This window comes from Nymphalis io, chromosome 28, assembly GCF_905147045.1.
Source record: "Nymphalis io chromosome 28, ilAglIoxx1.1, whole genome shotgun sequence".
Lineage (NCBI taxonomy): Eukaryota > Metazoa > Arthropoda > Insecta > Lepidoptera > Nymphalidae > Nymphalis > Nymphalis io.
Window position 1 is genome coordinate 8,421,013 of NC_065915.1, and position 72,089 is coordinate 8,493,101.

General features: G+C 38.2%; 2 protein-coding genes across 2 annotated transcripts in view; one reads left to right on the forward strand and one right to left on the reverse strand.

The window, feature by feature from the left end:
• Positions 1-36,396: 36,396 nt before the first annotated feature.
• Positions 36,397-39,088, forward strand: LOC126778989 (GTP-binding protein 2-like). The gene is made up of 5 exons (XM_050502736.1): positions 36,397-36,533; positions 36,598-37,043; positions 37,752-37,847; positions 38,289-38,416; positions 38,934-39,088. Exons 2-5 carry the CDS (start codon positions 36,735-36,737, stop codon positions 38,974-38,976), a joined length of 576 nt encoding a protein of 191 aa, XP_050358693.1. The 5' UTR covers positions 36,397-36,533; positions 36,598-36,734; the 3' UTR covers positions 38,977-39,088.
• A 32,680-nt stretch (positions 39,089-71,768) lies between these two features.
• LOC126779045 (uncharacterized) overlaps positions 71,769-72,089 on the reverse strand; it is a 6,710-nt gene continuing 6,389 nt past the window's right edge. Inside the window, exon 4 of the mRNA XM_050502795.1 lies at positions 71,769-72,089. This exon is cut by the window's right edge and continues 1,429 nt beyond it. Coding sequence (XP_050358752.1) covers positions 71,769-72,089 — 321 coding nt within the window.

Sequence of the window (72,089 nt, forward strand, 5' to 3'; positions counted from 1 at the left end):
TCGCCCTCGCGCGAGCAGTCCCCCCACGACGGGCCCCGTCGAGTCCCCTACCTGGAAAATTTCGTCTATTTGAAACTCGCACGCCTACTGTAAAGTGACATAAATTATAACATTTATAATTTAATAAAAAGGATACTAGTCAACTGCACAACATATGGTTCACTCACGTCCTCGGGGCGCTGCAGGTCGCGGCGCGGCACCAGCGCCAGCAGGCACGCGTGCAGCGCGTTGAGGCTGGCGCCGCGCACGCAGCTCACCGGGAACACGGCCACCCTGCCGGCCGACACTACTGTGATTTGCGTTCAACTATATATATATATATATATATATATATATATATATATATATCTGATCCGAAACTAAGCAGAGCTTGTACTATGGCAACCAGACAACTGATATACTATTTTATAGACAATTACACACAGACTCAGGAAAAACAGACATGTTAATGCACACAATTGTCTGTCCTGAGTGGGAACCGAACCCACAACCTTTGGCGTGAAAGGCAAGTATCTAGCAAGGGTGGTTGGCGTAGCTATAGACAATATTATTACCATTACCAATAGTATGGAACTCGTTTTAAAGTCATATATAAGAGTTCACCCAGAAATACTTCGGTTTAAATAAAGGCTTGTGAAGCTACTCACTCCTCATCCTTTTTGATTTCCTCGTCTAGATTGTCTATGGTGTCCAGTATCGACTTTTGCGGCGCAACGCAGTTCCTTGCCATATTCTCGTCAGTTATTAACAGCGGTTTCTGTAATAATACCAATATATACCATTACTTTAAATTTAAATAAATCTATAAATTATACAGCATCCCTGATTTATCATCTCGTGCTCCTTGAAGAACATCGCGAGGAAATATATATGAATAAAACTCATGTGTTTCGTACAACGGTTTATTGCAGACAAAAAAAATCAAAAAATACATCGTCACTACGATACGGTGACCCGTGTAAAACCCAATCTACCCACAACTTTTTATATTAACGGGCGTCAACATGCCGCCTCCCAAGAACGCAGTTCTTAAGGAGCATATACATTAAACAAAATTTACGCATTTTATTTTTACAATATTAACAATCTTTCCCTTTTACAACATTATTGTTTACATTTGATCATAATTATGCAATTTAAAACTTAACAAAAAAATAATTGTTTTAATTGACAAAATGGACTGTATCGTGAAATATATGTAAAGAAGTTTTAGTGAAATTAGTCTGCAATCGGTAAAATTAATAATTTAGAAATTGCTCGTTTAATCAAATTACTTTTACACCGAATCGTTACCACTCTAGTTATGTTATCAGGGCCGGGATGCTTTGCTTCTATTCTACCATATAAACATTTTGCTGGAGGAAGATTGTCTTCTTTAACAAGTACAATGTCACCAATCTTTGGTTCTGGTGATACTTTTGCCCATTTGTATCGCTGATTAAGTTGCGTAAGGTATCCTGATGACCATCGTCTCCAGAAATCCTGCACCATGCGTTGAGTCAATTGCCAACGTTTTAATGTACTAATAGTTGACATTTCAAAGTTGTAATCTGGAGGTATAACCAATGGACCACACACTAAAAAATGTCCTGGTGTTAGTGGCATTTCCGATTCTGGGTCATCTACACTTTGACGTGCAATAGGTCTTGAGTTAAGGCATGCTTCAATTTGACATAGAACCGTAGTCAACTCTTCAAAGGTGAGCGTGGAATTACCGACGACTCTTTTTAAGTGGTATTTGGTTGACTTGATGCCCGCCTCCCATAATCCACCGAAATGAGGTGCATGTGGAGGAATAAATTACCAAGATGTTCCATTGTTAGATAAACTCTCTGATATATCGGGCATCAAATTGGAATTTTCTTTGGAGAATAAAGTTTTCAATTCCTTAGAAGCACCTACAAAATTGGTTCCATTATCACTCCAAACTTGACCACAGTGACCTCTTCTAGCTACGAATCGTTTAAATGCTGCTAAAAAACCTTGAGATGTAAAATCACTAACGACCTCAAGATGCACTGCACGCGTAGCCATACGTACAAACACACAAACATATCCTTTGTGGGAATGGTGGCCACGGCCCTTGGTTGTTCTTATTTGTATGGGTCCTGCATAATCCACTCCACTAACAAAAAATGGACGATTAATAGAGATGCGTGTTGTAGGTAATTGACCCATAAATTGTTCATGAGTAGAAGCTCTAAAACGTGCGCAAATGACACATTTCCTGTACTGTTCCTTGACTAAATTTTTTATACCAATAATCCAATATTTTCCTCTGAGGAAGCTGGTCATCATTTGTGGTCCTCCGTGTAATGTTTTTTCATGTGCATCTGCAACCATTAACTTCGTAAAATGACCACTTCTTGGTATGATAATTGGATGTTTGACCTCATCACTGACATTCGAATTGTCTATTCGACCCCGGACTCTCAATAATCCATCTTCATCTACAAATGGGGTAAGTGAATATAGTTTACTCTTTTTAGGCATTACTTTCATTTTATTAAAATATAAAATATCTTCGGCAAATTCCTGTCGTTGACATTGTTTTATACATGTTATTAATGCAGCTTTTAATTCTTCACACGTTAGCAAATAAGTAAACTGAGGTCGAGGTTCCTTAGATTTCTTGAAATGTAAGAAGCGCCTACAATACGCAATTACTCGAATCATTCTTTTTAATCGCGAAAATCTTTCACAAAGTGATCGAAACGTTTCATTTATATTAATACAATAAGCTTTAATTTTCCTTTCTTCTAAATTAGTACCGACATCTGGTTTGTCATAATGTACAATATCATTACAAAGCCAACTGGGTCCGTTCATCCATAAAATATTGTTTTGTAAGTCACTAGGAGTCATCCCACGTGACGCGATGTCTGCTGGGTTTTCACCAGACTTAACATGTGACCATTGATTACTTTCAAGTGTTGTCAATATATCTGATACTCTATTCGCTACAAAAGTTTTCCATCGACTAGAGTGGCCACGCAGCCATGCCAGCACTATTGTCGAATCGGTCCACGCATGTATATTGGATGGTTCTACGTGTAGCATTGTTGCGACTTCTTTTAATAATTTTGTAAGTAACGTTGCACCACACAGCTCTAATCGAGGTATTGATATTTGCTTTATTGGTGCTACTTTTGTTTTGGACGTGAACAAGTTTACATGAATTCGTCCGTCTTTATGGAGCACTCTTGCATAAACAACAGCAGCATAGGCTGCATTTGATGCGTCACTAAATCCATGCAATTCTAATTTTGAATTAGTTGATTGGAGTCCAATCCAACGCTTTATTTCGACTTCAGACAATTTTTTTAAACTCTTGCGATACTCTTCCCATTCCTATTTCAACGAAGATGGTAACTCCTCGTCCCACGAGATACCTGACATCCACAATTTTTGGATTAAAATTTTTGCTGGTATAATACACGGCGAAATCCATCCAAGTAGATCATAAAGCTTAGATATATCCGAAATCACACGTCGTTTAGTAACTGGAATAATTTGTTCTTCTAGATGTACTGAATATACGAATTTATCTGTTGATCTATTCCAAGTCAGCCCTAAAACCTTTGTTATATGGTCGGTTATCATTTCCATAGATTCTTTCCTTTTTTCATTTTTGCTCAAAATTTTCATAACTAATTTGCTATTACTTGACCATTTTTGTAGCTTAAAGCCGCCTCTCATCATCAAATTATTTAATTCCTTGTACAGAAATATTGCTTCATTAGACGTGTCACAAGTGGTCATAAGGTCATCGACGTAAAAATCCTCCAAAACTCTTTTAGCAGCAAAAGGAAATTGTGTACCTTCATCCAAAGCCAATTGCTGTAATGTTTTGACTGCTAGATAGGGAGCTGCGGATGTGCCAAAGGTAACGCGAAGAAGTCTGTAATCTTTTAAGTCATCCTCTGGATTTCTGTGCCAAACGAGTCTTTGATAGTCCACATCCTGTTGAGCTACTTTAACCATTCTGTACATCTTCACAATATCCGCGACAAGGCAAATTGGACCTAGGCGAAATTTCATAATTAAATGTCGTAGATCTGGTTGTAGACGTGGTCCTATCATGAGATCGTCATTAAGAGAAATGCCATTCTCACCCTTACATGATGCATCAAAGACTACTCTCACTTTTGTTGTAGCCTTATCTTCACGAATCACTGCATGATGTGGCAAGTAAACAGCTTCTGTATTTTTATTAAATTTGATTTGTTCCATATGACCTAATTGCAAGTATTCTTCAATAGTGTCATCATATTGTTTTTTCAAATCTCTATTTCTGATTAATCCTTTTTCTTGTCCATAAAACCTGCGCACAGCTATTTCTCTTAAATTTCCATATTTTGATGCTGGGGTTTCTTTTGTAAAAGGCAATCTTACTATATATCGTCCTTTACAGTCTCTTTTTGTTGTGGTCGCAAACAAATCTTCACATTTTTGTTACTCTGGTGTTAAGCGTTGATTTATTTTATCGGTAGGTTCTGCTTCTAGTTCCCAAAACTTCTTGAGAAGTTCATCATCGCTCATTTGTGTATGTAAATTCACAAATATACTGTGAGTGGTAGGTGAAATAACTTGACCTGACAGTACCCAACCCAAATTAGTCTTCTGTGCTATGGTGGTGCCATAAGGGCTACGAAGGAGACCTTCCTCTATTATTTTTCCATAGACATCACTCCCCAATAAAATATCGATTTTACCAGGAGTGTGGTAATTTGGATCTGCAAACTTCAACTTTTTAAGTTCAGGCCAGTTATTCATGACTATTGGTTTGATTTGTAAAAACGATGTTAATCTGCTCAAAACATGAGCACCCAATTCAATTACAGTTTCAGTGTCATGGATTGATGATATAGCTATATTGACTACAGCCTTTGAGGTCAACACACTAACATTACCACCCAATCCACACACCGAACTCTTTAAAAAAGTTTTCTTGACTCCAAGTAACTGTACTGCTGATTCTGTTATAAATGAGGCCTGTGACCCCTGGTCGAGCAAAGCTCTCAGCAGTTGGTAGCTTCCATTTTTAGTTTGGACCCTGACTAATGCAGTAGCTAATAATACCTGAGTATATTTATCCTTGCTAGAATAACAATTAGTAACCATATTCAATGGTTGATCAGTCTGCGGTTGATCATCACTAAAATGAATTGACTCAACAGCATGGTTAACAGGTACCGCAGACGCGATCGATCGATTTGGTTTTTGAGGATGAAGTAGTGTATGGTGTTTACGGTTACAGATCCGACATGAGGTACGTAAGAAACAAGATTTTACACTATGGTTAGACCCAAAACAATTAAAACAAAGCTTTTGCTTTTGCACAAAATCTATACGAGTCTTATAATCAGCATGATGAAATTTTTTACATTGAAACATTTTATGATTTTCCGAGCAAAACGGACATACGGTAGATGAAGCAGAAGAGACGTGATGTGCCTTAGGTTGATTATAATTATTTGATTTAAATCTACTTGTAGTAGGTTCCAAGAATTCCAATGCTCTAAAACGACTTATTTAAAATTCTTCGAATTGAGAAAAGGTAGGTAAATCATCGGTTAACTCATTTGATATTATTTCCCATTGTTTGCGGGTATCACAATCTAACTTTTGACAAACTAAATAAATAAGTAACACATCCCATGAATCGGTACAGATACCAATATTAGACAATGCATTTAAACTATCTTTCGTTGTGTCTAAAAGGTTCTTTATACCATTGGCCGATTGCATGGTTAAATTATTTTGCGAAAATAAACGTTTAAAAATACAATTAGCTAAGAATCTTTTATTATTATATCGCTCTTGTAATTGTGACCAACACGTAATATAATTAGTATCAGTAATAGAAATATGTCGTAACAGCTGTTCGGCTTCTCCCGATAAATTAGTTTTTAAATAATGCAATTTTTGAACATTATCTAATTGCTTATTATTATGAATAACTGATACAAATCTGATAAATCCCTAAACGTCGGCCATTCCGTGTACTTACCAGAAAAAACGGGTAGTTTAATATCCGGTAATTTTATAGGAATAGGATAACTGCCATTTTTAGCTATAGTCGATGATTCCGATTTTTCTGATAAGTTAACACTTTTAACTTTTAATAAATAATCTTTAAGTTCACATTTATATGCAGTATACTCTTCTTCAATTAACTCATACATATTCATACTAAAATAATCACAATTAAACTTAGATTCCTGGGTAGCTATGTCAATTATTTGCTTATGAGTGACCTTAACCTCACTCCAAATATCATTTAATATTTCAAGTCTAGTTTCTATATAGGATTGCGTAATTCTAGACTTTGGTGACTTTTTAAAGTTTGCCAAATTTCTTTGTATTTGACCCCGATGATCTTCTTGGTACTTAATAAATTTTTCCATATTTATTGTGTATAATAATTAAATTTTCCAATTAATTATTAAATTGTACTATTCAAATAAATTATTATACTAAATAATTGTTGATTAACTTATAACTTAGTTCACTGAATGTTTTTATAAAACCGTTACGATTTTTTATAAAGTTCAAATTATCATTTATTTTCCACGTTACTTCACGTTCACTTTTATATAAATAAACTCAGTACCTCGGTTTATAAACTTTCCTCATCTGGAAATGCTCGCAGCCAGCAGTAGCTTCTTGAACTAGCAAAGCTTGGTTTTCAATGACGACTAACGGCACCCGTCTCCCGAAACCCGGCACCCAGCTTCGGACACCCAGCACCTGGCATACAGCAAGCAGCACCAACGACCCGGCCTTAGCAGTCCTGACTTTGTTTCTATTTCAACTTTGTCAGGTCTTGGCTCCTGAACAACTTTTGGTTGGTCACACAGGAACTACTCACGTATTAATAGCCGTTTTGCTTATATCTGTATGTTATTTCCTTTATATTCTCTTCATTTTTTCATTATTTGATTAATTTATTTTCAACTAATTTGTTATTTATCCGGCTCGAAGGACCATGAATAAAACTCATGTGTTTCGTACAACGGTTTATTGCAGACAAAAAAAAACAAAAAATACATCGTCACTACGATACGGTGACCCGCGTAAAAACCCAATCTACCCACAACTTTTTATATTAACGGGCGTCAACACAGATAATTGTTAAGCTCCCTTTTTTCTCAGTTATAATAATTTTATCACCATACTTTAATCTTCTTTTCATTGTTTTATTATCTATAGTTGGATTTTTGCCAATGTCTTAATTCTTGCAATGAAAATTGACAATCATCATTATTTTCAATGTATTGAAATATTTCCTCCATCGCCAAGTTCACTGAATAATCTTCAGGACGACCGACTTTATATCCCGTAGTAGGCCTCAGAAAGATATTAAAACAGTTATTGTAGTACTTAGCTTCAGCAGCAACTAAGTCAAATTCATACCCAATGAGGGCAATAACAGCTTTTGCTACATCATCAGAACGAGTCCGAGCTACCGTTAAAATGGAATATTTAAATTCAAGTGTAGATACATTATATATTTTACGACGAACATTCCTGCGCTTTCTTCTTTTCAGCTTCTTTACTTGCTTTATCGCCGCAAAATAAACAATATCTTCTAAAGTTAAAATCGGTTCACTTCCTCGTGCTCTAGTATGAGGTGGACTTATCATGGATGTACTACGTTGTTCGGTCTCGCACTGTCTTTTAGTTGCAATAATACTACTCTTTCGAGTGTACATTTTACGACACTGCACGTGGACTTTCACAGATTGCTCGTGTTTCAAGTATTCAAAAAACTTATCATTTCTTTCAACACTTGCATCAATCAAAGTCTTCATTCCACGATCGACAACAACAACTTTACTTTCTCTCAAAGGCTTATCACAAATGAAACAAACTTCTGACATTTTGTTAAAATTATTTAACAGCACAAATTAAAATTGAAAATATTACCAATAAGCACGTCTGATCACTGCAAAGGAATTTTCAAACTAACAGTATATACTGAGTTATTTCATTTTCTTCCTTCAAAAATAGGCAGGTATGCGACACTTGAACAATGACGTAGTTATTACATGTTACTCAAGGTTACTGACGAAAGGAATTAGGGACTGTCAGTACAGTCTTATTTTAAAATACTCATTCAATTTATACAAGTTTTATTGTGTGTGTACCAAAAACCAATAGTTTCTTATTTTCATTTATATTGAACGTCCGATGACGTGTACAGGCTGCATTTTAGTGCATATTATGTAAAATATGAATTTTCTAATAATTAAAACCCCGATATCTCACCGAATGGTGAGTCGTAAGAAAAAAAGTGACTGAACTATTTTTGTAGAGAATTGTATGATGTACAACTTTTGTCTTACTTATTTTCACGATAAAACTAACCGTTTTCAAGAAAAATCGAAAAAACCTTAATTTTGTACGTTTGACCTTGAATAATTTTTTTTTGCAGATGTAGAATTCACGAGGATTTCTGACATTTTATTTATAATGATGTATTTAACGTCTCTGCCAATTTTCAGCTCTATGCGGACTTTGGCTAAGTTATGACTTATTTTTGTCTATTTTGACTGGACTACAATGAATAAAACTCATTCACCAAACAACATGACGTCACAGCCGTATCGCAATCCTACACAGACGCAATCAGGCCACATCGTTAAACTGCCGGTACATTTCACTTGAGGGGGACTCCTGTAGCAGTACGCATAGCAACAAGAATACACACGCCACGCATGCCTCATAATATGACGTCATCTTTTAAAACAACGAATAGCTCTGAAAAGAATTGTTTATTTGAAACAAGAAGCAGCATGCAATGACGTAGTATGATGTAATGTCAAGCTCTTAAAAGAGCTGTTTTTATATTTATTATCTTCCTATAAAGCTGACTTCTCGAAACACGTCTCCACTCCACGCGCCGCTCGAACTGACTGAACGCGACGCCGCGGTAAAACGAGTATTTGTAGAATCAGCCGCGCATCGTCGATAGTGGGGAATTAATCGCGGAAGTAAGTAATGTAGACGCGCACATTTGATATTAATTTTTCATTTTTACAATTTATATTTTTCTTGTATTCTCATTGGTTAATTTTTACTTCACTTTTTGTATTACTCGTACCATTTTTTAATAAAGCATTCCACCATATTCACCGTTTCTACTGTTCTACAATAAGAAGTTTTATTTTACCGCTACAACGTCCACCTCCTAAATATTCTTGTAATGGGAAGGTTTGTCTGTTTTACTAGACGAGAAAAGGGTATTTGATATTCTTCTACCCATGACAGAATAGTTCTATCACACGTGTCATCAATCACGTCAAGTCACCAATGTCTGCGAAAGTAAGAAAGCCTACCCGCATTTTTTACCGTATCTAATGGCGGTTGCGATGCTGTGCTGGACGCGACGACTGCTTCGTTGATTTGTCGGGGCGATCCTTGTTGGCAGGCTCCTTCGTCCTCTGAATGCCTCTCAGCCTGTCGTTCTGGGGAGGAACACGCTAGTTTAAATGTTTATACTGTTTAGTTTTTACAGTATGTTGCTTAGAAGGAGATAGTTTCATGTCTGCTCCGGATCTTGAGGTAGCCTTAGTTGCTTTTAGAGTTTCAGCTAGGTTTTCGCTAAAAACAATATGTCGATTTTTGTCGCTTGCAATTAATTTTTAGGCTCCTTTCTCAAGGTATTAAGAATGAAGCTTCTTCTTATTGTTGAATCAGTGTACTGTCTATCACACATAAGCTTAATAGCGTCTATCAATGTTTGAATAACGTCAGTATTTTTTGTTTCTGATGTCATAAGGGATGTAAGAGCTTCGGCTACGTATGACACTGCGGAAAATCGCTGTTTTCGTCTGAACTCAATGCCTTTACCTCTTTTATGAACAGCTTCTGGAATGGCAGCTACCACCTCCGGGTTGAGGGTGGGTGCTTCAATTAAGATACAGTTTACTAGATGTAAATGTTTGTCTACGAGCTCCTTACGGATATCTTTTGGTAAACCTGTCGTAGCTATATGTTGTAGGCGTTTAGCAAGATCTGGCTGAATTTCACCTTCACAAAAAAAATAATCGGAGTTCATCATTAAGAGCCCTGTCTGTTCAGTAGGGGGCGGTTGAAGATTGTTTTTTTTGTATTGGTCATGGGTTCTGATGAACCTAGGGGAAAGTCAAAGGTACCTGAAGGTAGCTCAGAAGTGGAAGATAATGAGGCGGAGGCCGTGGCGCTGTTGACAATGAAGGCGGCGGTAGTGGCGCTTGTTGATAGTATTGACGCACTTGGAGTAATGAAATCCTACTTAAAATATAGGTAGTATATATAGTAATAGTCCCAAAGACTGACCGCATTCCCAAATTAATACTTTTATATTAAATAAATTTATTGGTGATGTAAGCGATGGTTAACATTTCTTACAATGCCAATGTCTATGGGCGTTGGTGACCATTTACCATCAGGTGGCCCATATGCTCGTCCGCCTTCGTATTCAACAACGGTTATTAATTGATACAAAAGAAACACTTTATTAGGAAAACATTTTCCTTGTTCGAAATATTTTATTAAATCACGAAGGTTTTAAAAATATGCTAATTTTGACTTTTAACGCTGATAAAATCAAGGTTGGTGGCGCATTGGCGATGTAAGCGATGGTTAACATTTCTTGCAATGCCAATGTTTCCTATTCTATAAAAAAATATATTTATAAGGCTTCGTATCCAGAAGTTTTTGATTCGATTATCATGTAGAGATCCTATACGTGTGTACTCGTAATAAGGAGATGACGCCTTATCCCAGCTGTGGGTAAAAATGCTGTTACATTTTTAAACAAGTTAAACGATACCTACTCAGTCGGGACAAAAACCGACTTTGTTAATATTATATTGTAATATCATTTATTTTATCCTCAGATAAATATTTTATGGTCAAAAAACTTAGTTGTAATTACAATGGCAGTATAAAATTTGATCTTAAAATTGTAATGACGTCATTGGTTGATGGTATGTTAGCTGTTTGTAGTGCGCAATACAATAGTTTCTCTTTTCTACAGGTGAACTCGATAACGGTAGAGGGAGCGCTCGCCTGAACATGTTCAGGCATTTGCACGAAGTGAAAAGTGGTAGGACGTCCTCGCTCAGCCACGAGATACTCGGCTTCGATGCTCAGGTGCGCTAATGATTATTTTGACGTTTATTTAAATTAAGAACAATGCCCCACCCACTTGCAAAGCCCGGGCAAACACCACTGCACTTTGATGTGCTTAATTAATGGGCACATTGTCAGGAGATCTGCTTTTATGGGATGAAGTACTGCTATTTATATCCATCAACCCGCATTGAAGCTGCAAGTTAGAGCTCCAAATCACAAGTGGAGGGGAGGCCTTAGCCCAGCAGAGGTGGTATTTTTTTTATAATAAGTAAATAGAAAAAAAAAGTAAAAGTAAGTTGTACACTAGAAGTGAGATTTGGAAGCGTGTAAAGACATTGTTTGCGCCTGAACTCTCTAATTTTCACCCTGGGATTATGTAAATGTCTGTGTCCCACTGCTGGGCTAATCCCCCTTCTCCCTTTGATGAGGAGCTTATTCCAATACGCTGTTCCAATTTAGTGGTGCTAATTTGGGTTTTTACACGCTATCATTGGTAACGATTTACACATTCTATTCACTACCATCTCGGTTCTCAATAGGATTAAGAGTGTGTGAGAATAGAGACTGTCAGTGCTTGCACGCACACACAAGTACCATTATTAGTCCCGTGCAGTTGTCTAAACCGTTCGTATCCGTAACAGCCTGTGAATGTCCCACTGCTGGGCTAAAGGCGGGTTGGTGGAATACACATGTGGCAGAATTTCAGTGAAATTAGACACATGCAGGTTTCCTCACGATGTTTTCCTTCACCGTCAAGCAGAGATGAATTATAATCACAAATTAAGCACATGAAAATTTCCGTGGTGCTTGTCCGGGTTTGAACTCACGATCATTGGTTAAGATTCAGGCGTTCTTACCACTGGGCCATCTCGGCTACAAGTTGTCTAAACATCTTTATCTAGTTTTCATACTAATTTTTCAATTATATTAATCTTTGTAAAAGCTTCCGTTATTCTATTATCCAGTTGTATGATGGCGTATGTTACACCCCGTTAACGATAGATGGCGCTCATTCGAAATGTCACATTCCTGAATCGCGCTGTCTAGATATTCGCTACGGAGTATATATAGTGTAGAAGTGATTGTTCTTGTAATCGAATAAATTGTAGTTTCATTTACCTAATCCCAGGTAACAGTGTTGCAGAACTATCGATAGTTTGACCTCGAAAACTATTATCGACAGTACTTCCGAAAGTATCGTCTTGTGTCAATATTGTCGATATTATCGATAGTTACTATAGCTCTCTGTTCACAATACTATTGATATATTAGGAGATAAATTTTGTCAGTGAACCTGTGCCCACCACCAGTGGCGTAAAAAAACGTAAAAAATGGAGTATGGAAATGAATAAGTTCATCCTACGTACCTACCTATATCTTACAAATTTAGAATCAGACACAAATTCATATCTTTCTTCATTACATATAAAATTTATAGATAAATATCCACATATGGAAGTAAGCAGACAGAGAATTGGTGACCAACGTAGAGCTATTATACAAAAGAAATTATTATCACAAGAAACCATTGATCAGATTTACGATGAAGTTAAAACAGAATTGCAAGTAATCCAAACTCAGATACAACAAAACGCCACAAATCTTAAAACATCCCTTAACACACTAACAGGACTAAACGTATGAAATGGACAAATGAATGCAATGAAGCAATTATTAGGATTTATTTCAAAATAACACAATTAGAGACTAATAAGACCGCTTATAGAAAACGTTTGTATGAAGAGTTTATAAACTTATACCCAGAGTTTACACACATTACAGAGCAAAGATTAGCGGATCAACGAAGGGCAATAATAAATAATAAATATATTAAACAAGATAGATTAACACTGATTAAACAACAAGTAGCAGATGAATTACATTATACACACACACTAACGGAAGACACAGATAATGAACATTTACAAACAACAGAACAAAGTAATATTACACACTACGATGCATTCAAATCTAATTCAGAAACAAACTCACAAGCTAGGAAAATGCAAAACACTACAGTTACATGCACTGATTCCGTTACATCAACCCCTATCGATGAACAAAACGTAGAAAGTATCACCCACGATCATGATGTGACCTTAGAAGTAAACACTGAAATAGAGAACACATTCGTTCATGCTCTAGAACATTTTTGTGATACTGAACCAACTAGCAGACCATACATTCCTAAACAAAGAACTTCTAAAAAGTTTTCATTAATAATGAAATACATAGATACAATGATACTGACAAAATTTGTAAACACTGATACTGATTTTATCACTCTACAGACAATAATTTACTGTGCAGCATGGACAGCAGCTAAATGTAATGGGGCAAGAATGACATTCTTAACACAAAACAACCATCAAAACAAATCATACAGAAAACCTAGCTGGCAAAGAAGATTAGAAAATATAATAATGAAGTTGCGAGTCAATATAGGCAGGTTAACACAATTTATTAAAGGAAATAGAAACCGAAAAGTAGTAGCTGCAGTAGAACTCATAAAGACACAATATCAATCACACGCACAATATGAAAATACAAACACGCATATAGAACACTTCTTAGATACCTTAAAACAGAAACTCAATGCAGCAGCTAGTAGACTTAAGATATATTTGACGTGTACTGCCCGTAAAATAGAAAACAAAACATTTGCTAACAATGAAAAATTCTTCTATAGAATTTATTATCTAACTGCAAAGATAATGAGCAAAATCTAGAAATACCTCCCCCTGAAATATTTCGACAATTCTGGGCTAAGACATGGGAAAACCCCATAGAACATAATGAACATGCAGACTGGGTTAACGAAATAACTACACATATTCCAGAGATGGAGTTCAACTTCATACCAATAGAAACATGTATAGATGTCATCAAACGAATGCACAATTGGAAATCCCCAGGCTCAGACAATATTCACAACTATTGGTACAAGAAATTTAGTAGCATACACTCATACATACAATCAATCAATCAATCAATCAACAGCCAATCGTTGTCCACTGCTGAACATAGGCCTCTCCCAAGGTGCGCCAAAGCTCCTTGTCCTCCGCCTTCCGCATCCAGTTGGTGCCCGCCACCTTCTTAAGGTCGTCGGTCCACCTGGCTGGAGGGCGCCCTACGCTGCGCTTGCCGATTCGCGGTCTCCACTCTAGGACTCGTCTGCTCCAACGGCCATCGGTCCTACGACATACGTGACGAGCCCACTGCCACTTCAGCCTGCTAATTTTGCAAGCTATGTCGGTGACTCCGGTTCTTTTCCGGATAATCTCATTTCTGATCTTATCCTTCAAAGATACTCCGAGCATAGCTCGCTCCATAGCACGCTGAGCGACTTTGAATTTGTGGACTAGTCCCGCAGTTAGTGTCCACGTTTCGGCACCGTATGTCACGGCAGGTAAGACGCATTGGTTGAAGACTTTCGTCTTCAAACATTGCGGTATAGACGACTTGAGGACTTGACGAAGGTTGCCAAATGCTGCCCATCCCAAGCGAATTCTTCGATCGGCTTCCTTCTCAAAGTTGTTCCTACCGACTTGTATTATCTGTCCTAGGTAGGTATATTCACTAACAACTTCGAGAGGTTTCCCCTCGACGTATATCGGTCCCGGTACGACATGCCTATTGAACATGACCTTGGTCTTGTCCAAGTTCATACCGAGACCGACACGCCGGGAAGACTCGCCTAGGCTACGCAGCATTTCGGTGAGTTGTTCCAGCGACTCTGCTATGATGACGATATCGTCGGCAAATCGAAGGTGTGAGATGTACTCGCCGTTTACATTGACTCCATACCTAGTCCAATCCAGCGTTTTGAAAACGTCTTCCAGCGCGTTGGTGAACAGTTTCGGGGATATTACATCCCCCTGTCTCACCCCTCTGCGCAGTTGGATCGCCTTCGTCTTACAGTCCTGGATGTGGATAGTCATTGTAGCGGCGTTGTACAGACATCTCAGTACCTCGATATATCTCCAATCGATATGACATCTCTGCAATGAGTCGAGCACTGCCCAGGTTTCGATGGAGTCGAAGGCTTTCTCGTAGTCCACAAATGCCATACACAGCGGCTGATTGTACTCTTCGGTCTTCTGCACAATCTGCCGAACAGTATGGATGTGGTCCACGGTGCTGTAGCCTGATCGAAAGCCGGCTTGCTCTGGGGGCTGGAACTCGTCAAGTCGTCTGGCGAGACGGTTCGTGACGACTCTTGAGAACAGCTTATACACGTGACTCAGGAGGGAGATTGGTCTGTAGTTTTTCAAGAGGGTTTTATCACCTTTCTTGAAAAACAGTACCACCTCACTCCCGCTCCACGTTTCCGGGGTCTTGCCATGTTGGATGACGGAATTAAAGAGGCTTGCTAGCTCTTTCAGGACCGGAGTCCCGCCTGCCTTAAGCAACTCTGTTGTGATTCCGTCATCTCCCGGAGCTTTGTTGTTTTTAAGCTGTTCTAGAGTCGCCCTAATCTCTCCTTGGTCAACGACCGGGAGCTCCTCGGAGTAATGGCGCATAAGAGGGTTGCCCCCTGTGATTTCTGCAGCCCAAGCCGTAAGGTCCGACTTTCGATTCACCGCTATCTTGTACTCCCACTTTAGCATTAAAGTCCCCCATAACAACATTGTAGTGGGCCTTCGAGGTGTCGTTGAGGGCCTTTGCGATGTCCTCGTACATCGCTTCGACCACATCATCAGAGTATGTCGAAGTTGGCGCATATACCTGTACGACCTTCAGGGAGTACCTGTCGGAAAATTTTAGGACAAGGTACGCTACCCGGTTCGACACACTACTGATTTCCACAATGCTGCTAATGAGATCCTTTTTGACTAGAAAACCGACACCACCCTGGGAGAGGTTATCACCTTCGCGGAAGTAGAGTAAGTTACCGGACTCTAGAGTTATCGTGTCCTCCCCCTGTCTTCGGACTTCAGATAACCCCAGTATATGCCAGTTTATATGACTTAACTCTACTTCTAATTCGGCGAGGTGATGGTCCAGCCTCATCGAGCGTCCATTATACGTTGCCATGTTCAGTCGTTTTATACGGTAGCCTGCCGTGAACCGGTGATTCTTAGCACCCCCTGCCCTGCCGATACCGCGACCGCTACCTTGGTCGGGCCTAGCGGGCTTGCCGGTAACTGGGGGCCTTTTTTTGGGCGCATCTGCCATTAATGGAGGGGTTTGCCCATACTCGCCGCGCTGGGCAGGCGTGTTGGCGAGCGCAGTAGGGGGGTAAGATGTTTATGGGAGGGGGGACGCTGCTGCCCATCCCCCCTTTTCCCCGTCCCTCAGTCGCCTCTTACGATACCCACGGGATAAGATTGAGTACTATTCTAAGCCGGTACTCCACGGCATACTCCACTCATACATACATAAGTACTTAAATACATTCATTCAATCACCACATTTACTACCGAAATATATAACACATGGAATCACATACTTAGTACCTAAAGATAAACACGATACCACAAATCCAGATAAATACCGACCAATAACTTGCTTACAAACCATATATAAAATTTTATCAGCTTGCATAAGTAAAGAAATATACAAACATTTAACTAAACATAATATATTAGCCGAACAGCAAAAGGGGTGTAGAAAAAATAGCCAAGGTTGTAAGGAGCAGCTTACTTTTGATGCAATCATTTTAAGTAGTGCGGTAAAATCAAAATCAGATATCCATACTATGTTTATTGATTATCAAAAAGCCTTTGATTTAGTCCCGCATAGCTGGTTATTGTATGTCTTAAAATTGTATAAAATAAACCCAACCCTCATATCATTTCTTCAAAATTCTATGCAAAACTGGCAAACTGTATTAAAAATAAAACAATCGTCCATGAAATCTGAATGAAACTACTGAACCAATTTGTATCCAACGAGGAGTTTTTCAAGGAGACGCTCTGAGCCCCCTCTGGTTTTGCTTGGCCTTAAATCCTCTTTCACTCTTGTTAAATAAAACCAATACAGGATTCACACTTTAAGGTAATAACACCCAATATAACTTATCACACCTCATGTACATGGACGATATAAAACTTTACTCCACTGACAAAAACACGCTGCTTGAGTTAGCAAGCATTACGGAACAGTTCTCAAAAGATATTCATATGAAATTCGGAGTTGACAAGTGCAAAATTCTGTCAATCTCGAAAGGAAAAATCCATAATAATAGCTACACACTCGAAACTGGTGAACAAATTGAACCAATGGATGAACTAAGCACATATAAATACCTTGGTTTTAAACAATCTAGGCAAATACTACAAACTACGACAAAACAAGAACTGCTTACAAAATTCTCGTATTAAAGACACACCTATTAAATCTCGTATTAAAGACACACCTTAACTCTAAAAACACAATAAAAGCTATTAACACATTTGCCATACCCTTACTTACGTACTCTTTCGGAATAATACAATGGTCAAAAAGTGACATAAAAAAATTGCAGCGTACTATAAACACGCACTTCACTAAATATAGGAAACTAGAAAACTAGAAAATTTTGGATGACAAAATCTTGTATTCAAAAGCTCACACTACCACGCAAAGAAGGAGGAAGGGGATTAACAGACATACACAATTTACACAATAAGCAGATACTCTCACTCAGACCATACTTCCATGATAAATCCGAACACTCACCTCTACATAGACACGCAACAGAAATAGACAAAAAGCTTACACCATTAAACCTACATGACAAAAACACTCAAGTAAACGAACATATCATAAGTAAACAACAACAAATGTTGGCATGGGCTGAAAAAACACTGCATGGGAGGCACCGAGCCTATTTGAAACAACCCCACGTCGACAAAGAGAAGTCGAACGAATGGCTCAAACGAGGTGAACTGTTCCCTGAGACCGAAGGTTTTATGCTCGCCATTCAAGACCAAATAATAGCAACTCGTAACTATAGGAAGTACATAATGAAGGATAATAATCAACCTACTGACTTATGTAGACAATGTAATGCAGCCTCTGAAACTATTCAGCACATAACGGGGGCTTGCAAATCTCTCGCACAGACCGATTATCAGCATCGATATGATCAAGTGGCTGCAATCATACACCAACATTTAGCATACAAATATAAACTTATAACAGAAATGAATCCATATTACAAATATAAACCGGAAAGTGTATTAGACACTAGAAACCACAAAATCTACTGGGATAGAACAATAATAACTGACAAAACTATCTGTTATAATAGACCAGATATTACCGTTCATGATAAAATCAATAGAATCGTTTATCTTATCGATATAGCCGTTCCTAATTCACATAACATACAAACCACAATATCTGAAAAGTTAAGTAAATATCAAGATCTCGCCATAGAAATTAAAACGCAATGGAAAGCACAAACAGTACACAAAGTCCCAATAGTCCTATCATCCACAGGTATCGTGCCAAAATCCTTGACACAAAGTCTGAACACCTTACAAATGCCAGCGTATATAGATAGATAGATAGATAGATAGATAAAGTCTTTATTTGGATCACACCACATGAGTAAATAAGAAGATAAAAACGAAATGACAAAAGTAACACAGAGTTTAAGTTAATTTATGTCGTAGAAAAAAAAAAAAAAAAATTAACTAACTTACAAAAATATTTACAAAAATATTTTGCATCCAATTTTATTTAATCTATATCTATTAAATATAATTGGATGTAAAATGGGAATTGCATTATTATGGAAACACAAAGAAAAGAGAAAAAAAAAATTAATAAAAATTAACAAAAATTAACTGTAAAGTGGTGTGGCATCCAAAATGGACAACCTCTCAGTTGAAGCTGGCATAATATTAACCCAGCACTGATTTTCATGCCTGATACATTCAATCAAATTTAATTCATGACCGCATTACATATTATATTGCACAGTCTGTGCTAATATTGCTAGCATATAAAAAAACAGCCGAGATGATCCAGGCACCACTGAATTTTCATGTACTTAATTTGTGTTTATAATTCATCTCGTGCTTAACGGTGAAGGAAAACATCGTGAGGAAACCTGCATGTGTCTAATTTCATTGAAATTCTACCACACGTGTATTCTACCAACCCGCATTGGAGCAGCGTGGTGGAATAAGCTCCAAACCTTCTCCTCAAAAGGGAGAGGAGGCCTTAGCCCAGCAGTGGGACATTAACAGGCTGTTACTGTTACTGTACTGATTTTCAGAGGCCTCCATGTGACAGTGACGGACGGCCATGTAAACGTGACAACGAGTAATATCAAATATTAAAGTGGTAGATTGTTACGTATAAACAAGTTATTAAATTACAAGTTAATAAAACTTAAAACTAAAGTCGTTATCTGAAATACATATACGATTATAAAAAAATAGGAGATTAAATCCGATATACAAATTAAAAAAGTTGACATTTAGGCGGTATTTTTGAAAATTAATATGACTCCGACTCAAACTCAGCGATCAACGCCATGGGAAGTAATGGCGGCCAATGCTATTAAGAAACAACACGGCGAATGAGCATTCTGAGAAGCGAGAATAGGTAAGTACTTAAGACCTAATCTTTGTTTTTGCTTTACATAAATATATTACGTTATTTGTGTTTACAGATTAACCATGTAATTTACATAGATAATATCAATCTATACATATAAATAAAATTGGAGTGTCTGTTTTTAATATCGAAATAACCGCTTTTTACTACATGCATATGAATATATATACGGTACATACACCGAAATAACATTTTTTACAATTTTTGTCTGTCTGTCTGTCTGTTTGTCTGTTTGTTCCGGCTAATCTCTGAAATGGCTGGACCTATTTTGATGGGACTTTTATTGGCAGGTAGCTGATCTAATAAGGAGTAACTTAGGCTACTTTTATTTTAGAAAAAAAATGATAATCTATACATATAAATAAAATTGGAGTGTCTGTTTTTAATATCGAAATAACCGCTTTTTACTACATGCATATGAATATATATACGGTACATAATCCGAAATATTTTTTTTTACAATTTTTGTCTGTCTGTTTGTCTGTTTGTTGGCTATTGGCTGGCCTAATGGCTGGACCGATTTTGACGGGACTTTTATTGGCAGGTAGCTGATGTAATAAGGAATAACTAAGGCTGCTTTTATTTTAGAAAAAAATGATAATAAAAATGATTAACTTTTTTGTTAAATTCTACGCGGACGAAGTCGCGGGTACAGCTAGTAATAAAATATATTTATGCCCAAATTTCTGTTGTTTTAGAGACGGCGATAATGGTATTCCTAAAACCTACAGTGGAGGCAGACACTCCGCAACCAATATGACATGAACAATCTGCATGAAACAAATTGGCCATGCAATTATAGGTTCATTTTTAATTAAATAATTATATCGTCAAACATGTTTCTTTCAATTTTGTATACTATGAATTATTTATTATCAATATACACGAATATGCGAATGAGAAAATTAAAGTTCAGTCTGTAGGTTAAATAAATATAACTTATATCTTAGTCTAAACGTATGCAATGATTTTAGGTTACGAAGTGGGGGCGGCAGATTGTTTCAACATTTGGTCGCGGCGTATTTGAAGCTTCCACGAAAGGCTGCAGTACGATGTGGGTGCACAAGCAGCAAATAGGAATTCGCCCTGGTGGAGTGAGTTGTATTTACGGCCGATGACCACAAAAGCTTATCATAGAGATATCCTGGTGATTTGGATTTTATGACTCCGAATAAAAGTAAAGCGAAATGCAATTGTCCGCGGTAGTCAGTCCTTAAAGATTTGGCTTCATTAATGTAAGGCGTTACATGAGCACGTGGCGGAATGTTAAAACAATAACGAGCGCAGGTATTCTGTACTTTTTGAATGGCCGTTTTTGAGCGAGCAAGCATTCGTGGCCCTATCACTGTATCGGCATAATTTAATTTTGACAGCACCAGTGACTCACACAGTGTAAGACGTAATTCGTTTGATAGAGACTCTCGTACACGGTACAGTAATTTTAAACGGTAAAAACAGTTACGAACGGTATTATTTACTTGTTTTTCAAAACGCAAGTTTTCGTCCATAATGACGCCTAGATTTTTAGCTTCGGTGACTCTTTCAATAATTTCATCGTTTATAGATATAATACGGCTATAACTAGATAATTGTTTAATTTGTTTGTTTGTGCCAAATATCATATATTTAGTCTTCTTCGCATTTAAAACTAGGGTGTGGGATTGTGACCATGCAAATATTCTATTTAAATCATCATTTAAGTTTTTAACGGCAGCCTCTAGGTTCGACAAGTGAAATGATGTATAAACTTGTAAATCGTCCGCATAAACATGACAATCACTATTTATAATACAACTCGTTACGTCCGCTGTATATAATATAAACAATAAAGGCCCTAAGATTGAGCCTTGGGGCAAGCCTCGTGTTACTGGACGACACGGAGAACATGCTATAGTGCCATCTTCACCTATTAATTCCACTGATTGTCTTCTATAAGTTAAATAACTTGCAAACCAATCTATAGCGGTTTTATCAAAACCATAGTACGCCAGTTTTGCAACAAGTAAAGAGATATTTATAGTTTCAAACGCTCGAGAGTAATCTAACAAAACCAGCAGGGTAACTTTACCGGAGTCCTGGGCACTAAGTATGTCATCTACAACCGTGGTGAGTGCGGTAGTAGTACTACGATGTTTTCTAAAGCCAGATTGAACATCAGGTAGGATATTATTGTTTTCTAGAAATTCAGATAGTTGGATGTAGACTACTTTTTCCAGTACTTTAGATAAACATGGGAGTATGCTGATAGGACGCAAATCAGACAATGAAACTGGATTATTCAATTTTGGTATAGGTTTAATAAGAGCCTCCCTCCATAGGTCAGGAAAGTTGCTAGACTGAATAGATTTATTGATAATTTTTGTTATAGCAGGGAGGGAGGAAGAAAGTGTCATCAAAATCATATCCAAAGAGATTCCGTCCTTACCGATGGCGTTCGATTTGAGCTTATGGATAATTTTTGACACAGTATCTTCATTAACGGTTTTTAGGTGGAAGGTTTCTGTACAGAATTTTGATGAAGAATACTTTTGAATAATTTGCGGGGAGACATAATCATTACCAGGAATATTTAGAAAATGATTGTTTATAACCTGAGGATCGTTAAGATGACTAGGTAAGATTAGATCCGACTTAGGTTTTACCTCAAGGTGGTTTTTAAAATGTTTCCACATGACTTTAGAGTTTTTTTAAATTACAATTAATGTATGAGTTAAAGTAGGCATTTCTTTCATTTGCAATTGCATCATCTACAAATTTTTTCATTTTTTTATAATTTTCTCTATTGGCCTCACTCTCATCTATACGCAATTTGCAATGAGCTTCATCGCGACATTTCATCATACGTTTAATAGCAAAAGTAATCCAAGGGTAATGATTATGTCTTATATATATGGTTTTAAGGGGAGCTAAGGTGTCAAAAATATGCATTATGTTAGTTGTAAAATGAGAAACGAGAAAATCTATACAATAATCGGGATTAGAATATGTATGCCAGTCAATGCATTCCAACAGGACCTTAAGCTGGTCTATGTTTATATCTCTAATAGGTCTTAATAGCTTTTTTCTCGGGCGAATTTTTACTTTCACAATATTAAGCTCAAATGAAAGGAAAGAATGACTACTCAGACTATTTACATAATCGACATTAACCTTAATATGGTTTATATTTGAACAGACAAGGTCAATCAACGTTTCGCTATGGCTAGTAAAATGTGTCGGCTCGGAAACGTGTTGTATTAAGCTAAAATAATCCAAAAAGTTGTTAAAAAGGATTGAGTGATTGTCTTGTTTATTCAGGAGATTAATGTTGAAATCACCCAATAAAATAATATAATCATAAAGGGGCAAAGACGCAATCGATTCGATTAAAGCATCTAGGAATTCTTGCACGTTTAACCATGGTGGTCTATAAGCTGTACCAATTATAATAGTTTTATTACTATGCCGAGTCCTAAGCCACATCTGTTCAACCCTAGATTCAATTGGATATTTGAGAATCTGTGTAGACAGCCCTCGTCTGATATAAAATCCTACACCGCCGCCACGCGAACGCATTGTTTCCGGTCTGGGTATATGACACAGACGGTAACCCGCGACCTTCGGTGCGCGCCCCTCCTCTCCACCCCGAAGCCATGTCTCGTTAAGAGCCAAAATGTCAACGTTGTGTCGTTCTAAGGCAACTAATAATTCTTCGTGGTGTGTACTAAGTGAACCAGGGTTTAAAAATCCAATTTTAATATTTTTTACGCCCCCCATTTATAGTGTACTATAACAGTAAATGCATTGGAAGATAAGTACCATTGAAAACACCCATATATGCTTATAAAATTAGGCTTACACATATATAAACATGATGTATACGTGATTGTTCTCGTATATGCACATATACTTATATATAAAGTTCCTAATATTAAAGATTTTAAAATTATTAGAAAAACGTAATTGGATGGCTTTAAAGATATGTTAAAATAATTTATTTCAATGTATATCACATGGGAGCTTTTGAATGTCACACCACTTTTTGTAATAAAACTATAATAATGCAAATTGCCATAAATATTTAAAATTACAAAAGGTAAAATGTTTTTCATCATATCATTACTAGATTTAAAAATAATTAAATATAATAATTTACAATAATACAGTAATAAAAACTTTTCATTAGAGTATCGATAGAGAGCTTTGAAGCAAACAACATAGTATCTATAATAAAAGTAACTTAGAATAAAGAAACTCTTAAAATTCAAATTTAGCTGTCTCCAAAAATTTTTTTGATGTCACCCTCTCCTCGTACTCGGTGCACTGGGGCATCAAAGGTACGTCTAACATAAATGCGCCCGCCCTTCGTCCAAATGTATTTCCAACCTTTATTCCGGCCTTCTTCTTTGGCTTTGAAAAATATGAATTTATTTAATTTCGTAAGGCGCTCATTGAAACGGTAGAAACGGCGCGGCTCTCCGTCTATAACGCTCGAGGAGTCGGCGCCTCGTCGTACACGCGCCGCTCGTAACATATCATCGCGCAATGCGCGCCGCGTCAACCGTACAGTGATAGGACGCGGGCGCGGCTACTCGCCGCTACTCAAAGTATCGCGACGCGGACCCGATCGCTGCGCGCTCACAATGTGACAATTTGAATCACATTTTCTCCGGACTTTTCTGCCAAGCCTGATATCTCCAGATCATTAGAGAAGCATTCTTGCTTCCGGTCATTAAGCTCAGAACGAAGTTGAGCAACTACTTCATGAGAGATATCGTCCCGGTTCAGGCTGCTACCTGCTTTCTGCTGCTCCATTGAAGATAAACGCTCCTCAATAATGTCCACGCGATTATTAAATTCTGTGATACAGGAATTTAATTTGGCTAGCTCGAGTCTAAAAGATGTCATCTCTCCAGAGACCATGGCTAATTCGGCTCTTAACAATTTTATTTTTCGGACCAGAGAGGATTCATCGGACGAATTTGCGTTAAGTTCCTCATCATTTCTTTCAGCGTTAGCAAGGGAGGAAGAAGCCGACAAACATTTAATGGAACCATTGTTTTTGCAACTACGACACATCCATTTTTGGGGGATACGAGATTCCGGGCTGAGATTTACGCAAGCCCTATGGAACATTGATGGACATTTCGTACACTTAGCGCCATCTGACGCAGACAGGAATTTACCACAATGATGACATTTATTTGCCATAATGTCGTATTGATTACATATAATAGTTCTCGAGATGACTACTAGGTGGCACTATAAATTAAGTCTCTTGTGTCTTAATAATTATATTTTGTACAACTATTGTGTAATTTATTTATTTTCACTAAATATGAATATTAATAAAAATGAAACCTGTATATAAAAGTTGTGTATCCAGATTATAACACACACACTGTTTCACTATTTTTATAGTTCAATTATTTATATTTAGTTATTGCTTTATTAGGAGGGTAAACACAAACGAACAGCTGATTGTGATACAGAGTTTTTGCTTTAAAACACTACTTCACTGTAATTTATCACTTTAAATTTATTTGAATATCTCACCCGGTGGAATATCAGGTTGTGGTTCAGGCTCCTCTTGGCTCTTCGGATCACAGCCTTATTTCTACCAGAGTGCCACAGGCCAAGCTGCCGCCACTAGCGGTATGCAAACGTCGCGTTTGGCACTATAAGTCGGCGGATTGGGACGGTATGCGCGATTACTATGCGTCGGTCCCTTGGAAGGAACGTTGCTTCAGTGGGAATGACCCGACAGCTAGTGACGCCGCTGTTGCTGGCGAGATCATGCTGGGAATGGAATACTACATTCCTAGCTCAGATCTCGTCAGTAGGAGTACGCGTAACCGTTGGTTCACTCGTGAATGTGCCGATGCTGTATCATCTAAGCAGGCGGCATATCGCAAGTGGATCAACGGCTGTATTAGCGGGGCATCTAACATTGACTCACTGAAAGCAAACTATAATAAAAATTCCAAGTCCTGTAGAAAGGCATACACGAGAGCGGATGCACAGCGCATTGTACAGATTGGTCATGGCTCCCGTAGCTTCTGGCGTCTGATCAAGTCTGTGCAAAACAATTTCTGCCAACCTTCGCTGCCACCTCTCAGAAATCCGGACGGATCGCTAGCTCACAGTCCGCAAGAGCAAGCTGATCTCCTGGCTAAACTCTTTGCCGACAATTCCGTCATCGACGATTGTAGTGCACTGCCACCTACAATACCTGCATGTGGCCATACGATGCCTGACATTAAAATCAGGAACGTGATGTGCGTGCGGAGCTGCAATCACTTGATGTACGGAAAGCTAGCGGTCCCGATGGAATACCAGCCATAGTGCTGAAGAAGTGCGCAGCGGAGCTGTCTCCTGTGTTAACGCGCCTGTTAGATAGATAGATAGATAGATAGATAGATAGATAACCTTTATTTGGATCACACCACACGTAGAAAAAAATAAATAAAAAATTAACTAACTTGCAAAAATTTTTACAAAAATATTTACAAAAATATTTTTTAAACACAAAGAAAAGAGAAAAATTATTTTAAACACAAAGAAAAGAGAAAAAATAAGTAAATAAAAATTAACAAAAATTAACTGTAAAGTGGTGTGGCATCCAAAATGGACAACCTCTCAGTTGAAGCTGGCATAATATTAACCCAGCACTGATTTTCAGAGGCCTCCATGTGACAGTGACGGACGGCCATGTAAACGTGACAAAGAGTAATATCAAATATTAAAGTGGTAGAATGTTACGTATAAACAAGTTATTAAATTACAAGTTAATAAAACTTAAAACTAAAGTCGTTATCTGAAATACATATACGATTATAAAAAAATAGGAGATTAAATCCGATATACAAATTAAAAAAAGTTGACATTTAGGCGGTATTTTTGAAAATTAATATGACTCCGACTCAAACTCGGCGATCAACGCCATGGGAAGTAATGGCGGCCAATGCTATTAAGAAACAACACGGCAAAATGAGCATTCTGAGAAGCGAGAATAGGTAAGTACTTAAGACCTAATCTTTGTTTTTGCTTTACATAAATATATTACGTTATTTGTGTTTACAGATTAACCATGTAATTTACATAGATGATATCAATCTATACATATAAATAAAATTGGAGTGTCTGTTTTTAATATCGAAATAACCGCTTTTTACTACATGCATATGAATATATATACGGTACATACACCGAAATAACATTTTTTACAATTTTTGTCTGTCTGTCTGTCTGTCTGTCTGTCTGTCTGTTTGTTCCGTCTAATCTCTGAAATGGCTGGACCTATTTTGATGGGACTTTTATTGGCAGGTAGCTGATCTAATAAGGAGTAACTTAGGCTACTTTTATTTTAGAAAAAAAAAAAATGATAATCTATACATATAAATAAAATTGGAGTGTCTGTTTTTATTATCGAAATAGCCGCTTTTTACTACATGCATATGAATATATATACGGTACATACACCGAAATATTTTTTTTTTACAATTTTTGTCTGTCTGTTTGTCTGTCTGTCTGTCTGTTTGTTGGCTATTGGCTGGCCTAATGGCTGGACCGATTTTGACGGGACTTTTATTGGCAGGTAGCTGATGGAATAAGGAATAACTAAGGCTGCTTTTATTTTAGAAAAAAAATTATAATAAAAATGATTAACTTTTTTGTTAAATTCTACGCGGACGAAGTCGCGGGTACAGCTAGTAATAAAATATATTTATGCCCAAATTTCTGTTGTTTAGAGACGGCGATAATGGTATTCCTAAAAACCTACAGTGGAGGAAGACACTCCGCAACCAATATGACATGAACAATCTGCATGAAACAAATTGGCCATGCAATTATAGGTACATTTTTAATTAAATAATTATATCGTCAAACATGTTTCTTTCAATTTTGTATACTATGAATTATTTATTATCAATATACACGAATATGTGAATAAGAAAGTTAAAGTTCAGTCTGTAGGTTAAATAAATATAACTTATATCTTAGTCTAAACGTATGCAATGATTTTAGGTTACGAAGTGGGGGCGGCAGATTGTTCCAACATTTGGTCGCGGCGTATTTGAAGCTTCCACGAAAGGCTGCAGTACGATGTGGGTGCACAAGCAGCAAATAGGAATTCGCCCTGGTAGAGTGAGTTGAATTTACGGCCGATGACCACAAAAGCTTATCATAGAGATATCCTGGTGATTTGGATTTTATGACTCCGAATAGAAGTAAAGCGAAATGCAATTGTCCGCGGTAGTCAGTCCTTAAAGATTTGGCTTCATTAATGTAAGGCGTTACATGAGCACGTGGCGGAATGTTAAAACAATAACGAGCGCAGGCATTCTGTACTTTTTGAATGGCCGTTTTTGAGCGAGCAAGCATTCGTGGCCCAATCACTGTATCGGCATAATTTAATTTTGACAGCACCAGCGACTCACACAGTGTAAGACGTAATTCGTTTGATAGAGACTCTCGTACACGGTACAGTAATTTTAAACGGTAAAAACAGTTACGAACGGTATTATTTACTTGTTTTTCAAAACGCAAGTTTTCGTCCATAATGACGCCTAGATTTTTAGCTTCGGTGACTCTTTCAATAATTTCATCGTTTATAGATATAATAGGGCTATAACTAGATAATTGTTTAATTTGTTTGTTTGTGCCAAATATCATATATTTAGTCTTCCTCGCATTTAAAACTAGGGTGTGGGATTGTGACCATGCAAATATTCTATTTAAATCATCATTTAAGTTTTTAACGGCAGCCTCTAGGTTCGACAAGTGAAATGATGTATAAACTTGTAAATCGTCCGCATAAACATGACAATCACTATTTATAATACAACTCGTTACGTCCGCCGTATATAATATAAATAATAAAGGCCCCAAGATTGAGCCTTGGGGCAAGCCTCGTGTTACTGGACGACACGGAGAACACGCTATAGTGCCATCTTCACCTATTAATTCCACTGATTGTCTTCTATAAGTTAAATAACTTGCAAACCAATCTATAGCGGTTTTATCAAAACCATAGTACGCCAGTTTTGCAACAAGTAAAGAGATATTTATAGTTTCAAACGCTCGAGAGTAATCTAACAAAACCAGCAGGGTAACTTTACCGGAGTCCTGGGCACTAAGTATGTCATCTACAACCGTGGTGAGTGCGGTAGTAGTACTACGATGCTTTCTAAAGCCAGATTGAACATCAGGTAGGATATTATTGTTTTCTAGAAATTCAGATAGTTGGATGTAGACTACTTTTTCCAGTACTTTAGATAAACATGGGAGTATGCTGATAGGACGCAAATCAGACAACGAAACTGGATTATTCAATTTTGGTATAGGTTTAATAAGAGCCTCCCTCCATAGGACAGGAAAGTTGCTAGACTGAATAGATTTATTGATAATTTTTGTTATAGCAGGGAGGGAGGAAGAAAGTGTCATCAAAATCATGTCCAAAGAGATTCCGTCCTTACCGATGGCGTTCGATTTGAGCTTATGGATAATTTTTGACACAGTATCTTCATTAACGGTTTTTAGGTGGAAGGTTTCTGTACAGAATTTTGATGAAGAATACTTTTGAATAATTTGCGGGGAGACATAATCATTACCAGGAATATTTAGAAAATGATTGTTTATAACCTGAGGATCGTTAAGATGACTAGGTAAGATTAGATCCGACTTAGGTTTTACCTCAAGGTGGTTTTTAAAATGTTTCCACATGACTTTAGAGTTTTTTTAAATTACAATTAATGTATGAGTTAAAGTAGGCATTTCTTTCATTTGCAATTGCATCATCTACAAATTTTTTCATTTTTTTATAATTTTCTCTATTGGCCTCACTCTCATCTATACGCAATTTGCAATGAGCTTCATCGCGACATTTCATCATACGTTTAATAGCAAAAGTAATCCAAGGGTAATGATTATGTCTTATATATATGGTTTTAAGGGGAGCTAAGGTGTCAAAAATATGCATTATGTTAGTTGTAAAATGAGAAACGAGAAAATCTATACAATAATCGGGATTAGAATATGTATGCCAGTCAATGCATTCCAACAGGACCTTAAGCTGGTCTATGTTTATATCTCTAATAGGTCTTAATAGCTTTTTTCTCGGGCGAATTTTTACTTTCACAATATTAAGCTCAAATGAAAGGAAAGAATGACTACTCAGACTATTTACATAATCGACATTAACCTTAATATGGTTTATATTTGAACAGACAAGGTCAATCAACGTTTCGCTATGGCTAGTAAAATGTGTCGGCTCGGAAACGTGTTGTATTAAGCTAAAATAATCCAAAAAGTTGTTAAAAAGGATTGAGTGATTGTCTTGTTTATTCAGGAGATTAATGTTGAAATCACCCAATAAAATAATATAATCATAAAGGGGCAAAGACGCAATCGATTCGATTAAAGCATCTAGGAATTCTTGCACGTTTAACCATGGTGGTCTATAAGCTGTACCAATTATAATAGTTTTATTACTATGCCGAGTCCTAAGCCACATCTGTTCAACCCTAGATTCAATTGGATATTTGAGAATCTGTGTAGACAGCCCTCGTCTGATATAAAATCCTACACCGCCGCCACGCGAACGCATTGTTTCCGGTCTGGGTATATGACACAGACGGTAACCCGCGACCTTCGGTGCGCGCCCCTCCTCTCCACCCCGAAGCCATGTCTCGTTAAGAGCCAAAATGTCAACGTTGTGTCGTTCTAAGGCAACTAATAATTCTTCGTGGTGTGTACTAAGTGAACCAGGGTTTAAAAATCCAATTTTAATATTTTTTACGCCCCCCATTTATAGTGTACTATAACAGTAAATGCATTGGAAGATAAGTACCATTGAAAACACCCATATATGCTTATAAAATTAGGCTTACACATATATAAACATGATGTATACGTGATTGTTCTCGTATATGCACATATACTTATATATAAAGTTCCTAATATTAAAGATTTTAAAATTATTAGAAAAACGTAATTGGATGGCTTTAAAGATATGTTAAAATAATTTATTTCAATGTATATCACATGGGAGCTTTTGAATGTCACACCACTTTTTGTAATAAAACTATAATAATGCAAATTGCCATAAATATTTAAAATTACAAAAGGTAAAATGTTTTTCATCATATCATTACTAGATTTAAAAATAATTAAATATAATAATTTACAATAATACAGTAATAAAAACTTTTCATTAGAGTATCGATACAGAGCTTTGAAACAAACAACATAGTATCTATAATAAAAATAACTTAGAATAAAGAAACTCTTAAAATTCAAATTTAGCTGTCTCCAAAAATTTTTTTGATGTCACCCTCTCCTCGTACTCGGTGCACTGGGGCATCAAAGGTACGTCTAACATAAATGCGCCCGCCCTTCGTCCAAATGTATTTCCAACCTTTATTCCGGCCTTCTTCTTTGGCTTTGAAAAATATGAATTTATTTAATTTCGTAAGGCGCTCATTGAAACGGTAGAAACGGCGCGGCTCTCCGTCTATAACGCTCGAGGAGTCGGCGCCTCGTCGTACACGCGCCGCTCGTAACATATCATCGCGCAATGCGCGCCGCGTCAACCGTACAGTGATAGGACGCGGGCGCGGCTACTCGCCGCTACTCAAAGTATCGCGACGCGGACCCGATCGCTGCGCGCTCACAATGTGACAATTTGAATCACATTTTCTCCGGACTTTTCTGCCAAGCCTGATATCTCCAGATCATTAGAGAAGCATTCTTGCTCCCGGTCATTAAGCTCAGAACGAAGTTGAGCAACTACTTCATGAGAGATACCGTCCCGGTTCAGGCTGCTACCTGCTTTCTGCTGCTCCAATGAAGATAAACGCTCCTCAATAATGTCCACGCGATTATTAAATTCTGTGATACAGGAATTTAATTTGGCTAGCTCGAGTCTAAAAGATGTCATCTCTCCAGAGACCATGGCTAATTCGGCTCTTAACAATTTTATTTTTCGGACCAGAGAGGATTCATCGGACGAATTTGCGTTAAGTTCCTCATCATTTCTTTCAGCGTTAGCAAGGGAGGAAGAAGCCGACAAACATTTAATGGAACCATTGTTTTTGCAACTACGACACATCCATTTTTGGGGGATACGAGATTCCGGGCTGAGATTTACGCAAGCCCTATGGAACATTGATGGACATTTCGTACACTTAGCGCCATCTGACGCAGACAGGAATTTACCACAATGATGACATTTATTTGCCATAATGTCGTATTGATTACATATAATAGTTCTCGAGATGACTACTAGGTGGCACTATAGATTAAGTCTCTTGTGTCTTAATAATTATATTTTGTACAACTATTGTGTAATTTATTTATTTTCACTAAATATGAATATTAATAAAAATGAAACCTGTATATAAAAGTTGTGTATCCAGATTATAACACACACACTGTTTCACTATTTTTATAGTTCAATTATTTATATTTAGTTATTGCTTTATTAGGAGGGTAAACACAAACGAACAGCTGATTGTGATACAGAGTTTTTGCTTTAAAACACTACTTCACTGTAATTTATCACTTTAAATTTATTTGAATACGATAAACTGATACTGAAGTAATCTAGTAATACGGATTGATTATACCGGAAACTACTAAAATATTTTATTATCAACAAAAAAACTAGGAGTCGAATCAGCTGACACCGCCGTTCGTGAAAAACCAACTGTTCCAACTTTCTCTCTCTTCGGGAAGTGTGCCGGAGGCTTGGAGAAGAGCTAATGTGCAAGCGGTTCCCAAAAAAGGGGATCGGTCTGACCCGGCAAATTATCGGCCAATAGCTATCACCTCAGTACTTTGTAAGGTGATGGAACGGATTTTAAACAACCAACTGATCCATTACCTAGAAGATCACTGTCTAATTAATGATCGTCAGTACGGGTTTCGACCAAAACGGTCCACAGGTGATCTTCTAGCGTACGTAACACACCTCTGGGGTGAAGCTATCGACAAGCATGGAGAATCGTTGGCTGTCAGCCTCGATATCTCCAAGGCTTTCGACAGGGTCTGGCACAGAAGTCTTCTCTCCAAGCTACCGGCATATGGTCTGCCTGCTCAGCTATGCACCTGGATTGCCAGCTTCCTACACAAGCGTAGCCTTCGTGTTTTAGTAGATGGTAGCGCTTCACAATTCTATGTAGTGAATGCTGGGGTCCCCCAGGGATCTGTGCTATCTCCCACACTCTTTCTTTTGCATATCAATGATATGCTCTCCCTTGGGAACATACATTGCTATGCAGATGATAGTACAGTGCATGGTGGATACCACGGACGCGCAGTGGCTGGGCGGGCGGAAACTGAGGAGAGGCGGGAGAATCTTGTCATTGAACTCGATAGGACGTTAGAGCTCATCGCCAAATGGGGCTCTGATAATCTTGTTGAGTTTAATGCCAAGAAAACACAGGTATGCGCTCTCACGGCGAAAAAGTCAACATTTTCCCCTCTTCCCTCCCTCTGTGGTACTCCGCTGGTGATGCAAAGCAAAATCGCCATGCTGGGGATTGACGTTCGCTGCGACCTTAGTCCAAGGGATTACATCGAGGCTATTATAAAAACAGCTTCACGGAAACTCGGAGTTCTGAACAAGATGCGGCGCTTTTTCACGCCACAACAACTGTGCCTGCTGTAGAAAACACAGGTACGGTCTTGCGTGGAATATTGCTTGCACCTTTGGGATGGCTCCGCTAAGTACCTACTTGAGGCCTTGGACCGGTTGCAGCGACGTGCCGCACGCATTATTGGCGACGTAAAGGTCACAAACACCCTTGAACCTTTACAATTGCGTCGTGAGATAGCAGCACTGAGCGCTTTCTATCGACTGTATCACGGCGAGTGCTCTGAGGAATTATTCTCTCTAATCCCTGCTTCCCCCTTCCTTCTTAAGTCCACGCGAGCTGGTTCTCGATGTCACCGCCTAACTGTGACATCAATTCCATCGCGTACAAAGAAATTTGGCAACTCCTTTCTTTGTCGCACTTCCAAAAAATGGAATTCCTTACCAGCTCACGTGTTCCCCTCCTCTTACAACCCGGGTTCCTTCAAACGAGGCGTGAAGAGGCATCTTGCGGGCCGGCAAGGCGAAGGCGGCTAGTGCAGAACGTTTTTCCCGTCTGTACTGGCCGTCGTCGCGTTTGGACTCTACTACCACTTACCATCAGGTGGAGTAGAGTCATTTGCCCTCCCGGCGAATATAAAAAAAAAAAAAAAAGAATACTATAAACTGATACTGAAGTAATCTAGTAATACGGATTGATTATATCGGAAACTACTAAAATATTTTATTATCAACAAAAAAACTAGGAGTCGAATCAGCTGACACCGCCGTTCGTGACGTCACTGATCCTCCATATACTTCAAAAAGCCATAATCCTTAACACCTGCCGTATCACCCGAAAGTTTATATCATCATCCACTTTATCATCAACGTTTTTAATATAAGCAACACTCCTTAACGCTTGGCTGCAGCCCGCGTTTTCGGTTTAAGCTCTTCGAAAGAAGAGAAACTTTAAAAGTTAAATAGAAATAATAATAATAATAATATTGGACATTATTCACACACGGTCATCTGATCTCAAATTAAGCAGAGCTTGTGTTATGGAAACCAGACAACTGATATACTACATATACTACTTTTCTTTTGTAAATACATACTTATATAGATAATTACACCCAGACTCAGGACAAACAGACATGTTCATGCACACAAATGTCTGTCCTGGGTGGGAATCGAACCCACGACCTTTGGCATGAAAGGCAAGTAACTACCAACCACGCCAACCGGCTCGCCAAAAAATCAATACGTCAATACTATCGAAAAATCATTGATTATCGATAGTCCAAAACTATCGATTTTATCGATAATGGACTATCGACATGCAACACTACCCGGTATTACTTATACCTAAAATGAAAGTCATATAATGTATTACATTCATATAATCAGGGTAATGTCGTCAACTACGGTTGTTCCGAGCTGATGACAGCGGAGCGCATCGGAGAGAGGAGCGCCAAGCTGGTGTCTTTCCTGAACCTGGCGGGCCACAGCAAGTACCAACGCACCACGCTCCACGGGCTCACGGGTTACTCCCCGCACTACGCCATGCTCGTTGTAAGTATGTTTATTTATTACTAGTTCCCATACGTGTTCCCATACATTTTTACAAACAGCTCAAAATCAAAATAATTTATTCAGGTAATAATATATAAATCTAACACCGGCTCAAACTGTAGATCCTACTAAAAATAATCGGCAAAAAACTAAACTCTTTTGCTACAATTAAACTATGTAAGAGTTTAAACACAATTTTTTATCATATTTATAAACCCTTATCGAGCAATACGTCTTATTAATGAAAGTTTTTTTTAAGAGAGAGAGAGTTGGTTCCTCCTAACTGGCCTAGGCCAGTCTGGGTACGGGCCGCGGGGTTGCCCCCTAACCTGTCGTGTCTTTAATTTTTGGCCCGAGGGGCCAGGGTCACAGCGACCCAGTGGCTGTAAGTTTTTTAATTCAGCTACAAGATAATATTATAGATGGCACTGTAGTCATATTATCAACTTGTACTATAAAGTTTTTTTTTTATTTCTAGATTTCGGCAACAGCCGGTATAACTCGCATCACAGAAGAACACATCGGTCTTCTGCTGGCTTTGGACATGCCGTTCTTCGCAGTCATCAACAAATGTGAACTGGTTAGCAACATCAATGCTGTTGTAGCGAGGCTGACTCAATTGTTGGAACCCGCTAATAAGGTCAGTGATTTTATTTTAAAAAGCATCTATAAAGACTAGCTTATAAACTAGGTTATTATTTCTTACATCAATGCTTTTGGGTGATGGTGACCACTTACCATCAGGTGGCCCAATTGCACACATTTAACATAAAGAGAAGTCGGGGGGGTGGGGGGGGGGGGAATTTACTTTCCCATTTATAATATTTGTATATATTGTAATTGGAAATATGCAGGTTTCCTCGCGATGTTCTTCAAGGAGCACGAGATGATAAATCAGGGATGCTGTATAATTTATAGATTTATTTAAATTTAAAGTAATGGTATATATTGGTATTATTACAGAAACCGCTGTTAATAACTGACGAGAATATGGCAAGGAACTGCGTTGCGCCGCAAAAGTCGATACTGGACAACATAGACAATCTAGACGAGGAAATCAAAAAGGATGAGGAGTGAGTAGCTTCACAGGCCTTTATTTAACCCGAAGTGTTTCTGGGTGAACTCTTATGTATGACCTTAAGACGAGTTCCATACTATTGGTAATGGTAATAGTATTGTCTATAGCTACGCCAACCACCCTTGCTAGATACTTGCCTTTCACGCCAAAGGTTGTGAGTTCGGTTCCCACTCAGGACAGACAATTGTGTGCATTAACATGTCTGTTTTTCCTGAGTCTGTGTGTAATTGTCTATACAATAGTATATCAGTTGTCTGGTTGCCATAGTACAAGCTCTGCTTAGTTTCGGATCAGATATATATGTATAGTTGAACGCAAATCACAGTAGTGTCGGCCGGCAGGGTGGCCGTGTTCCCGGTAAGCTGCGTGCGCGGCGCCGGCCTCAACGCGCTGCACGCGTGCCTGCTGGCGCTGGCTCCGCGCCGCGACCTGCACCGCCCCGAGGACTTGAGTGAACCATATGTTGCGCAGTTGACTAGTATCCTTTTTATTAAATTATAAATGTTATAATTTATGTCACTTTACAGGAGGCGTGCGAGTTTCAAATAGACGAAATTTTCCACGTAGGGTACTCGACGGGGCCCGTCGTGGGGGGACTGCTCGCGCGGGGGCGACTCTACGAGGGCGACGAAATTATCATAGGTGCGTTGCGTTCTGTTAGTTTTGAGATGAATAGAGCGACGTATATTTAACACCCCTCCCCCAGGACCTCTGGAGTCCGGCGAGTTCGCGGAGATATCCGTGCGCACGATATACCGCAACCGCGTCCCGTGCGGCAGCGTGCGCGCGGGACAGTCGGCGTCGCTGGGCCTGGGGCGCTTTCCGCCGGGACTGCGGCAGGGCATGTTGCTGCTAGCGCGGCCGGGGGGCTACGCCGCGGGACTATCAGAACTAGTCCACTCGTCGCAAGCTTCGGAGAAGAATCAAAAGAACGCGAGGAGACAGAACAAGAATATCCTCCAGGACATCGCCAACGTGAAGAACAGCCTCACGAAGACTTCGGACACGAAGTGCACGAACGTGTACGTGTCGGACGACGGGAGCAAGTACAGCGACGCGCACGTGTCGAGCGACACGCAGGACAAGTGCGTGTGTGACGACCTGGTGTTCCTCGAAGACCCAAACGACCCTAGACGCTGTATATACTTTCAGGTGAGCAGAAAACTCTACTCGTTTTTAAAAGATTAGCAAACCTTAGATATGCGATTCCACGCGATTCGCTACCAGCTCTGCTGTATTGTACACCACAAACACTTCTCGATCAATATATCTCTATATATAACACGACACTGTCACACTTAACTACTTATATACACTTTAGTTTTACTTACAAAGTTCCGATAACAACTTCACAGATAACCAAAACGCTAAATTTTTCGCGAATCCATAGTCAATACCACAGAATATTAAGATTTCGACCAAATTTCAAGGTCAAAGTGGCTTATATACTCTACTTGCTATTGGAATCGACTATAGACTTGTATATGTTTGCACAGCACATTGTGTGTGTGTGTGTTTTTTATCCGTAACAGCACGTGAATGTCCTACTGCTGGGCTAAAGGCCTCCTCTCCCTTTTTTGAGGAGAAGGTTTGGAGCTTATTCCACCACGCTGCTCCAGTGCGGTTTGGTAAATACACATGTGGCAGAATTTCAGTGAAATTAGACACATGCAGGTTTCCTCACGATGTTTTCCTTCATCGTAAAGTACGAGATGACTTATAATCACAAATTAAGTACATGAAAATTCAGTGGTGCCTGAACCATCTTGGCTGTTTTTTTTATATGCTAGCAATATTAGCACAGACTGTGCAATATAATATGTAATGTGGTCATGAATTAAATTTGATTGAATGTAACAGGCATCCGTGCATGTCCTGAGACACTCCACGGCCATCTACCCAGGGTTCCAGTGCTCTGTGCATGTCGGGAACGTGCGTCAGACGGCCATTATCGAGGTAACGAATACATACATCAAACTCACTTGGCGGAATGGAATTAAATAGTTTAATTTTGGTATAATTTGTGGTGTTGCGTAAAATACTTAAGTATGATAATGATATTTATTTTTTTATGTTATATTCCTGTTTAGCGGTAAAATATCTGATAAGTGGGTGGTACCTACCCAGGCGGGTTTGCACAATGCCCTTACCACCAGTTACCACACACACTTATAATATATTCTGCCACCAAACAGCAATAGCATTGTTGTTGGTGAGTAAAACAGTGTAACTACAGGCACGAGGGACATAACATCTTAGTTCCCAAGGTTGGTGACGCATTGGTGATGTAAGCGATGGTTAATATTTATTGCGGTGTCAATGTCTATGGGCGGTGGTGACCACTTACCATCGGGTTGCTCATCTCATCGCTGACCACGGATATATTTTTCGCTTTAGGGTATAATGTCTCCGAACAACGTGCTGAGGGCGGGCGAGGGGGCCTCCGTGCTGTTCAGGTTCGCCCGCTGTCCGGAGTACCTCGTGCGGGGCCGCCGGCTGCTGTTCACGGCGGGGCTGGGGACCAGGTACCTCTCAACGAACCCAACGATAACTTCTAATTACAGTTGAATTGTTGAGCCAATAAAGTATATCGTCAGCTCAGTGTTGGTATCCGAGATTGCTAGCTCCACTGACTTTCACACATTTAATTTATAAGTGTTCGGTGAAGGAAATCCATGCATCGAAGCAGGTTGTGGAATAAGCTCAAACCTTCTCCTGAGAAGGAGAGGTTTTAGCCCAGCTGTGGGACATTTATATACTGTAACTGTTTTGAATCATGTTGGAATAAGTTTTGTTCTTAAGAAGAGATATCTTCGACCAACAGACACTTTTGTACTTTACTAGCAAAACCCGGAAGGTGGCTGTTAATGTGGTACAGCGCCATCTAGCGGCGTTACAACGAAGTGGATATTATAAAATCATCCATGAGACATTCATCTAAATTTCAACTATAATGGTGATTCAAACGGTCCGAACTCTATTAATCACAAACAGATACACAAACAGCCATTTTTATATATTAACGAAATTGTTTTGTTACAGAGCCATCGGCCGGGTCACGCAAACCTTCCCGTACATACCATGAATTCTATAGAACACGGCTCCAATGTAAAATTCGAGATCTCTCTAGAATATTCTAGATAAATTAAATATATTAATTGTATCTGTAACCAGTTTTCTTGTCGTGTTCACTTCATGATTGCGTGGGGGGCGTTTCGCCTTGCGGATTAAATTACAAAAAACGACAAACGATGATAGTATTTTTATGTTACATAAAAACAGTGTTGCCAACCTCTTAGAAGCATCCTCCTGACGGATGAATTGAAATAAATACAAAATACATTTATAATATGATGTTAAAAAAAAGCAAATCAAGTACTGCAAGTAGCATTAGTAAACTTGAAATATACTCAATTAAATGAAGCTGAAGAGTTAATCCCCGGAGAAAATTTCTTTAAAAAATGTTCCTCCTAAAAAATGTCTAACCTGAAAATATCCTATTTGATTTCATCTGACATAGCCTTATTTAGGGGTAAAACCCCCAAGTTGGCAACACTGTATAAAAAAAATGTGGACCATCCATATAAACTTTCATATATTTAACACTAGCGGACAAATTTTTAATAAAGCATCATACGTGATCGAGCAAATTTTCACTCATAACTCATTTTTATTCAGTCAGTTAATTAATCAGTGTCAGAGTTTTTATTACGTATATAACATACATGCAAAACGTCTATGCTTATGTATAAATAATATTGCAATATATAAAGGCTTATATATATATGACAATATAATACATCCAATTTCTAGTTAATATTAAACAATTATATAACTAGGTTTATGAAATAACGTACATACACAATGGATATTACATCTTGGTTCCCAATGTTGGTGGCACATTGACAATATAAATGATGGTTAATATTTCTTAAAACGCCAATGACGCGGTGGAGAATTACCACCAAAATTACATTAGCCTTCCTATTCGAAATTAAAAAAGAGAAACAGAAATCGCAACAGTAAAAGGTTATAAATCTTTATAATTGAAAATATAGTATTTATTTTAATATAGTATATTCCAATCGTAGGAGTAAATATAAACTAACTTTATATTTCCATATCCCGTGATAGTCGCTAACAGCTCAGTTTAACTACTTTCTCGAATAAAACGCAATTTTTTCGCAAATCCATAATGAATATCACAGATAACTCAAAATCTCGACCAATGATATCGCGCCAATTCAATGTCGGTTGTTAATTTGCCTTTGTCTACTCTTGTGGCTTTAATACACTAGTTATTTTCTATTTAAATGAAATAACATATTTATATGCATACATATATAACGTACCTGTTTTTAAAATGATAATCACGCCCCAAGGAACAAATCTTTAGGTTTGTATATTTTTTTTTTTGTTAATGGTAGCTCTTACAATGCCGATGTTACTTTTGCATTAAGCCGCGCTGATATGTAAGACTCCAATAACAATTGATTAAAAATTTAAAACAATAATGTTGTACGGTAAAATAATTTTTGTATTTATTAAAAAAAAAAAAAAAAACATGCTTAGCATTTTAAAAACACAAACGTCATGACGCCATTTTGAATTACAATTTTGGCGCCATTAATATAATCACTACCTCAAGAGGTAAACCAAAATTAGCTTTCATATTTTTGTATTTAAACTTTGTACATTAAATGATATATCCAGTTCCTGTTTATAAATTGCAATTTTAAGTTAATGATACATATTTATATAACATTACGATATCTAACTATCAATGATCGGATTATTTAATGCCGATTTTACTTTAGACGATATGACATTGAATTTTTATGATTTGTATTAATTAAAAAATTTTTATAGCTATCTGTGGTATCGATATTAATTAAACTACAATAATATTAAACATAATTTGTGTGTCAGAAAATTCTGAGTAGCAGCCCGGAGTCTGGAAGTTGGAAATAAGTACACTCCCGTGCTTCGGAAAGCACATAAAGCTGATGGTCCTGCGCCTAAACTCTTTCCGGTGGTATCGGATTGCCGTCCCATCGGATTATGAGAGTTAGGGAATAGGGAGTGCACCTGTGTTTGCGCACACACTTGTGCACTATAATATCTCCTGCGTATTTGGCTAATCAATCTTGAGATTGGCCGCCGTAGCCGAAATCGGTCTGGAGGACATTATTATTATAATTCAATTATAGATTAAAAGAGTCAATTAGTTTCAGTTAGGATTACAGTGTTAATGTACCAGGAGATCATAAACAGTGTGTCGGTCTTACCGAACGGTTAGATTAAAACTGTAAAACTCCTGGTACATTAACACTGTAATCATAACTGAAACTAATTGACTCTTTTAATCTAATCGTTCGGTGAAACCGTCTCACTGTTTATGATCTCCTGGTACATTAACACTGTAATCCTTACTGAAACTAATTGACTCTTTTAATCTAATCGTTCGGTGAGACCGACTCACTGTTTATGATCTCCTGGTACATTAACACTGTAATCCTAACTGAAACTAATTGACTCTTTTAATCTAATCGTTCGGTGAAACCGTCTCACTGTTTATGTTCTCCTGGTACATTAACAACGTAATCCTAATTCTAAATCTTTGAAACTAATAATAATAATATCCTGGGACATTTTTCACACACGGCCATCTGATCCCAGATTAAGCTCGTACAAAACTCGTGCTATGGAAACCAGACAACTGATATACTACATATACTACTTTTCTTTTGTAAATACATACTTATACAGAAAATTACACTTAGACTCAGGACAAACAGACATGTTCATGCACACAAATGTCTGTCCTGGGTGGGAATCGAACCCACAACCTTCGGCGTGAAAAGGCAAGTATCTACCAACCGCGCCAAACGTCTCGTCAAAATTAACTCTTTTAATCTAATCGTTCGGTGAGACCGACTCACTGTTTATGATCTCCTGGTACATTAACACTGTAATCCTAACTGGAACTAATTGACTCTTTTAATCTAATCGTTCGGTGAGACCGACTCACTGTTTATGATCTCCTGCTACATTAACACTGTAATCCTAACTGAAACTAATTGACTCTTTTAATCTAATCGTTCGGTGAGACCGTCTCACTGTTTATGTTCTCCTGGTACATTAACAACGTAATCCTAATTCTAAATCTTTGAAACTAATAATAATAATGTCCTGGGACATTTTTCACACACGGCCATCTGATCCCAGATTAAGCTCGTACAAAACTCGTGCTATGGAAACCTGACAACTGATATACTACATATACTACTTTTCTTTTGTAAATACATACTTATACAGAAAATTACACTTAGACTCAGGACAAACAGACATGTTCATGCACAGAAATGTCTGTCCTGGGTGGGAATCGAAACCACAACCATCGGCGTGAAAAGGCAAGTATCTATTAACCGCGCCAAACGTCTAGTCAAAATTAACTCTTTTAATCTAATCGTTCGGTAAGACAGACTCATTGTTTATGATCTCCTAGTACATTAATACTGTAATCCTATCTGAAACTAATTGACTCTTTTAATCTAATCGTTCGGTGAGACCGACACACTGTTTATGATCTCCTGGTACATTAACACTGTAATCCTAACTGAAACTAATTGACTCTTTTAATCTAATCGTTCGGTGAGACCGTCTCACTGTTTATGATCTCCTGGTACATTAACACTGTAATCCTAACTGAAACTAATTGACTCTTTTAATGTAATCGTTCGGTGAGACTGACTCACTGTTTATGATCGATCTCCTGGTACATTAACACTGTAATCCTAACTGAAAGTAATTGACTCTTTTAATCTAATCGTTCGGTGAGACCGACGCACTGTTTATGATCTCCTGCTACATTAACACTGTAATCCTAACTGAAACTAATTGACTCTTTTAATCTAATCGTTCGGTGAGACTGACACACTGTTTATGTTCTCCTGGTACATTAACACTGTAAGCCTAACTGAAATTAATTGACTCCTTTAATGGCCCACTGGTAAGAACGCGTGAATCTTAACCGATGATCGTGGGTTCAAACCCGGGCAAGCACCACTGAATTTTCATGTGCTTAATTTGTGATTATAATTCATCTCGTGCTTTACGGTGAAGGAAAACATCGTGAGGAAACCTGCATGTGTCTAATTTCACTGAAATTCTGCCACATGTGAATTCTACCAACCCGCATTGGAGCAGCGTGGTGGAATAAGCTCCAAACCTTCTCATCAAAAAGAGGAGAGGAGGCCTTTAGCCCAGCAGTGGGACATTCACAGGCTGTTACGGTTACGGTACTTCCGAAAGTATCGTCTTGTGTCAATATTGTCGATATTATCGATAGTTACTATAGCTCTCTGTTCACAATACTATTGATAACTCGTTTGCCTGCCTCGTTGGTCTAGTGGCTTGATATAAGACCGCAGACCCCGGAGGTCCTGGGTTCAATTCCCAGATCGGGCCAATAAAAAGTTATTGGGTTTTTCTGTTAGAAAATTCTCAGTAGCAGCCCGGAGTCCGGAAGTTGGAAGTGTGTACACTCCCGTGCCTCGGAAAGCACGTAAAGCCGTTGGTCCTGCGCTTGAACTCTTTCCGGTCGTGTCGGGTCGCCGTCCCATCGGATTATGAGAGTTAAGGAATAGGGAGTGCACCTGTGTTTGCGCACACACTTGTGCACTATAATATCTCCTGCGTAGTTGGCTAATCTCTCTTGAGAATGGCCACCGTGGCCGAAATCGGTCTGGAGGACATTATTATTATTATTAATAATATTGATAACAGCAATCCATAGGTATTCATTCGATAGTAACGATTTAATAAAACTTCATTAATAATAGTGTTGTTACTGGGCCTACTACATTACTTATCTTGAGAAAGCAATAATAATATAATAATAATAATAATGATAATACCCCACCGACGTATCTTTACGTTGCCGACGTGGTGGGGCTTGTTTTTTTTTTATATGTCCGGGAAGCGCACAACTGTGCGCTTCAATGATTCTTAGGGCTATGCCAATAGAGCTACTCATGTTGGATTGGCCTAAGATGAGAAGACAGACCAAGAGAGATACAACCCAAGCCAAGGTGGAACAGCGTACGCCGAGGGCTCCATGGCTAAGGGGGTGCTTAGTCGTTAGTATGCGAACTTTAGAGACAAGGGGACCTCTAATTTAATTTACCCTTATCACAGTGAATGCAGGGCTCTGCTGTGATTGACTTTTATGTCCCTAGCTACTCGTGGGAATAATATGATAACTAGGTCTAAAACTAAAAAATATATACAGGCAAACGAGCCATCGTTAGAAGAAGAGTCCACGCAGACTTCTAATTCATCCTCCAAATCTTTATTCCCATCAATACCCTCTTCATCACCAATTTTGTATGCATCTTCACCAAATTCATCATCAACCGGTGCTCAACTGGCGGATGTTGCACAGGAGACAAATTTTGTCAGTGAACCTGTGCCCACCACCAGTGGCGTAAAAAATGGAGTATGGAAATGAATAAGTTCATCCTACGTACCTACCTATATCTTACAAATTTAGAATCAGACACAAATTCATATCTTTCTTCATTACGTATAAAATTTATAGATAAATATCCACATATGGAAGTAAGCAGACAGAGAATTGGTGACCAACGTTACCAAGAGCTATTATACAAAAGAAATTATTATCACAAGAAACCATTGATCAGATTTACGATGAAGTTAGAACAGAATTGCAAGTAATCCAAACTCAGATACAACAAAACGCCACAAATCTTAAAACATCCCTTAACACACTAACGCGAAAACGTATGAAATGGACAAATGAATGCAATGAAGCAATTATTAGGATTTATTTCAAAATAACACAATTAGAGACTAATAGGACCGCTTATAGAAAACATTTGTATGAAGAGTTTATAATCTTATACCCAGAGTTTACACACATTACAGAGCAAAGATTAGCGGATCGACGAAGGGCAATAATAAATAATAAATATATTAAACAAGATAGATTAACACTGATTAAACAACAAGTAGCAGATGATTTACATTATACACACACACTAACCGAAGACACAGATAATGAACATTTACAAACAACAGAACAAAGTAATATTACACACTACGATGCATTCAAATCTAATTCAGCAATGCATTAAACCAAACTCACAAGCTAGGAAAATGCAAAACACTACAGTTACATGCACTGATTCCGTTACATCAACCCTTATCGATGAACAAAACATAGAAAGTATCACCCACGATCATGATGTGACCTTAGAAGTAAACACTGAAATAGAGAACACATTCGTTCATGCTCTAGAACATTTTTGTGATACTGAACCAACTAGCAGACCATACATTCCAAAACAAAGAACTTCTAAAAAGTTTTCATTAATAATGAAATACATAGATACGATGATACTGACAAAATTTGTAAACACTGATACTGATTTTATCACTCTACAGACAATAATTTACTGTGCAGCATGGACAGCAGCTAAATGTAATGGGGCAAGAATGACATTCTTAACACAAAACAACCATCAAAACAAATCATACAGAAAACCTAGCTGGCAAAGAAGATTAAATCTCGTATTAAAGACATACCTTAACTCTAAAAACATAATAAAAGCTATTAACACATTTGCCATACCCTTACTTACGTACTCTTTCGGAATAATACAATGGTCAAAAAGTGACATAAAAAAATTGCAGCGAACTATAAGCACTCACTTCACTAAATATAGGAAACATCATCCAAAATCTTGTATTCAAAGGCTCACACTACCACGCAAAGAAGGAGGAAAAGGATTAATAGACATACACAATTTACACAATAAGCAGATACTCTCACTCAGACCATACTTCCATGATAAATCCGAACACTCACCTCTACATAGACACGCAACAGAAATAGACAAAAAGCTTACACCATTAAACCTACATGACAAAAACACTCAAGTAAACGAACATATCATAAGTAAACAACAACAAATGTTGGCATGGGCTGAAAAAACACTGCATGGGAGGCACCGAGCCTATTTGAACCAACCCCACGTCGACAAAGAGAAGTCGAACGAATGGCTCAAACGAGGTGAACTGTTCCCTGACACCGAAGGTTTTATGCTCGCCATTCAAGACCAAATAATAGAAACTCGTAACTATAGGAAGTACATAATGAAGGATAATAATCAACCTACTGACTTATGTAGACAATGTAACGCAGCCTCTGAAACTATTCAGCACATAACGGGGGCTTGCAAATCTCTCGCATAGACCGATTATAAGCATCGACATGATCAAGTGGCTGCAATCATACACCAACATTTAGCATACAAATATAAACTTATAACAGAAATGAATCTATATTACAAATATAAACCGGAAAGTGTATTAGACACTAGAAACCACAAAATCTACTGGGATAGAACAATAATAACTGACAAAACTATCTGTTATAATAGACCAGATATTACCGTTCATGATAAAATCAATAGAATCGTTTATCTTATCGATATAGCCGTTCTTATTCACATAACATACAAACCACAATATCTGAAAAGTTAAGTAAATATCAAGATATCGCCATAGAAATTAAAACGCAATGGAAAGCACAAACAGTACACATAGTCCCAATAGTCCTATCATCCACAGGTATCGTGCCAAAATCCTTGACACAAAGTCTGAACACCTTACAAATGCCAGCGTATATCCTCCATATACTTCAAAAAGTCATAATCCTTAACACCTGCCGTATCACCCAAAAGTTTATATCATCATCCACTTTATCATCAACGTTTTTAATATAATCAACACTCCTTAACGCTTGGCTGCAGCCCGCGTTTTCGGTTTAAACTCTTCGAAAGAAGAGAAACTTTAAAAGTTAAATAGAAATAATAATAATATTGGACATTATTCACACACGGTCATCTGATCCCAAATTAAGCAGAGCTTGTGTTATGGAAACCAGACAACTGATATACTACATATACTACTTTTCTTTTGTAAATACATACTTATATAGATAATTACACCCAGACTCAGGACAAACAGACATGTTCATGCACACAAATGTCTGTCCTGGGTGGGAATCGAACCCACGACCTTTGGCATGAAAGGCAAGTAACTACCAACCACGCCAACCGGCTCGTCAAAAAATCAATACGTCAATACTATCGAAAAATCATTGATTATCGATAGTCCAAAACTATCGATTTTATCGATAATGGACTATCGACATGCAACACTACCCGGTATTACTTATACCTAAAATGAAAGTCATATAATGTATTACATTCATATAATCAGGGTAATGTCGTCAACTACGGTTGTTCCGAGCTGATGACAGCGGAGCGCATCGGAGAGAGGAGCGCCAAGCTGGTGTCTTTCCTGGACCTGGCGGGCCACAGCAAGTTACAACGCACCACGCTCCACGGGCTCACGGGTTACTCCCCTCACTACGCCATGCTCGTTGTAAGTATGTTTATTTATTACTAAACCCCATAAGTGTGGGGGTGGCTCAGATTTTAGGTATCCTAAGTCTTTTTCTATAGCCCTGATAACGTGTTTTCAAATTATTATTAGGTAAGGATTTTTTTGGAGTCCCATATCAAACCAAAAGTTAATTTTCATTTTATTGAATAAATATCTTATCTTATTAATACATTTTTACAAACAGCTCAAAATCAACATAATTTATTCAGGTAATAATATATAAACCTAACACTGGCTCAAACTGTAGATCCTACTAAAAATAATCGGCAAAAAACTAAACTCTTTTGCTACAATTAAACTATGTAAGAGTTTAAACACAATGAAAGTTTTTTAAGAGAGAAAGTTGGTTCCTCCTAACTGGACTAGGCCAGTCTGGGTACGGGCTGCGGGGTTGCCCCCTAACCTGTCGTGTCTTTAATTTTTGGCCCGAGGGGCCAGGGTCACAGCGACCCAGTGGCTGTAAGTTTTTTAATTCAGCTACAAGATAATATTATAGATGGCACCGTAGTCATATTATCAACTTATACTATAAAGTTTTTTTTTATTTCTAGATTTCGGCAACAGCCGGTATAACTCGCATCACAGAAGAACACATCGGTCTTCTGCTTGCTTTGGACATGCCGTTCTTCGCAGTCATCAACAAGTGTGAACTGGTTAGCAACATCAACGCTGTTGTAGCGAGGCTGGCTCAATTGTTGGAACCCGCTAATAAGGTCAGTGATTTTATTTTAAATAGCATCTATAAAGACTAGCTTATAAACTAGGTTATTATTTCTTACATCAATGCTTATGGGTGATGGTGACCACTTACCATCAGGTGGCCCAATTGCACACATATAACATAAAGAGAAGCCAGGGGGGGGGGAAAGTTTAAAAGACAAACAGATATATTTACTTTCCCATTTATAATATTAGTATATATTGTAATTGGAAACATGCAGGTTTGCTCGCGATGTTCTTCAAGGAGCACGAGATGATAAATCAGGGATGCTGTATAATTTATAGATTTATTTAAATTTAAAGTAATGGTATATATTAGTATTATTACAGAAACCGCTGTTAATAACTGACGAGAATATGGCAAGGAACTGCGTTGCGCCGCAAAAGTCGATACTGGACACCATAGACAATCTAGACGAGGAAATCAAAAAGGATGAGGAGTGAGTAGCTTCACAGGCCTTTATTTAACCCGAAGTGTTTCTGGGTGAACTCTTATGTATGACCTTAAAACGAGTTCCATACTATTGGTAATGGTAATAGTATTGTCTATAGCTACGCCAACCACCCTTGCTAGATACTTGCCTTTCACGCCAAAGGTTGTGGGTTCGGTTCCCACTCAGGACAGACAATTGTGTGCATTAACATGTCTGTTTTTCCTGAGTCTGTGTGTAATTGTCTATACAATAGTATATCAGTTTTCTGGTTGCCATAGTACAAGCTCTGCTTAGTTTCGGATCAGATATATATATATATATAGTTGAACGCAAATCACAGTAGTGTCGGCCGGCAGGGTGGCCGTGTTCCCGGTAAGCTGCGTGCGCGGCGCCGGCCTCAACGCGCTGCACGCGTGCCTGCTGGCGCTGGCTCCGCGCCGCGACCTGCAACGCCCCGAGGACGTGAGTGAACCATATTTTGCCCAGTTGACTAGTATCCTTTTTATTAAATTATAAATGTTATAATTTATGTCACTTTACAGGAGGCGTGCGAGTTTCAAATAGACGAAATTTTCCACGTAGGGTACTCGACGGGGCCCGTCGTGGGGGGACTGCTCGTGCGAGGGCGACTCTACGAGGGCGACGAAATTATCATAGGTGCGTTGCGTTCTGTTAGTTGTGAGATGAATAGAGCGACGTATATTTAACACCCCCCCCCAGGACCCGCATTGGAGCAGCGTGGTGGAATAAGCTCCAAATCTTCTCCTCAAAAAGGGAGAGGAGGCCTTAGCCCAGCAGTGGGACATTTACAGGCTGTTACTGTACTGAAACGATTTAAAAATGCTTTTTTAAATAACGTGTCTACCGCCAAATGGCATTACTTAATATTATTGTGTGCTAGTTTGAAAGATGAGTTAGACAGTGTAACTATAGGCACAAGAGACGTAATATCTTAATCCCCAAGTTTGATGACGCATTACGATGTTAGGGGTGATTAAAAGACTGTGACAAAGTCTATGGGTAGTGACGACCACTTACCATAAGGTGGTCATTTGCCAGCGTACCTATACGAAATTAAAAAAGTGATATATTTTTTTATTTTCAAAATTCATCGTTACAGATATCAGAACTAGTCCAATCGTCGCAAGCTTCGGAGAAGAATCGAAAGAACGCGAGGAGACAGAACAAGAATATCCTCCAGGACATCGCCAACGTGAAGAACAGCCTCACGAAGACATCGGACACGAAGTGCACGAACGTGTACGTGTCGGACGACGGGAGCAAGTACAGCGACGCGCACGTGTCGAGCGACACGCAGGACAAGTGTGTGTGTGACGACCTGGTGTTCCTCGAAGACCCAAACGACCCTAGAGGCTGTATATACTTTCAGGTGAGCAGAAAACTCTACTCGTTTTTAAAAGATTAGCAAACCTTAGATATGCGATTCCATGCGATTCGCTACCAGCTCTGCTGTATTGTACACTACAAACACTTCTCGATCAATATATCTCTATATACAACACGACACTGTTACACTTAAGTTTTACTTACAAAGTTCCGATAACAACTTCACAGATAACCAAAACGCTAAATTTTTCGCGAATCCATAGTCAATACCACAGAATATTAAGATTTCGACCAAATTTCATGGTCAAAGTTGCTTATATACTCTACTTCCTATTGGAATCGACTATAGACTTATATATGTTTGCACAGCACATTGTGTGTGTGTGTGTGTTTTTTTATCCGTAACAGCACGTGAATGTCCTACTGCTGGGCTAAAGACCTCCTCTCCCTTTTTTGAGGAGAAGGTTTGGAGCTTATTCCACCACGCTGCTCCAGTGCGGTTTGGTAAATACACATGTGGCAGAATTTCAGTGAAATTAGACACATGCAGGTTTCCTCACGATGTTTTCCTTCATCGTAAAGTACGAGATGAATTATAATCACAAATTAAGTACATGAAAATTCAGTGGCGCCTGAACCATCTTGGCTGTTTTTTTTATATGCTAGCAATATTAGCACAGACTGTGCAATATAATATGTAATGCGGTCATGAATTAAATTTGATTGAATGTAACAGGCATCCCGTGCATGTCCTGAGACACTCCACGGCCATCTACCCAGGGTTCCAGTTCTCTGTGCATGTCGGGAACGTGCGTCAGACGGCCATTATCGAGGTAACGAATACATACATCAAACTCACTTTGCGGAATGGAATTAAATAGTTTAATTTTGGTATAATTTGTGGTGTTGCGTAAAATACTTAAGTATGATAATGATATTTATTTTTTTATGTTATATTCCTGTTTAGCGGTAGAATATCTGATGAGTGGGTGGTACCTACCCAGGTGGGTTTGCACAATGCCCTTACCACCAGTTACCACACACACTTATAATATATTCTGCCGCCAAACAGCAATAGCATTGTTGTTGGTGACTAAAACAGTGTAACTGCAGGCACGAGGGACATAACATCTTAGTTCCCAAGGTTGGTGACGCATTGGTGATGTAAGCGATGGTTAATATTTATTGCGGTGTCAATGTCTATGGGCGGTGGTGACCACTTACCATCGGGTTGCTCATCTCATCGCTGACCACGGGTATATTTTTCGCTTTAGGGTATAATGTCTCCGAACAACGTGCTGAGGGCGGGCGAGGGGGCCTCCGTGCTGTTCAGGTTCGCCCGCTGTCCGGAGTACCTCGTGCGAGGCCACCGGCTGCTGTTCACGGCGGGACTGGGGACCAGGTACCGCTCAACGAACCCAACGATAACTTCTAATTACAGTTGAATTGTTGAGCCAATAAAGTATATCGTCAGCTCAGTGTTGGTATCCGAGATTGCTAGCTCCACTGACTTTCACACATTTAATTTATAAGTGTTCGGTGAAGGAAATCCATGCATCGAAGCAGGTTGTGGAATAAGCTCAAACCTTATCCTGAGAAGGAGAGGTTTTAGCCCAGCTGTCGGACATTTATATACTGTAACTGTTTTGAATCATGTTGGAATAAGTTTTGTTCTTAAGAAGAGATATCTTCGACCAACAGACACTTTTGTACTTTACTAGCAACACCCGGAAGGTGGCTGTTAATGTGGTACAGCGCCATCTAGTGGCGTTACAACGAAGTGGATATTATAAAATCATCCATGAGACATACATCTAAATTTCAACTATAATGGTGATTCAAACGGTCCGAACTCTATTAATCACAAACAGATACACAAACAGCCATTTTTATATATTAACGAAATTGTTTTGTTACAGAGCCATCGGCCGGGTCACGCAAACCTTCCCGTACATACCATGAATTCTATAGAACACGGCTCCAATGTAAAATTCGAGATCTCTCTAGTATATTCTAGATAAATTAAATATATTAATTGTATCTGTAACCAGTTTTCTTGTCGTGTTCACTTCATGATTGCGTGGGAGGCGTTTCGCCTTGCGGATAAAATTACAAAAAACGACAAACGATGATGGTATTTTTATGTTACATAAAACAGTGTTGCCAACACTTGTTGTTAACACTCCTTTACCCATTGTCGACAGTCTTTGCGGATACCAGGCCAAATGTAGCGCTCTGTAACTAACTTGACCGTAGGCTTGGCTCCTGGATGGCTTAAATTGTGGAGCGAATCGAATACCTGCTTGCGATATGAAGGTGTGATGAATGGTCGAGGATTACTTTGAGAGACATCGCAGTATACCAGAAGAGCTGGCTCTGACTCTAATCGTATTTTCTTCAACCTAAGCGCAGACCCATTTTTCAGCAGGTCCTGTAGCTCGCTGTCCGCCTCTTGTGCTTTGACCACGGAGTGGTAATCTAAGGGTATAGAAACCGCCTCGATACGCGAAAGGGCATCTGCAACAATATTGTCTTTACCAGCTACATATCTGAAGTCTGTGGTGAATTGGCTTATAAAGTCCAAGTAGCGAAACTGGCGTGGCGAACTGTTCTCTCGGTGATTGGCAAAGACAAACGTAAGTGGTTTATGGTCCGTGATGATACAAAATGTCCGAGCTTCCACCATAAATCTGAAATGTCTAATTGCGTCATACACTGCCAATAACTCTCGGTCATATGGGCTGTACTTTTTCTGTGATGGACTTAGCTTCCTCGAAAAGAATGCTAAGGGTTGCCATTCATTGTTCTTGAACTGTTGCAGCACAGCGCCTATTGCGGTATCTGAAGCGTCCGTCTGTATGGACAGTTCTGCTTGAGGATCTGGGTGGACCAAAAGCGTGGCTTCTGAAAGTTGCTTTTTAGACAGTTCGAAAGACTCTAATAGGGCAGGCGTCATGTTAATAGGCTGCGATCCCTTCGTTTTAGGCCCAACGAGGAGTTGGTTGAGCGGTGCCTGAACTTTTGCAGCATTAGGTATAAAACGGTGATAAAAATTGATCATACCTAAAAATCTTCGTAATTCTTTTAGCGTCTTGGGTACCGGGAAGTTCTGAATGGCTTCAACCTTCGATTCTAACGGCTGTATTCCTGCTGCTGACACGTTGTGGCCCAGGAACTGGACTTGCGTTTTGCCGAAAGTACATTTGTTGGTATTTATTAGAACTCCATATTCTGCTAGTCTTTGGAACAACAACTTGAGATGCTCCTGATGAAGGGTACTGCTGCTGCTGAAGACTAGAATGTCATCCAGGTACCCGTAACAAAAATCTAAGCCCCGCAGTACCTCGTCCATGAATCTTTGAAAGGTCTGTGCGGCGTTACGAAGACCGAACGTCATGAACGGGAATTCGTAAAGCCCGAAAGGAGTGGCGATAGCGGTTTTCGGAATGTCGTCTTCGTATACTGGTATCTGATGATAAGCTTTAACCAGGTCTATGGTTGAAAAGACCGTACTGCCTGTCAACTGGCACGTAAAATCATGCAAGTGCCTGATAGGGTACTTATCAGGAATTGTACGGGCGTTTAGGGCTCTGTAATCGCCGCACGGTCGCCACCCGTCGTTTTTCTTCTTAGTTAAATGTAACGGTGATGACCATGGGCTGTCAGATCTTCTTGCTGTGCCACTCTGTAACATCTCTTCGAACTCTTGCTTAGCAATTTTTAGTCTTTCCGGGTCTAACCGTCGCGGGCGGCTAGATACCGGTGGTCCATCGGTGGTACGGATATGGTGCACCGTAGAGTGTTTGGTGATGTGCGGCTTTCCAGCAGGACGAGTGATTTCTGGGAATTCTCTAAGCAGGCGATGATAAGATGTATCCTCTAAAGTCGTACGGACTGAGGAAATTGTTTCCGTAGAACGTTGTTTCGGGAGTGCAACAGCAAGTGTGGTAACACCGTCAACAAGGCGTTGGTTGCGACAGTCGACTAGCAGGTTGTAGTAACTTAAAAAGTCGACGCCGATGATGGGCTTTGAGACGTCTGCTACGACGAAACGCCACGTGAAAGCGCGCCTAAGTCCTAGATCCAGCGTTAAGGGGAGGAAGCCATATGTGTAAATGATAGTCTTATTTGCAGCGAACAATTCGTATCCCGTTTTGTTTCTAGGTTCCCGAACAGCGGATCTTGGAAAGACACAGAGGTCTGAACCGGTGTCAACTAAATATTGCACTTTGGTCTTGCGATCCGTGATGAACAGGCGGCCCGAAATTGTAAGGCAGTCGTTTACCGCCACTACTGGCTGCCTTGAGCGTTTCCCATCTTCTTGTAGCTACACGGTTGAATACATTTGCGTGCGCGCTCGCCGAATCTATAATGGTACCAACAGTATGGGTAGTTATTTGTTTGTGAGCGGGAACGTGCGCGGGAATGTCGTCGCGATCTGTCTATGGCGAGGTGTTGAGGTGTCGGAGTGACAATACGATATATTTTTACTGGTGGGAGAGCTTTGTGCGAGCCCGTCCGGGTACGAGGGGGTGCCTCGTCAGATATTCTACCGCAGACCAGCGGTACTCGGTATTGTTGTGTTCCGGTTTGAAGGGTGAGTCCCTTCAAACCGGAACACAACAATACCAAGTACTGCTGTTTTGCGGTAGAATATCTGATGAGTGGGTGATACCTACCCAGTTAGCTACCTAAGTTATATATAATGTTATATATTTAATATTATTTATTATTCACTTGCGTCACCAGGTGCTGGAAGCGTCGCTCGCACGGCGAGACCAGCTGCAGTTTGTACTCGACGTTCCCGAAACGAGGCTCCGGGGGTAGACTCCCGTAGCACTCGTCGCCGGAATCGTCGGCGTCGGATGTTCTGAGGGCCAAATCGAATATATTTAACATTGATCTTATTTCGATTAATGCCATCCGTGTTCGGTGAGACCGACTCACTGTTTATGATCTCCTGGTACATTAACACTGTAATCCTAACTGAAACTAATTGACTCTTTTAATCTAATCGTTCGGTGAGACCGACTCACTGTTTATGATCTCCTGGTACATTAACACTGTAATCCTAACTGAAACTAATTGACTCTTTTAATCTAATCGTTCGGTGAGACCGACTCACTGTTTATGATCTCCTGGTACATTAACACTGTAATCCTAACTGAAACTAATTGACTCTTTTAATCTAATCGTTCGGTGAGACCGACTCACTGTTTATGATCTCCTGGTACATTAACACTGTAATCCTAACTGAAATTAATTGACTCTTTTAATCTAATCGTTCGGTGAGACCGACTCACTGTTTATGATCTCCTGGTACATTAACACTGTAATCCTAACTGAAACTAATTGACTCTTTTAATGTAATCGTTCGGTGAGACCGACTCACTGTTTATGATCTCCTGGTACATTAACACTGTAATCCTAATTCTACATCTCTGAAACTAATTGACTCTTTTAATCTAGATGTTAGTTAATGAGCTTAAATATAAAGCCTTTATTGAAATCCCGGGTGAAGCGAATAGATATGTTATTGTTTCTTGCTCTTCCATACCGTGGAAAGCAAGCAAAGCCTTAAGAAAAAACGTATAATTACCCAAAATTACAACACATAAGAGATGAGATTGTCTAGTGGTAAGAACGCGTGAATCTTGAACGATAATCGTGGGTTCAAGCCCGGGCAAGCACCACTGCATTGTCATGTGCTTAATTTGTCATTATAATTCATCTCGTGCTTTACGGTGAAGGAAAACATCGTGAGGAAACCTGCATGTGTCTAATTTCACTAAAATTTTGCCACATGTGTATTCCACCAACACGCATTGGAGAAGCGTGGTGGAACAAGCTCCATACCTTCTCTTCAAAAAGGGAGAGGAGATCTTAGCCCAGCAGTGGGACATACACAGGCTGTTACTTTACTTTACTACTTTACAACACATAAATTATAATACTTTTTTTTAATTAACAAAAAACATCACTTACGTATCATCGCAGAAGTCTTCCATATCATCAGACCTGTAGAAGAAGTCACTCTCCAAGTCCTCGGAATTGAAATCACCAGCTAAATACATATCGTCCTTTATCCTGACCTTCTCCAACTTATCGATGACATTGTACACTCTATCGGCAAACTTTGTCCCACTTCTCGTTGCATCCTCATCATCATTGGTCGGTTTCCTCTTCGTCTTCTTAAAATCGTCTTCCGATTTCAAATCGTTGACGTTCTTTCCGATTTTCTCGTCACAGACCTTTGGTATCGACGATTGATTATTCAACGGTTCCGGTACTTCTTGTGATGAACTCTGCCATGCTGTTGTTAGGACGTCCTTCGCTGGCGATACTTTGTTCTTCTTCCTTCTGTTCTTCCTGCCCGAGTTTCTTCTGCAGGGTTAAATTTTCAAAAATCCTTCCTAAGTGCTAACCTATTGCGTAAAAGGAACCCGTATGCAAATTTTCATGTCGCAGTAGTTTGGGCTGTGCGTTTATATGCCAGTATGTTATATATATGTAAATGAAGCTCTTTGGGCTCTTCATTAAATTTAAATTGCACGTGCATTAACTTCGACTTAATACGTCCAAGTATTATCTGTTGTGGCAACACTTTGCATTATGTCATGTGTCATTCTATAATTAGAGAAATTCACACTGGCTTAATATAATAAAAAGTTAACGACGTTTTTAAAAAAAAAGAAACAATTCAGATTGTAAAAAAATATTTGAAGCAATAGCTTATAATGTTGTTTCTTTTTACAGGTTAGTAAATAATTATAATTTGTACTCATACTTTGTTTGCAGAAGTAATTTGTGATATGATATAAAAAAGAATAAATTTCGCTTAACAGAGCAACGACTTTAGTTTTTATTTCAATAAATAAACTTATTACATATATACAAAGGTTTGTACATACCCTTGGGTGCGTCTGGGTTCTTCCTGCCGTTCTCTTGATCGTTTTTATGTTTTTTCTTATTATTCTGTCTGTTCTTATTGCCATCTGACGGATCGAAGAGGCTGAAGAACGAGTCCATTTTTGTCTGAAAAATTAGATTACCCATTATTGTTCGAATAATAATAATATCCTGGTACATTATTCACACACGGCCATCTGATCCCAAACTAAGCAGAGCTCGTACTACGGAAATCAGACAACTGATATACTACATATACTACTTTTCTTTTGTAAATACATACTTATATAGATAATTACACCCAGACTAGGGACAAACAGACATGTTCATGCACACGAATATCTGTCCTGGTGGGAATCGAACCAACAACCTTCGGCGTGAAAGGTAAGTGTCTACCAACCACGCCATACGGCCCGTCAATAATGAAATTTAAATATTCAACAAATGGAAGAAATATGTATAATCCGCGCGCGATTAGAATGGTATAAGACATTTTGGAACCAAGACTCGCGTGGATTTTTGCTTTTTATTTGTTATTTTATTGATTTATGGTTAGACAATTATTTTAGAATGTCTTACATATACTTTTAGATTTAGTTATGTTTATTAAGTTTATTTTTGTTTTGCTTTTAGAATACTAGTTAACACTCGCAGTTTCGCACGCGTGTTATAGGGGGGTGGTTAAGCCGTGAAAGCGTAACAGACATACAGTTACTTTCGCATTTATAATATTAAGTAATTTTCAAAAGAATAACCCAATAACTTTCTATCAGCCCCACCCGGGGATTGAACTGAGGACCTCGAGATCAGCGGCCTTATATATCGCTTCTAGACCAACAGGGTCAAAAGAATCCTTACTAATATTATGAATGTGAAAGTGTGTTTGTTTCTTTGTTACGCTTTTACGTTTTAACTTCTCGACCGATTATCATGACCAAAAAAAATGTTGACATTGTAACAGAAAAGGACAAAGGACATACATCTGTCTCAGTCCCTTAAACATGGGTCAAGCTGCGGGCGAAAACTATTATTATATAAATAGATGTACTTCGCAGTGTCACCCTCTTTAAATTTAGACTCTTAACGTGACAATCGCGAATTTTCTTATTATAAATAAATTTAAATACAGTTCACTGACACGATAAAAATAAAATTAGCATGCTTTGAATCCGTAACAGCCTGTGAATGTCCCACTGCTTGGCTAAAGTTCTCCTCTCCTCTTTTTGAGGAGAAGGTTTGCAGCTTATTCCACAACGCTGCTCCGATGCCGGTTGGTGGAATACACATGTGGCAGAATTTCAGTGTAATCAGACACATGCAGATTTCCTCACGATGTTTTCCTTCACCGTGAAGCAAGAGGCCTGTGTTTAAGACTCTGTGGCAACATGAATGGAAAAAAATACCGCTAAGCTAAATAACAATAATTATTAAAAGAATAGCAGACCTAACATCAGAAATAGCATTTGAGTGATAACCATCCTCAAGAATATTAAAAAATGCTCTGTTATGTCATATTCTGTTATTTTGAAAAGACCCCATTTTCAAATTCGTATTGTGTTATTTAAATTTATTAAAATATTATATATTTTTAAACATAATCATGACGCCATTTTAAATTTAAATTTTGGCGCGATTCATATTATTGTATTGTTGTATACATATCTTTTGTCGAAGTATTTAAATTTTGTACATTAAATCTAAATGATTTTTCTAGTTCCTGTTAACTGATATAACTTGCTATTTTAAGTTAAATATACGTATTTATGTAACACAAACGTAAGACATTTTTAAGTGACACCATTTTGAAATTCAGAAATATTTATGGGAACAAAATTAATTAAATAATTGGCTGTTTCGTTTTTCATCTGTAAAAACAATTGTAAGTAAATATTTTAATTTATAATTTGTATGAACTAAAAATACCTAAAAAGTAATCCTACTAAAAAAATGTATATTTATAAGTGTATTTTTTACATTTACTCTATATTTATCATCAAATTTGTATTTTATATATATTCCACTAAGATTCATTTTAACTTTTATCTTCTTCTTAACGACTTTAAAATTTTCTTACATATCTTATTGTTTATACAATAATAGTCCTTATTGCATAAATTTTAAGTACGTATTTTATTAGATCTCTTTGCCTCAAAGTATCAATTAATCCGAATTAATTTAATTTGATAAAGTAATGGTAAGCGATGAAATGATGGTGTTAAATAATTAATTGTGTATTATCTGTGGCAGTTCGCTTAGAATATTAATTTGAAACGTGTGTTTCTTTAATTTTTTTATTTTGTCAGAGTAAACGGCCAGTTTTAATAAAAGTTAGCTTCGTGTCATCGATTTATGAAAATTTTAGGGTGTTAATAGACTAAATTAATCTTTTTATTTAATTATGCTTTGAATAAAACGTGTGATTGTGACTTAAAAAATAAAACAAAGTTTTTTACTGACTTAGAAAAATGTTATATATTAGCAAAGATTAAAAAAAAAATTTAAATCAGTCATTCAATATTAAAAAAAAATTAAAACATTTTTTAGCACATCATTAGACTATAATAAAAATAATTAAAGTATGTTGGATTTTTTATTTAAAATCTTTATAATTTAAGCTACACTTTGTAAAAAATATATTAGCAAAGGCAATTATTGTGTCAACCCGCGTTCATAAGAAAGTTTCACGACAATGCGCGCTTGCTGAGTTGGTGATAATTAATCAAGTAGACTTATAAGTACATTAGAATTATTTCACAAAGGTTTAAAGCTACTAGTTGTGGATATATGCAGATTCTACCAAGAAGAACTGAACCGAAGAAAGAAACTCAATAGTAAATCTTGTAGCGTTAATCGAATTCCATACATTAGTATATAATCATAAATATCATTGTACCCATTTAGTCGATTATATGATTTAATTAATGATTAAACGAACTTACCATAATGTCTAGCATTATTTTACATGTAGTAGACACTAGATGTCGCCAGTCTGCACTGTTTTTGGATTTTTTATTATAGTAGCACAACTTGGTGCTGGTGCCGCTTTCTACTATCTTCATTATGTTCAGAGCATCTTCTTTGCAAATATTGATATTTGAGTATCAAGTAGATGGTTAATATTTGTCTCTGGTCAGACACTCTCTGTCCAATAAAAATTATTTATTATAAGGGAAATGGTAAATGGGGTGGTTGAGATGCTAATCTATTCTCTTCAAAGTCCTCGTATAATTATGACTGCCTCGTTGGTCTAGTGGCTTGATGTAAGGCAGACCCCCTCCGGGTCAATTCCCAGGTCGGGCAAATAAAAAAAGCTATTGGGTTTGTCTGTCAGAAAATTCTGAGTAGCAGCCCGGAGTCTGGAAGTTGGAAATATGTACACTCCCGTGCCTCGGAAAGCACTTAAAGCTGATGGTCCTGCGCCTGAACTCTTTCCGGTCGTATCGGATTGCCGTCCCATCGGATTATGAGAGTTAGGGAATAGGGAGTGCACCTGTGTTTGCGCACACACTTGTGCACTATAATATCTCCTGCGTATTTGGCTAATCAATCTTGAGATTGGCCGCCGTAGCTGAAATTGGTCTGGAGGACATTATTATTATAATTCAATTATAAATTAAAAGAGTCAATTAGTTTCAGTTAGGATTACTTTGTTAATGTAACAGGAGATCATAAACAGTGTGTCGGTCTCACCGAACGGTTAGATTAAAACTGTAAAACTCCTGGTACATTAACACTGTAATCAGAACTGAAACTAATTGACTCTTTTAATCTAATCGTTCGGTGAAACCGTCTCACTGTTTATGATCTCCTGGTACTTTAACACTGTAATCCTAACTGGAACTAATTGACTCTTTTAATCTAATCGTTCGGTGAAACCGTCTCACTGTTTATGTTCTCCTGGTACGTTAACAACGTAATCCTAATTCTAAATCTTTGAAACTAATAATAATAATTACCTGGGACATTTTTCACACACGGCCATCTGATCCCAAATTAAGCTTGTACAAAACTCGTGCTATGGAAGACTGACAACTGATATACTACATATACTACTTTTCTTTTGTAAATACATACTTATACAGAAAATTACACTCAGACTCAGGACAAACAGACATGTTCATGCACACAAATATCTGTTCTGGGTGAGAAGAAACCACAACCTTCGGCGTGAAAAGGCAACCGCGCTAAACGTCTAGTCAAAATTAACTCTTTTAATCTAATCGTTCGGTAAGACCGACTCGCTGTTTATGATCTCCTAGTACATTAACACTGTAATCCTATCTGAAACTAATTGACTCTTTTAATCTAATCGTTCGGTGAGACCGACACACTGTTTATGATCTCCTGGTACATTAACACTGTAATCCTAACTGAAACTAATTGACTCTTTTAATCTAATCGTTCGGTGAGACCGACACACTGTTTATGATCTCCTGGTACATTAACACTGTAATCCTAACTGAAACTAATTGACTCTTTTAATCTAATCGTTCGGTGAGACCCACTCATCAGATATTCGACACCAATGCGTCACCAACCTTGGGAACTAAGATGTTATGTCCCTCGTGCCTGTAGTTACACTGTTTTACTCACCAACAACAATGCTATTGCTGTTTGGCGGCAGAATATATTATAAGTGTGTGTGGTAACTGGTGGTAAGGGCATTGTGCAAACCCACCTGGGTAGGTACCACCCACTCATCAGATATTCTACCGCTAAACAGGAATATAACATAAAAAAATAAATATCATTATCATACTTAAGTATTTTACGCAACACCACAAATTATACCAAAATTAAACTATTTAATTCCATTCCGCAAAGTGAGTTTGATGTATGTATTCGTTACCTCGATAATGGCCGACTGACGCACGTTCCCGACATGCACAGAGCACTGGAACCCTGGGTAGATGGCCGTGGAGTGTCTCAGGACATGCACGGATGCCTGTTACATTCAATCAAATTTAATTCATGACCACATTACATATTATATTGCACAGTCTGTGCTAATATTGCTAGCATATAAAAAAAACAGCCAAGATGGTTCAGGCACCACTGAATTTTCATGTACTTAATTTGTGATTATAATTCATCTCGTACTTTACGATGAAGGAAAACATCGTGAGGAAACCTGCATGTGTCTAATTTCACTGAAATTCTGCCACATGTGTATTTACCAAACCGCACTGGAGCAGCGTGGTGGAATAAGCTCCAAACCTTCTCCTCAAAAAAGGGAGAGGAGGCCTTTAGCCCAGCAGTACCGTGCTGTTACGGATAAAAAAAACACACACACACACAATGTGCTGTGCAAACATATACAAGTCTATAGTCGATTCCAATAGCAAGTAGAGTATATAAGCAACTTTGACCTTGAAATTTGGTCGAAATCTTAATATTCTGTGGTATTGACTATGGATTCGCGAAAAATTTAGCGTTTTGGTTATCTGTGAAGTTGTTATCGGAATTTTGTAAGTAAAACTAAAGTCTATATAAGTAGTTAAGTGTAACAGTGTCGTGTTATATATAGAGATATATTGATCGAGAAGTGTTTGTGGTGTACAATACAGCAGAGCTGGTAGCGAATCGCGTGGAATCGCATATCTAAGGTTTGCTAATCTTTTAAAAACGAGTAGAGTTTTCTGCTCACCTGAAAGTATATACAGCGTCTAGGGTCGTTTGGGTCTTCGAGGAACACCAGGTCGTCACACACGCACTTTTCCTGCGTGTCGCTCGACACGTGCGCGTCGCTGTACTTGCTCCCGTCGTCCGACACGTACACGTTCGTGCACTTCGTGTCCGATGTCTTCGTGAGGCTGTTCTTCACGTTGGCGATGTCCTGGAGGATATTCTTGTTCTGTCTCCTCGCGCTCTTTCGATTCTTCTCCGAAGCTTGCGACGAGTGGACTATTTATTTATTTATTTATTTATTTATTTATTTAAGGAAAACAACAGCATATTATACAAAATACAAGCATTAAAAATAAAAAATAAAATACAAAAAATAGAGCCAATTACTGTTTTCCATTGAGTTATGCAAACTTAATATCAGTAAACAGAAGTAGCAACACACAGTTTTGGTAAAAAAAAAAATTTTTAAGTAACAAAATATTTATAAAAAAATACAAAATAAATAAAATAAAAAAAACGAATGAATATAAATTAGGCGACACAGACTATGTTGTGGATGGGTGTCGTAGTGCTAACTGCACTGTTGTTTTGTGTGTGTATAAGTCGGTAGGTAGGTAGTAGGGAAGGTTGTATTTATGTGTTTAAGTGTTTGTATGTATGTGTTTAGGTGTATGTAAATTTTGTATGAGTTTGAATGGTTAAGTAGAATTTTGAGCCGTGAGAATGTCTTTTTTAAATGATTTAATCGACCGATGAAAGATGTCGATGTGCGAGTATTTTTTATTATATAGTGTGAAAACGCGCGGCAATATAGAGTTTGCAGCGTAACGCGAATTGGATAAAGGGACGTGTAACAGATTCGAATATGCATAACGAGCTCGCTTGTTAGGTACATTAAGAAGAACGCGCGAGCGCAACTCAGGCGAGTCTAGCTTACCAGAGACCAAATCATGTAGAAATATCATATCTAAAGTTTCACGTCGATCTGTCAAGCTGGATATGCGATAAAGATTACAAGCGTCCCTGTAGTTTGTGTTACTGTAAGTTTTAAAGTTCAGATATTTAATAAATTTCTTTTGTATGGCCTCAACTCCTTCGATATATTTAAAATATTGAGGATTCCAAACACAACTAGCATACTCTAATATGCTTCTCACATAAGAGAAATAGGCTATTTTTAGACAATTAATGTCGCGAAAAGGTTTGCATGTTCTATTTATAAAACCTAGTAGTTTATAGGCCTTATTAGTTATATAATCTATGTGATGATTAAATAGTAGTTTCGAGTCTAGGAGAACGCCTAAATCACGAACCAGGTTGGTTTTCTTTAAAGGAACGCCATTCATTGTGTAACCATAAGTATGTGTATTTATTTTTCGAGTAAAAGTAATTTGCGAACATTTATTTACGTTAATGGAGATCCTATTCATTGTATAATAATTACATAATCTATCCAAATCACTCTGAAGTAATAAACAATCTTCTATTTTGTTAATTTTTCTATATACTTTTTTATCATCGGCGAACATTAAAAAGTTTGAATATTTAAAGCAAGCACCAATATCAAACAAATAGGTATTATAGAGAAGAGGCCCTAAGTGTGACCCCTGAGGGACACCAGAAATAATATCAACGTAGTCAGAACAAGAGCCACCAATTCTTACAGCTTGTCTTCTGTTAGATATATAAGATTTAAACCAACGAAAGAGATCACCACGAATTCCTAATCCGTGTAATTTATGTAGAAGGATGACATGGTCTACACGATCGAACGCTTTTTCGAAGTCAGTGTAGACCACGTCAGTTTGAGCACCTGAGTCCATATTATTGTGAATATCACTAATGAAAATTGACAGATTAGATACTGTAGACTGATTTTTCATAAAACCATGCTGATTATACGGAATGGCTCTCGCGAGGAAAGGGTATAGTTTGTGATATACTAGCTTTTCTAATATTTTACTTGAAATATTCAAAATAGATATAGGTCGATAATTTTCTATCTCTGTCTTGGGGCCTTTCTTATGAATAGGAACTATAAGTGCCTCCTTCCATTTAGCGGGAAACACGCCCTCCCTCAACGACTTATTAAATATTAGAGTTAAAGGCAAAGATAATTCAATAGCGCAAGATTTAAGAAAAATTGAAGGTATGTTGTCACTACCAGAGCCTTTTTGAGTATCGAGAGATGTTAATAATTTTAAAACTTCCTCTTCAGTAACAGTGAAAGAGTGGTAAGTATCGTCCGTCACTGAAGGTATTTCGTGTAATAAGTTGTCGTAGCTAGGCGCATGTTTAATAAAGACATTTTTGAAAAAGTCACTAAAACCAGGACATATTTCTTTTTCGTTATTGTAAATTTGATTACCACAGCGTAACGAACTTGGATACGAACTTTGATTATTACGTTTGGAAGAAATATATTCGTGAAGAAGTTTAGGTGAGTTTTTAATGCCTGCTTGTATTCCAAAAATGTAGGAGTCGTAGCATTCAGCTTGAATACGCTTTTGTCTGTCGCGAAGCAATTTAAATTTATCATAATCGAGAGGGTTACTATGTATTTTCCATTTGCGATGTGCAGTATATTTTTCTTTAGTTATAGAAATCAACACTTTAGAGTACCAGACTGGATAGCTATACTTTCCACCCGAAAGAGACTTTGGCACGAAGGAATTCCTTGTTTCATACAGTATTTCATAAAAACTATGAAGTGACTCCTCACACGACTTATCAATGAACAATGCATTCCAATTAACACTAGACAGGTATTCTCTAATTTTAATATAATCCGCTTTATGAAATTTGTATTTTATATTTTTTAAAAGGCGATGTTGCGATATGAATATATCAGAACAATCTATTTCTAGTGCTGGGTGATACTTATCTTCGACTAATAAAGGATCGCACGAAACTGACACTTTTGGTGAGGTATTGGTAATAATAAGGTCTAAAATATTATTGGAACAATTGCAATGCTCATTGACTTGTCTAAGTCCAAGGAACTCAATAGTGTTCATAAAATTAGCTACAGCAGCTTGACTTTGTGTTGTACCCTTTTTTAAACACAAGGGTCCTCGATGTGTCTAATCGAGGTTGGGGATATTGAAATCACCCAAAAAGAATACATAATCATTAGGGTGGGATCGTATAACATTAGACAATGAATCTAGAGCCAGTGTGAGGCGATGAGAATGCAGAGAGTCACCAGGTATGTACGTTACACCAAAATGAATTGCGTGACACTGAGTATTAGCGAAAACTCGTGCTTTAACTGATATCCAAATAATTTCAATTCCCTCCCCAACAAATTTATTTCTAGCTTCGGCTTGAAAAACATTTTTAGCGCATATTAATACACCGCCACCAATGCCTTTAACTGAAGTATACTTATTACGATCACACCTAAAAACATCATATCTATTATCACATATTTCATCGGCTAAGAAACTATCATTAAGCCAGGTTTCAGTAATAAAGATTAAGTCAAAGTCATGGCTAAGAATATTCTTATGTAAGTCATCCAATTTAGTGCGAAGACCGCGGACGTTCTGGTAGTAACAGTTTATCGATGGCTTCATGATGGTTGGGTAGAAATTAAAGCATTACTAAGACACTCATTAAAATGGAACAAAATAATTGTAAAGCTAAGTGATCTAAGACGGTCAAAAGTCAACATAACCAATATTAAAGCAGTATGTGTGAAAGTGTTTGTATGAGTGATGGAAAGTGTGTGTGCGTCACCTTTAAGTGTAAATTTTTTTTATTACAAATAAAAAGCAAAAATATAAGAAAAAGTATTGCAGAAAAGTGTAAAAATTAAAAAAAAAATCTAATAATACATACAATTTTTTAGTTATTAAATCATTTTTATAAGGTCCTTTTCTGAGTTTATTGCGATGGCCTGTGATTTTTCGTTTTTTCGAACAAAAATTAGACAGTTTTTTGTCCACACAAATTTGTACGCTTTTTCGGAAGCAAGTGATTTACATTTCTGAAGTAACATCTTGTTTTGTAGTGTAAGATGATCTTTCACGAAAATTTTATTTGGGTTGCCAGCAATGTTTATGTCTTTCGTCGTGATACCACGCGTTTTCTTTAGGCCGGAGAGAAAACTGTCTTTAATAAGTCTGTTTTTAAGTTTAGCGACTATTACTTTTGGTCGACCATTGATACTTCTTTTAGGTTGCACTCTATTTGCAAATTCAATATCATTACACTCTAGTTGAACACCTGCATGTCTACTAATATTAATTACAATATCTCTCACGAACTCATTTTTTAGTTCTGGAACGCCTATAATTTCTATATTCTGTTGCCGCGCCCATTGCTGATGTTTTGAGTTTTGATAAATAAGATAGTTAATAATAGTTACACTGTTTTACTCACCAACAACAATGCTATTGCTGTTTGGCGGCAGAATATATTATGAGTGTGTGGTAACTGGTGGTAAGGGCATTGTGCAAACCTGCCTGGGTAGGTACCACCCACTCATCAGATATTCTACCGCTAAACAGGAATATAACATAAAAAAATAAATATCATTATCATACTTAAGTATTTTACGCAACACCACCAACTATACCAAAATTAAACTATTTAATTCCACTCCGCAAAGTGAGTTTGATGTATGTATTCGTTACCTCGATAATGGCCGTCTGACGCACGTTCCCGACATGCACAGAGCACTGGAACCCTGAGTAGATGGCCGTGGAGTGTCTCAGGACATGCATGGATGCCTCTTACATTCAATCAAATTTAATTCATGACCGCATTACATATTATATTGCACAGTCTGTGCTAATATTGCTAGCATATAAAAAAACAGCCGAGATGATCCAGGCACCACTGAATTTTCATGTACTTAATTTGTGATTATAATTCATCTCGTACTTTACGATGAAGGAAAACATCGTGAGGAAACCTGCATGTGTCTAATTTCACTGAAATTCTGCCACGTGTGTATTCTACAAAACCGCACTGGAGCAGCGTGTTGGAATAAGCTCCAAACCTTCTCCTCAAAAAAGGGAGAGGAGGCCTTTAGCCCAGCAGTAGGACATTCACGTGCTGTTACGGATAAAAAACACACACACACACAATGTGCTGTGCAAACATATACAAGTCTATAATCGATTCCAATAGCAAGTAGAGTATATAAGCAACTTTGACCTTGAAATTTGGTCGAAATCTTAATATTCTGTGGTATTGACTATGGATTCGCGAAAAATTTAGCGTTTTGGTTATCTGTGAAGTTGTTATCGGAACTTTGTAAGTAAAACTAAAGTGTATATAAGTGGTTAAGTGTAACAGTGTCGTGTTGTATATAGAGATATATTGATCGAGAAGTGTTTGTACTGTACAATACAGCAGAGCTGGTAGCGAATCGCATGGAATTGCATATCTAAGGTTTGCTAATCTTTTAAAAACGAGTAGAGTTTTCTGCTCACCTGAAAGTATATACAGCCTCTAGGGTCGTTTAGTCTTCGAGGAACACCAGGTCGTCACACACGCACTTGTCCTACGTGTCGCTCGACACGTGCGCGTCGCTGTACTTGCTCCCGTCGTCCGACACGTACACGTTCGTGCACTTCGTGTCCGATGTCTTCGTGAGGCTGTTCTTCACGTTGGCGATGTCCTGGAGGATATTCTTGTTCTGTCTCCTCGCGTTCTTTCGATTCTTCTCCGAAGCTTGCGACGAGTGGACTAGTTCTGATAGTCCCGCGGCGTAGCCCCCCGGCCGCGCTAGCAGCACCACGCCCTGCCGCAGTCCCGGCGGGAAGCGACCCAGGCCCAGCGACGCCGACTGTCCCGCGCGCACGCTGCCGTACGTGACGCGGTTGCGGTATATCGTGCGCACGGATATCTCCGCGAACTCGCCGGACTCCAGAGGTCCTGTTAAATATACGTCGCTCTATTCATCTCAAAACTAACAGAACGCAACGCACCTATGATAAGTTCGTCGCCCTCGTAGAGTCGCCCTCGCGCGAGCAGTCCCCCCACGACGGGCCCCGTCGAGTCCCCTACCTGGAAAATTTCGTCTATTTGAAACTCGCACGCCTACTGTAAAGTGACATAAATTATAACATTTATAATTTAATAAAAAGGATACTAGTCAACTGCACAACATATGGTTCACTCACGTCCTCGGGGCGCTGCAGGTCGCGGCGCGGCACCAGCGCCAGCAGGCACGCGTGCAGCGCGTTGAGGCTGGCGCCGCGCACGCAGCTCACCGGGAACACGGCCACCCTGCCGGCCGACACTACTGTGATTTGCGTTCAACTATATATATATATATATATATATATATATATATATATATATATATATATATATATATATATATCTGATCCGAAACTAAGCAGAGCTTGTACTATGGCAACCAGACAACTGATATACTATTTTATAGACAATTACACACAGACTCAGGAAAAACAGACATGTTAATGCACACAATTGTCTGTCCTGAGTGGGAACCGAACCCACAACCTTTGGCGTGAAAGGCAAGTATCTAGCAAGGGTGGTTGGCGTAGCTATAGACAATATTATTACCATTACCAATAGTATGGAACTCGTTTTAAAGTCATATATAAGAGTTCACCCAGAAATACTTCGGTTTAAATAAAGGCTTGTGAAGCTACTCACTCCTCATCCTTTTTGATTTCCTCGTCTAGATTGTCTATGGTGTCCAGTATCGACTTTTGCGGCGCAACGCAGTTCCTTGCCATATTCTCGTCAGTTATTAACAGCGGTTTCTGTAATAATACCAATATATACCATTACTTTAAATTTAAATAAATCTATAAATTATACAGCATCCCTGATTTATCATCTCGTGCTCCTTGAAGAACATCGCGAGGAAATATATATGAATAAAACTCATGTGTTTCGTACAACGGTTTATTGCAGACAAAAAAAATCAAAAAATACATCGTCACTACGATACGGTGACCCGTGTAAAACCCAATCTACCCACAACTTTTTATATTAACGGGCGTCAACATGCCGCCTCCCAAGAACGCAGTTCTTAAGGAGCATATACATTAAACAAAATTTACGCATTTTATTTTTACAATATTAACAATCTTTCCCTTTTACAACATTATTGTTTACATTTGATCATAATTATGCAATTTAAAACTTAACAAAAAAATAATTGTTTTAATTGACAAAATGGACTGTATCGTGAAATATATGTAAAGAAGTTTTAGTGAAATTAGTCTGCAATCGGTAAAATTAATAATTTAGAAATTGCTCGTTTAATCAAATTACTTTTACACCGAATCGTTACCACTCTAGTTATGTTATCAGGGCCGGGATGCTTTGCTTCTATTCTACCATATAAACATTTTGCTGGAGGAAGATTGTCTTCTTTAACAAGTACAATGTCACCAATCTTTGGTTCTGGTGATACTTTTGCCCATTTGTATCGCTGATTAAGTTGCGTAAGGTATCCTGATGACCATCGTCTCCAGAAATCCTGCACCATGCGTTGAGTCAATTGCCAACGTTTTAATGTACTAATAGTTGACATTTCAAAGTTGTAATCTGGAGGTATAACCAATGGACCACACACTAAAAAATGTCCTGGTGTTAGTGGCATTTCCGATTCTGGGTCATCTACACTTTGACGTGCAATAGGTCTTGAGTTAAGGCATGCTTCAATTTGACATAGAACCGTAGTCAACTCTTCAAAGGTGAGCGTGGAATTACCGACGACTCTTTTTAAGTGGTATTTGGTTGACTTGATGCCCGCCTCCCATAATCCACCGAAATGAGGTGCATGTGGAGGAATAAATTACCAAGATGTTCCATTGTTAGATAAACTCTCTGATATATCGGGCATCAAATTGGAATTTTCTTTGGAGAATAAAGTTTTCAATTCCTTAGAAGCACCTACAAAATTGGTTCCATTATCACTCCAAACTTGACCACAGTGACCTCTTCTAGCTACGAATCGTTTAAATGCTGCTAAAAAACCTTGAGATGTAAAATCACTAACGACCTCAAGATGCACTGCACGCGTAGCCATACGTACAAACACACAAACATATCCTTTGTGGGAATGGTGGCCACGGCCCTTGGTTGTTCTTATTTGTATGGGTCCTGCATAATCCACTCCACTAACAAAAAATGGACGATTAATAGAGATGCGTGTTGTAGGTAATTGACCCATAAATTGTTCATGAGTAGAAGCTCTAAAACGTGCGCAAATGACACATTTCCTGTACTGTTCCTTGACTAAATTTTTTATACCAATAATCCAATATTTTCCTCTGAGGAAGCTGGTCATCATTTGTGGTCCTCCGTGTAATGTTTTTTCATGTGCATCTGCAACCATTAACTTCGTAAAATGACCACTTCTTGGTATGATAATTGGATGTTTGACCTCATCACTGACATTCGAATTGTCTATTCGACCCCGGACTCTCAATAATCCATCTTCATCTACAAATGGGGTAAGTGAATATAGTTTACTCTTTTTAGGCATTACTTTCATTTTATTAAAATATAAAATATCTTCGGCAAATTCCTGTCGTTGACATTGTTTTATACATGTTATTAATGCAGCTTTTAATTCTTCACACGTTAGCAAATAAGTAAACTGAGGTCGAGGTTCCTTAGATTTCTTGAAATGTAAGAAGCGCCTACAATACGCAATTACTCGAATCATTCTTTTTAATCGCGAAAATCTTTCACAAAGTGATCGAAACGTTTCATTTATATTAATACAATAAGCTTTAATTTTCCTTTCTTCTAAATTAGTACCGACATCTGGTTTGTCATAATGTACAATATCATTACAAAGCCAACTGGGTCCGTTCATCCATAAAATATTGTTTTGTAAGTCACTAGGAGTCATCCCACGTGACGCGATGTCTGCTGGGTTTTCACCAGACTTAACATGTGACCATTGATTACTTTCAAGTGTTGTCAATATATCTGATACTCTATTCGCTACAAAAGTTTTCCATCGACTAGAGTGGCCACGCAGCCATGCCAGCACTATTGTCGAATCGGTCCACGCATGTATATTAGATGGTTCTACGTGTAGCATTGTTGCGACTTCTTTTAATAATTTTGTAAGTAACGTTGCACCACACAGCTCTAATCGAGGTATTGATATTTGCTTTATTGGTGCTACTTTTGTTTTGGACGTGAACAAGTTTACATGAATTCGTCCGTCTTTATGGAGCACTCTTGCATAAACAACAGCAGCATAGGCTGCATTTGATGCGTCACTAAATCCATGCAATTCTAATTTTGAATTAGTTGATTGGAGTCCAATCCAACGCTTTATTTCGACTTCAGACAATTTTTTTAAACTCTTGCGATACTCTTCCCATTCCTATTTCAACGAAGATGGTAACTCCTCGTCCCACGAGATACCTGACATCCACAATTTTTGGATTAAAATTTTTGCTGGTATAATACACGGCGAAATCCATCCAAGTAGATCATAAAGCTTAGATATATCCGAAATCACACGTCGTTTAGTAACTGGAATAATTTGTTCTTCTAGATGTACTGAATATACGAATTTATCTGTTGATCTATTCCAAGTCAGCCCTAAAACCTTTGTTATATGGTCGGTTATCATTTCCATAGATTCTTTCCTTTTTTCATTTTTGCTCAAAATTTTCATAACTAATTTGCTATTACTTGACCA

Excerpts from the sequence above, each read along its gene's own strand:
- LOC126778989 (XM_050502736.1), top strand. The coding sequence starts at position 36,735 with ATGTTGCTGCTAGCGCGGCCGGGGGGCTACGCCGCGGGACTATCAGAA. Across the intron at positions 37,044-37,751 it reads GACGCTGTATATACTTTCAG|GCATCCGTGCATGTCCTGAG; the intron begins GTGAGCAGAAAA and ends TGAATGTAACAG. Across the intron at positions 37,848-38,288 it reads GTCAGACGGCCATTATCGAG|GGTATAATGTCTCCGAACAA; the intron begins GTAACGAATACA and ends TTTTCGCTTTAG.